The 57,039-nt window shown below is 31.9% G+C and overlaps 1 protein-coding gene across 2 annotated transcripts; it reads right to left on the bottom strand.

Moving 5' to 3' along the window:
* Window positions 1-35,243: 35,243 nt before the first annotated feature.
* On the bottom strand, window positions 35,244-56,096 carry LOC126750608 (WD repeat-containing protein 61). Of its 2 annotated transcripts, none has more exons than XM_050460263.1 (8): window positions 55,945-56,096; window positions 51,458-51,513; window positions 51,238-51,371; window positions 51,017-51,183; window positions 50,714-50,949; window positions 50,457-50,644; window positions 49,721-49,892; window positions 35,244-35,356 (listed from the first exon to the last, which is right to left on the bottom strand). In XM_050460263.1, exons 2-8 carry the CDS (start codon window positions 51,458-51,460, stop codon window positions 35,264-35,266), a joined length of 993 nt encoding a protein of 330 aa, XP_050316220.1. In that variant the 5' UTR covers window positions 51,461-51,513; window positions 55,945-56,096; the 3' UTR covers window positions 35,244-35,263. The 2 variants fall into 2 exon arrangements, with proteins under 2 accessions (XP_050316220.1, XP_050316226.1); XM_050460269.1 differs by lacking the exon at window positions 55,945-56,096 and adding an exon at window positions 54,761-54,779.
* Between the last annotated feature and the right edge of the window lie 943 nt (window positions 56,097-57,039).

Below are 57,039 nucleotides of genomic sequence, written 5' to 3'. Positions count from 1 at the left end.
TTAAACTCAAACAAAGTTGTTGTTTACTAATTCTAGCCTTTCAATGTTTTAAGAATGAAGTTGTGAACTATTCAGTGTTAGAAAACACCCTGGAAGAATAAGAGATTTTACTCCTCAACGACATAATAGCCGTTAAACAAAAAGACATAATTATCAATGAATTAGGAGGCAAAACTCAGTTGTTGAATGAAAAAAATGCATTTTTTCCATGCCTCCATAGTGCCATCTACATGCTTCAAATACCAACATTGAATTGATTCCTGGCGTCCCCTGAATCAAACCAATTGTAACTCAAGAAACACGGCGCCATCAACCTTCTATACTAAATATAAAATTCAAGTGTATAAAATCAACAAAATTCAGGGAACATTTAAACTTATTGTCTCTTCCATTTTAAATGATACATACCTATGTCATCAAGTTATCTTTCATAAAAAGGCAAATTAGATAAAGAAAGCTCTCTAGATTGTTCATAAAGACCTTACACAAATTGTCATTAAACAAGACAAATTTTTGTCCCTAGACAATTGTTAAGAGCGAGTATATTTTGCGTATAGTAGGCCTAAATCTCTAACCACAATAAAGAGTACTATAACCCATATATACTTATAAACTTCAATGCTGATAACGTCCCATAAGTTAGTGTGCAATTTTCGATGCTAAGAAAGAGAGAAAGCATTATCAAGTATAGTATAAATTTGGTAGAAGTTTAACCTTTGTTATACAACTTCGCCATGGGCATGAATGACATTCTGAAAAATCACGTTTTTTTTTTGTGTAGGTAACACCTACCAGATCATTTCATAAGTAGGGATCTTGGTATAATTATGAAAATGTGAATAGGTTAATTATTTTTTATTGTGTGTTTTAATTTCGGTTTACTAGCTACGGTTATTTGGTATTCTACTTACCTTTAGTTTATTACCTTCACTTGCAGAGTTGGCTATACCTTATTACCCCCATTGTGGCTACAAAAAATAATACAAGGTCAACATTTTTAATACCGTACCGTATTTCAGTACAACGGGTAATTTTTGTTTAATTTGGTGAACGTATATGTTTTTTGTAATGTTCTGTGTCTGATGATGGCTGTTTATACAGCCGAAATGCATAATACATTTACCTAAGTGACCTACATGTATTTTTCTTGGAGATAAAGACTTCCCCTATTTGTAATCTTTATATACACATTCTCCTACAAAATATGGACTTCTATTCAACCAAAAACATCTTTATCTGCTGACGTCGTTTTTGATGAATTTATGAAAGTTTCAACAAATCAACAAAAATTCCTAACAAATAATCACAACAAGTCTCGCTTCATTGAAATGCTCTCTGAAAAATTAATCGCTGCGAATATTTCTGTAAAACAAGCGGACAATGATGCTGATGTCCTCATAGTTGAGACAGCAATAGAAAAATTCAATGGAATAAATACAACGATCATTGTGGGCGAAGACATCGATTTATTAATACTATTGACTGCACGAACACCAATTGATCAAATTATTTACTTCTTTAAACCAGGAAAAGCTCAAGTACAAACAAAAATATATTCGTCTCAAAGTTTAACTGCAAAGTACCCAAAATGTCAATCTCATGTTTTGTTCTTGCATGTAATATCTGGTGGTGACACTACATCTGCACTCTATAAAAGAGGTAAAACAAAAGTTTTTAAATTATTTGAAAAACGTACCGATTTAATTAATTGCGCAGAAGTGTTTTAAAAAGACGATTCTTCGCCACAAGCCATCATTCCAAATGGAATCCATTTTCTTCTTTCCATGTACGAAAGATTGATTGTTTAGACAAGTATCGATACTTAAGTTTTATAAAAAACACACGAAATAATAAAAGAGTAGAGTTATCTTGCCTTCCTCCGACATTTGCTTCTGCTTGTCAACACTTATATCGAGTATACTACCAAGTTCAAGTCTGGCTTGGTAAAGAACTGGACCCACAAGATTGGGGTTGGAGGTTGACAGATAATAGTTTGCAGCCAATTCAAACTGTACTTCCACCTGCTCCAGAAAAACTTCTTAACACTATTTTCTGTAATTGCAAAAAGAGTTGTAGTAATAGTTGTGGCTGTAAAAGAGTAGGATTGTTTTGCTCAGCAGTATGTACGCATTGTCAAGGACAATCTTGCTCCAATGCTGACAAAAATTTAGCAGATGAGGATCCGTATGAGATAAAAGAGACAATTGATTCATCTTTATATTTATCAGAATCTATAGAAATAGAAGAAGAGGAAGAGAAAGCGAAGATGAAGATTTTTTTGAAGATTATGAGTTAGAATAAAATTATTTTTTCATTATAATAACATTATTTAACATATATAACATTATATAACATTTATACAGATATACAATAATTTTTTAAACGATATAATCCATAACAATAACTAATTTTTTTCAATTAATGCAACTAAAAAAACGCTAGTAAACGCTATTTCATGAAACTTCCTTACTTGCAATAGATTGTGGACTATGCCTACTGGAGAAACCACGTTAAAAAAAACGCGCCGAGCACACTACCTCGTATAGTACGGGTGGTGCGGAAATGTGTGCATATTATGTGTAATACGATTTTTTCAACTTTTAGAACCGCAATATTTCAAGAATGGTGACTCGCACGAAAAAAAGTGTAGAGACATTTTGTGTAGGTAATTTTCTGATCTATAATTTTTATCTAACCTATTTTTATGATAAAATTTACCGTTTACGAGATAAACGCGAAAAACCAATATTTTTGACGTTTGACCTTGACTAAAATTTTTAGCACAAGGAGGATCGATGGGGATTTTTGACATTTTATTTGTATACTATTTTTAACATCTATGTAAATTTTCAGCTTTTCCTGAATTATTGCAAACCCAAAATTTATTTTGACTAGGCCATAGGGATGAGAGGTGTAGTAGTTTGTGCAAACAGGAAGTTTTGCAGCAAAACAGAAGTCATTCAAGTATTTAATTTTTTACCTTAAAAACAAGAATTTGCTATCAAACCACACTGCCGAAAGTCTACTAGTATATTTAATTTTTATATAATTTTTGAATCAATATTATTTTAGAATGGTCTTCCAGAGATCATAAATCAATTGATAACTCGAAAATCATAAAAGGAAAATCTCACAAAAGCTCAAATATCGAGAGATAAAATGCAAAAAATTAGCTTCTAAATATCCAACCAAATATACCTCCTTTACAGTTGGGGTGTTCAAAAAGCATCATAAATGAAGAAACATATAAAATTTAACCAATAAAGTTTCTGAAGTTCTTGTTTCTTAGAATAATGTTTCTTATGCCAAAATGATTTTCACGAACTTGTATGTATTAACTTGTACTTTTGTTAAATCATAAATAAAATTAGTTTAATTTTTTGAATTTAAGTTTCTTAATAAGTCAAAATGTGAAGGAATTGAGAAGATTTCTCTCCAAGTGTATCTTAGAGTAAGATAGAATAGCATTTACTGTGTGCTAGCACATAACTAATAAAAGACATTTAACATAACAATAAGAAATACTACACGCAAAGTATATTTGTCAACATCAACAAATTATCTTTTAACAACATGAAACGACACTTAAATAATGAAAAACAAGGGTTATTTTTTTGTCAAGTAACTCAATTTATTCAACAAATAGTGTATATGTTTAGTGACTAAAATATTTACCAGTACAGTATAATTCCTCTTAACCGGCTTCGCATTAACCGGTCGACGGATTAACCGGCCTGTTTTGATCAGCACAGAACACAAAGAGGAAAATGGACTGTCCTTGGTCTATTTTCTGTGTTGATCAGTTTGGTTTGTTCTTGCTGTGGGTACGTACAAAACATAACTATTTCCTTAATAATGGAAAATGCGCAAAAGAATTGTGGTTTCGATGGATACACGTTTAAAAGTGTTGATAATGGTGAATCTGTGGCGAAAATCTGTGCAGAATTTAATGTTGGAAAAAGCACTGTAAATGACTGGCGAAGGCATTCGATTGAGGAGTTTAGTTCGAAAATGGAATCTGATAAGAATCTGGGCAGCCGTTGTACGAGAAAAAAAAACCGATTTGCGAGGTGGTTGATGAAGCTTTGTGGATCTGGTTCCTTCAGGAACGTCGAAGAGGTACACCGATTGGCGGCTCAATTTTGAAAGAAAAAGCTCTGGCTATCCACCAGAAGATTAGTAACGGAGGCGAATTTGTGGCAAGTGATGGTTGGCTTAATCGATGGAAAAAGCGACACGGAATTCATTTCGCACATGTAAGTGGAGAAAAAGTGTCTGCTGATACTTCAGGTGCGACAGAATTCAAGACTTTGGACAAGAAGTTTGGTGAAATGGTTAAAACAGAGGAGTTATCTCCAGAACAAGTTTATAGTATGGACGAGACCGGGCTAAACATTAAAATGTTACCAGAAAAAACTCTAGGCAGTCATGAACAGTCTGCCTCTGGCTTTAAAAAGAGCAAAGAACGTATTACAGTGACCGTTTGTTCGAATGCAGCGGGAGCTCATAAAATTCATCTTTTCGTTATTGGCAAGTCTGCTAAACCACCGTTCCTTCCGGTCTATTATAAGTCACAAAAAACAGCTTGGATGAATTCAGACCTGTTTAAAGAGTGGTTTAATTTAGAGTTTGTTCCAAGAGTTAAAAAATGTTAACTTGCCTATCAAAGCAGTTCTAGTGTTAAATAATGCTCCAACCCATCCTCATGACTGCGATGCAGATGACATAAAATTAGTTGATCTTCCTCCTAATGTGACAAACTTAGTGCAACCAATGTCAAACCGTGATCGAAAGCTTAAAAAGACGATACAGGCGTAAACTTGTTTCTGAAATTCTGCAACACTCGGAGAGTGAAGACAAAGGTCTTTTAGAAGTCATCAAAAAGATCAATATCAAGGACGTTATCTATATGTTAGCTATAGCATTTCAAGAAATGCCCTCTTCAACGTTTATTAAATCTTGAAGAAAACTTTGGCCAGATGTTGAGAATCTAGTTGCGATCTCAAATATTGCAGGGACTGAAGAAGAAGAAAACAAATCCACTCTACAAGACCTTCAAAAGTTAACGGGTAACGAAGCATTGCAACCAGAAGATGTGGAAAATTGGATGATAAGTTGTGACGATTACCTTGAAAATGAATTTTTGAATGATGAAGAAATCATAGATTTAGCAACCAAAGAACCAGAGGAATATGATGACAGTAGTGACATTGAAGAGGAAAAAACGATTTGTCATGAAGAAGCCAAAAATGTAATGGAACTTGCATTAAAATACATTGTCATTGCATTAAAATACGAGTCAACAGCATTAAACGTTTTGGTGATTAGAAAATGGAGGGATATCGCATTCAGAAATTCACTGAAGGTTAAAAAACAGCAGAAAATCACAGACTCTTTCAAAAAACAATTACATATTAAACTTACATACATACGTATATTTGTTGATGTAGCACCTTCATGTATGTAAATATGGAATACATAACTATATAAAGAATATTTTTCCATTATTTTATATTTACTATTATGTTCATATATATATGTAATACTCTCTTCAATACATATACATATGTACATAACATATATAATGAACATAATATAATATGTATTATATACACATATATAAGTACACTTCGGATTAACCGGCCAAAACGGCAACCGGCCAGGTATGCAGTCTCGAGGTGACCGGTTAAGAGGAAATCTACTGTATAAGTAATTTTTTTTTCCAAATTGAAAATTATAGGTTCTAAACCAACAAATTTATAATGCTATTGGTAAAAAGTAAATAAAATAAAATCCATAATTTGAATTGAGCAGTTATTTTTATTAAATTTTTAAAATTGAGGTAGATTCTTTTTTTATTTTAATGGTTTAATATCGAAATAGCTCTTCGGTGCTAACTGTTTTAACCCAATTTCACTTTAAACGCTGTAAAGGTTCCAACCTATATTTAATTTCGATCTGGAGAAAATTAATTTAAAGTGATTACGTCTGGAATATTGCCTAATGCTGAGTTTCGGTGGATTCGGCTAATGCCTCAAATGAAACACTCAAAACGAAACTCGTTAGATGGAAGATTAAAATATTCTAATTAAAATTATTACGAATATGCTAAATTAAAGAATTAATGGTGCTTAGTTTTATTAATTATGTAAAGGGTTTGATGGATATATGGCTTCTCTAAAAGAGATAATTATAAAATAGGCAAAATATAAATGAAAAATTAGTTTAAATGTTAAAGGATGAAGGTATTAATTTAATATAAGAAAATGATTTAAAGGTGTTAGTTTTCAATATATTTTAATCCTAATTATAAATATTTTTATTCATATAATACAACTAATGATAAGCAAAAGTCTAATTGCGAACAAAATTTAAAAAAAATACAAAGCTATAAATCAAAAAAAATATTTAAATAATTGGTGTTACTAATTGTTTAATTAGGAAATCTTAATGTGAGACAACATTAATGGTGAGACCTTAATTTTATCCACCTGACAGCTTCGACACGGGAAAGTTGAGAACATAATTGGAATATTAGTTTTTTAACTATCAAATGTGTGTTATACAAAAAATGTGTGTAAGAGGAAAATTTTAAATTATTTCTTGCACATGAAAGATTGAGATTTGATAATGATTAAAGAAATCAAAAATAGCTTTTACAAGCGCTTTTCCGGTATAAACTAACACTATTAATAAAATATATGATATATGTACCTGACTCTATTTCTTCCATATTACAGTTTTACTTACGCGCAAAACTTTTTCCGCAAAGTTTAATGAAATATTTCGGTACGAGACACAAATACATTATAAATTGCCTTCTTAAAGTTTTCACATTTATCAAAAAAATATATTTTAAAGTTTCCAATACAAACTAGGTGAAACCCAAGAAGAGAAAAGTTTATTATTAAATAAACATCTAGTGCGATTCGATTTACGTGTTTTTATTATTCAACTGTCAATACGAGAAGGTCTTGAAACGGGAAAGTTCAACATCCTTTACCTATGTAAATACATAAAGCCAATTGTTCGCAGAGGGCATCCTGTTAAACTCTGTCTACCTAGAGCTATATCAACACCTTACGCCTACGTAATCCACCAGGGGGCTAGAAATTTACCTTTCCATCCCTTGATTAACATAAAGTGCCGGTCTAACTTGAAATTAGCAAAGTTTGACGAAATACTTAGATATTGTCAAAGTTACTACATTAATAGACCCAGATGTGTTTATCTCTTTATAAGTAAATAGTTTGTTAATATACTCTTAGCATAGCAGTAGTATAAGTAATAAGATGGTATATCAGAAAAACCGAAATTTTTACTCCAATTTATTTACCTACCTTACTCAAAAATCACAGATTTTTCTTCTCTGATTTGTATTTTTATTAGTTTGCTTACTCCATCCTTTATATTTTTTTGACTAGCTTCTAGTTCTTTTAGTGTCTTAACACGTTAATTTTAATTTAATAATTTAACATGACCACAAAATTTATAATACAATTAATAAAGAGATATCTTATTAAAAAATCTACAGAATTTATCCCCCAGTGCCTTGAGGATCAAAAGTAGGATCTGGCAGCGTTTACAGACTTGTTGAAAATAATGCAATTATGTCTGGTATAAAATTCCAAAACTCGGCAAATGTGCCCGATATCATTAAGCTATTTTCAACGTTGAAATTTAGAATACATACCAATAAAAAAAATGTATTTAATGCAATGCACTAAATAAAAAAGAGAACTCTCTTAGTTAAATTAGGCACTAAAAGGGAAAAAACCTTGTAATTTTTATTTAAGACATTTTTTAAAGATTTACTGCAGAATCCTGTGGACTAAAGGGCCGAGTCATTTACCTGAAGGAAGATTTGACCCTGGAGAATTTAAAGCTATTCAAATATGCCCCTAATGCAAAAACACAAAAGAATATTGAAGTTGCTTGTACATACGATGGCTCAGTTTATATATAAGAGTTATCCTTCTTCGAGGCTATTAAATACATGAGAGCCTATGATCAATCCAACTTAGCCTCTCATTAGTCAATGTACCAAATATTCAAGGTTGTCTGAATAAATTGTAGCAACTTAAATTGCCCTTTCATAATAGTTCCTAAATCAGCTTTTTCAGAAAATCAGGGTAAAATGTTACTATATTAGATTATGAGATTATTGACATTTAAAAGTACTGAATATTTCGACTATCTACTCAAAGGATGACGGTGCTAGTGTCTGTAGCAGCAACAAACAAATATAACCCATTACCACTAAATGACTTCAATAGTGATGCCGAAGATGTTTGGGTCCTTCTGACTGTTGGACGTTTTAAAATTTATTTATGCTGCATTTATCTTCTCTACAATGAAGACGTTAATTTTATCAAAATAATGTTTAAATCTGAATAGAGTGAAGGACTACCCGGTGGTAATTTCTAGGGACTTACTTAGCTATTTAGTTGAGTTGATTGACTTGCAAGTAAGGCAAATAATATGAACTATTGGTTTTTGTTTCACTATAGCCTTGTGCAATTTATTCATATATCCAGGGTCTTGCATAAATAAGGGTGAATAATTCAACATGAAGTTCCTTAAAAAAAAATTGAGGTGAAGTTAAATTTTTCTAGTTTGCAAGTCAGTCAAGCAAAATACAGGGTGATAAGAAACCAAATCAAGTTTTATGTATTTTTTAAGTTTTGGCCATGAATTTAACGTTTATTGTTTTGAAATTTGGAATATGGTTTTTTTATATCAAATCTTTATTTAACATTAATTAAACTTTATTTTTATATTAACCTTTCTTAAAATTAGGTCTAGAGGACGTCACCTGGAACATTAATTTTTTTCTTAAATTCCGTAACATTTTTAGATTTAGCAAAATCTAATTTTATATTTAAAATATAGGTTGTGTAAACAGCTTAAAAAAGGTATACTTCAAAATTTCACTACATTCATCGTTTTCGAGATAATTTCGTTTAAAGTTTTTAATGCTTGCAAAAATTTTAAAATTCATAAATTATCTAAATTGCTTTTTTAAAAATGTAACGAAATTTATAAAAAAATCAAAATGCTAATTTTAATTAACTTAATTATATTTAATTTAATGATCTACTCATTATTCTTCTTTTTTTTTTAATAAAATTGAAATTTCCTAGATTTTTTGTTATTTAAATTTTTGAAGAAGTCTTTAAATTTGTATTGCCTAAATTTAACTTTGTTAAACTTATTTGACTTGGCAGCCCATTATTTTCCTATTTTTTTTAATTAAATCATTAAATTTAAAAAGTTTTTTTTTTCTAAAATTAATATTTTCAATGTTTAGATTATTCATTACATATATTTACTAAATGTTTCTCTATTATTATTTTGACGTTAATTTAATGCTGCAATTCTTTATTGATATCTAATTTTTTAGGGATTTGTTATATAGCGCTTATTTATTAAATATTGATTTTCAAATTTATTTTTGTTATTTTGATATATGTTAATTAAATTGACCGGTTTCAAAATCTTACGATATCATAATTATTTATTAATTTCCTATTTTCAAAGAATATTTTCCATTCCATGAGATTAATTCAATAAATAATATTATTTTTTTTTACTATATTCAATAAATTTGTACCTATAAGTTTTCTCATAACCCTGCTATTTGATATTAACATGCAATTTTTTTAAAAATAAATAAATAAATAATATCTTTATTTAGCAAAAAGCTACATTCAATAAAAACATAAATGAAAAATAAACTAAAAGTATAAGTTGGCCATAACTGTATCAGGACACTCCGGTTTGTCCATGGATGGTCTCTTTGAATCAATTCAGAGGGCTCTTGAGAAAATTTATCATGAATAAGTAATTTTGTAGTTAGGACGTTTTAACTAAGGAGGGCAGAATAGGTACGGTGTTAATTGGCCGAAATTCATTACACAATTTAGTGTTTTGCACTTTTGGAACAGGAACAACAGTAGAAAGTTTCCAGGCTTGCGGAAAAACCCCAGTACTTAAGGATGTATTGATAATATCCAAAAGACGATCACCCACAACATAAGCAACATCGCAAAGAACCTGCTTAGAGATGCCACCACCAACGTTTTTTAGATTTTTAAGTATTTCCTTCATTTTAGACAACGAAGCTTTATTAAATTGTGTCAAGGTATTCTAGACTGTAGGTGGTTCAATGAAAATGTTTGACCGTTTGCTGCTGGTGGAATATCTGCAAGAATAAGATCAATACTATTCATGAAATAATTATTAAACCTATGTGCAATATCATCCTCCTGTGTAATGATTTCATTTTCAAACTTTATTTCATTAGCATGTTCAGATTTTTCAAATTTTTCCAGAGTTCTTTTTGATTATTTTTATTTAGATCTGTGGTATTCACAAAAAATCTATCCTTTTCTACTCTTATCTTGCTTACGATGATATTTAAGGCTATAAGAAATATCATCATTCCAAAATGTTCTCGTTATTTTCTATCGCAGCTCTTTTATATAATCGATCCCTTTCCTGCATTTGCTCCCTTATATCTTAAGTTATCCATTTTTTATCGGCATATGTCTGTTTTTGCATAGTTTTAATCCTTGGGCACATACTGTCAAGAATTGTTCTAATATCTGTGACAAAAGTATTAGCTAGTAAGTCAACATCTGAACTATTTCTATTCCAATTGCATGTAAGCAGTTCTTCCTGAAGTTTATTGCATTTGTTGGTTTTAAAAGACCTAGTATAACTAACTATATCCATTGGCTGTTCCTTTGATTGATCTATAGAAATTGATATAATAGAATGGTCACTAATTTTAGGAGTTTGATGGACTTTATGCGAAAGAGATTTGTCATTTGAAATTAAATAATCAATCAGAGTCTGACTTCTTTGGACTATTCTAGTTGGAGTCTTAATTATTCAATAAAACCCATTAGTATAAATGATACTTAATAATTTGTTACTATAAAAACTGTTTTTTAATAAATCAAAATTAAAATCCCCAAGGATAATGTTGATGCCATTAAATCCACTAACTTGCTCTAAATATCCCCCAAAAAACTCTATAATAATCAACTCACATAGTTCAATAACCGGCGTTACGTGAGTCTCACTCAAAACCAAGATCTTAGGCCTCCAGTCATTTACTGGTAAAATAATGTTATTTTTGTTGTTTAGATAACCTTGGCAATTAAAATAAACAATGTTGATGTTAAGTGCAATATTTAGGTCTAATTGCCACTTAATATATTTATTCCTTTGTAACTCTTCAATTCGCTTATAGGAATCACAACTAGTTACATCCCAAGAAACGTGATTGACGTTTAGCCTAAGACCATGCTTTTCATTAGATGCTACATAATTCATATACTTAACGCTACTTACATAACATTCTTTAACATTATGGGGTCCACTACACATTGCACACACTTCATTTTCTTTACACTCTTTCAGTAAATGACCATACCGACAGCACTTGAAACACCTTCGGATACCATATTCGTTGAAGACGGGACAACGGTTCCAATCAATGTTCATCTTTTCTTTTTCAATAAACACTGCATACGTGGTAGCATCAACTTCCAAGATCATATTGAACTTTTTGCTTACGATTTTTGTTTTTCTCACAATTTGAATTTTTCAGTTTGGAGATTCTAGAACATTATTTTGACTCTTTATTTTGTCCAAAATTTCATTATCTGATAGGTTGTAGGTAAAATTGTTTCTTAAATTAATCTTTAAAATATCTAATGGAAAAATTTAAAAACGGTTTTGCTTAAAACAGGTAAAATATTTCTACATTCATCATTTTCGAGATATTTTCATTTAAAGTTTTTAATGCTTTCAAAAATAATCAAATACATAAATTATTGTAATTGCTTTTTATTAAAAAAGTTACGGAATTTATAAAAAAAATCAAAATGTTAATTCTAGTCGATTCAAATTTAATGATTTATTCATTATTCTTCATTTTTCCGTAAATAACATTGACATTTCGCAGATTTTGTATTATACGATTTTTTAAAGAAGTCTTTTTTTTTATGGTAAACACAAGCACAAGAGGAAAGTCCTATGTCACTCTTGGAGCGGTGCTTGTGCGAAGATATTTGTGTGCGTTTATCTTGAATCGCTGTAGGTTGTATGCGTCGGGAAATATGTGAGGTGGAAGTCCGTTCTACAAAGAAGATGTTCTCCAGATGAATGAGTCCCGATACAGCGACGTCCTTGAGGTAGGCAGGTGGACTCGATGTTGATGAGCCGCAACTGCTAGACGCGTCCTTCTTGCCGGAACAGCCCTGGGTGGAATCAGGCCTGTCAGCTCAGAGGAGCACTTACCGTGATAATAATGGTAGAATAAACAGAGATCAGCCACCTTTCTTCTGTGCTCCAGACTATTCAGACTCTTTATCAGTTCTGGTTTGTCGATAGGACGAATAGCTCTCTTCTGTATAGAATCCAGCAGGTTTAAACTATGCTTGGGTGCAGAGCTCCAGACATGCGACAAACAATGATTTACATTTTTACTGCCAAAATTTCTTCTATTAACTTTGTTAAACCTATTTGATTTGTCAACTTATTATTTACCTATTTTCTTAAATTCATTCATTAAATTATTTTTTAAGATACTTAATTTATTGATATAATCAATAAATGTAATAATATATGTATAAAATGTAATCATTCCATCTTTATATTCATTAAATTTTACTATTTTTTTAAATTTAATTTGCTATTTTGACGTAAACATAATGCTGTCTTTCTTTATTAACATTTATTTTTTTATGAATTCTTGTATAGCAATTATTCATTTAGTATTGTTACTCAAATAGTTTTGTTTAATTTTACAATATCACATTTTTTTAAATAAAATTAATATTCCTAAAATTTTTTATTGTATTTAATAAATTTCTACCTGTAGGGTTTCGCGAATAATTTTTTTTTTTTAATTTATCTTAATTTCTTAACATAGCCAAAATCCTATTATTCGATATAATTATGCAATTTGTTTTTAAGTTGTTCCTTAAATACATTTTTATTTATCTACTTATCCTGACGGCATTCCTGTAATCCCTTATAAATTTTGAATGTTTTAAGCATTTGGTTCTTTTAAAATCTAATTTAAAAATATTTAATTTGTTATAAAACTTAATATTAAATTTTCCATTTTTTTTTAAATTGACATGAATTTTATGTATTTTTCAGGAATTATTTTTTTTAATTTGCACCTCTACATTTTACTAAATATTTCAAAAAAAATAATTTCAAAAATATATATCTTCTTTAAATATTAACTTGATATAGCCATGATTCTAAAATTCTTTATAAATTTTTTATTTTTTCAGGAAATATATTTCTCAAACCCTATTTAAATTTTTATAAAACCTATTTATTAATTTTTCTTTATAAAAAATCATTTCATTTATTTTGATAAAATTTATTTACTAAATTTGTTTTCTGAAAATTTTCAGTGAAATTCTCAATAAATTGCTCTAATAATATTCTCTTATAAACATTCGTAGAGTGCGTAAAAGAAGCAATAAAGAAAGAAAAAAAATTTTTTTAAATTTTGTTAATTTGTATTAAGACTGCAAAATTACGTCATCTCTCACATAGGGCCTTATCAGATTTTGATTACTATGGAACGCAATGAAATTTATCTTAAAGATACATTAGTTATTTATATAATTAGGTGAGTCTCTTTTTCTCTATTTTATAACATTTTTTTTCTGATTGTGTCTCATTTGGCCGGAGATTCTCTGCTTCTCTTATTTCTTTCATCCTGATTATTATTATGCTTATATATAATTGCCCCTTTTGGTAAATTGTATCAGATTATTTTACGGAAGGTTAAAAACACGTAAAGCACCCGTTTTTTCGTTTTATGCTCGCATAAAGCAGTAAATAAGCAGCGGAACGATTTTTTTCCAAATTTACGGACAACAATTAAAGTTAATTAAGCAAAGAATACAACTAGCGTGATTTGTGTGCTAACAGCCGACTGATTTTTCAGTTAAATCGCTGAACAAATTACCACGTACTTTCATGTTTACTAATTAATCGCTGTTTGGAATCCATGCTTCAGTTAGATTATCAATTACCCCAATTTTATTACCTCTCGCTATGGATTTTTATTTACGCTATCTCGGCGGCTTTTCATGTGGGGTTGTTTTTGAGATTGGGCGGTCGCTATTTTATTTTTATAATTTTTGCTAAAATCATTAGCTAATGACTTTTTTTAAGGTAATAAAGTTAAAGATAATTTTTAATAACCATATATGGAGAAATAAGGGTTAAAAACTGCCCTGGATATATCCTATTTTCGTCCCATATAGAGGCTCCTGAAAGTTATTAAGTCAGCAATAGTAATATCTCAAACATATTTCTTGGAAGGCATTCTCAATAGAAGAAGTGTTTTATTGAGAAAAGTGAGTAATATAGTCTTGCTAACTGTAAGATAATGTTATGTGTAAAATGTTATTAAGTTTCAAATTTAGAACATAAGGGTGTATTTGTCAAAAAACAATCTCCGGGTGTTACCTTCCATTATGGGGACTGTTTATCTTGTAAAGACTGTAATGATGTAGATTCATTATCAGCATTGATTACCAAATTAGTGCAGAAAATAACGAGAGCTTTTAATTCTTAAATGCGAATTGAAGAAATAAAAGCTCTTGTAATCAAAACCAATAAGTCATTCAGTTTAAAAATAAAACTCTAGACCATACTCAATGCTATAAACGAGATATTATGTTCTAAATTGATCCTAAAACTTAAGCATTATTGGTTAAAGAAACAGTTACTCCTAAATCCTCAAGAGTAATTCCACAAACTTCACCAGTAACTGGGCAAAAAGATTTAAATCTTCATCTTCTAAAACAAACTTACAGTGAATTAATTAATAAATATAATGCTCAAGAAGCTAAAATATTGTATCTTAAGAGATGGTCTTGCAAAATTGAATTACAGTATTAAAAACATGAATCTGCTCTTCACTGCGGAAGACAATGATGTAAACCATAATTATTAAAACAAAAAAACATACAGAATTTGATACCAGAAGCATCTTGATGCAATGGCTCTTAACAAATTAAAGTAGCTTATTTAAATTTTTAAGAGTAAAAAAATTTAATTTGAATTTTTGACAACCTAAATCCTGATTATAAAGATATATATATCTAAGGAATACCTGTTTCAGTTAATCGATATCAGTTTTTTGGCCAGAGAAAATGTATAGAAGTATATAGATATAAGAAAATATATAGATATCTACAATGTAAGATTTAGTGGAATATCAATATAAGGAAACACGAAAGGGAAAATTTTCAACAGAGGTAATAGAACCGGCATCATTATTAACCCCTTTAAATAACGGTACTGATTACATTGGCCAGGTCTATGCAACACACCAGTTTTTAATATACAGTGACCGCCTAAAGTTCCGCATAAATTCGATAAAAATTAGAGACATGATTTTTTGAGAAAACGCTCGGACCTGTCGATTTTTATTTTAAGTTGCGCATTATTTCACATAAATTTTTGTATACAAGGTGGAACAAAAAAAAGATATAACGTCATCGGTTATTTTTTTAAATGACAACTGATCCCTATTTACTTCTTGGCAGAAAGCAAGACGATTTACAAACTTATGTAAAACACTACCAATTATTTTGGGTGATATACGTCTAATTTCATATTTAAATTATTTTTCAAATCTTCTACGTTGTTTGGCTTCTTAATATAAACTTTACTTTTCAGGTACCTTTATAGAAAATAGTCGCAGGGATTTAGGTCTGGTGACCTGGCCGGCCACTCTATTGGCCCTCTTCGTCCTATCAATCTTCCTGGGAACACGGTATCCAAGTAATTATGGACATCTCGAAAGAAATGTGGCGGTGCGCCGTCTTGCTGAAACCACAAATTATCTGTCGGGACAGCAGGGTCTTGTTCGTCTGGGTATAGGGCATCCAAAGCAGGGATAAGATCTTCTTGAAGAAAATTCAAATAGCGTTGTCCTGTTAAGTTTTCTTCGAAAAAGTACGGCCCTATTACTTTATTTTCCATGATACCAGCTCAAACATTAATAGATTTACGGTACTGTGTATCAGCCTCAGTTGCCCAGTGTGGATTTGACACTGACCAGTACCGACAATTTTGCCGATTTACGACACCGTTTAAATAAAAAGTTGCTTCATCCGAAAACAAAACTCGTAACTGACGGTTATTATTGCAAATGTTCATAATTTGCTCGCAAAATTGGTTTCTTCGATCAGGATCGCCCCATTTAATTCATGTATTAGTCTAATTTTATAAGGGTGGTATTCATTTGCTTTTAAGATGCCCGACGTTCCGGCTATATTATTATCAACTGAAATTTGTGAAGTTGCATTGTTTGGATTGTCTTCGACGGAGAGCAAAACGTTTAATTTTGTTTCTTCAGAAATTTTTGGACGACCTGATCTTGGCAAATCCCTAACATGACCTGAAGTTATGAATGTGTGCTCTTTTCTACTACCTGTTGACTGAGAAATAGGATGGTTTGGGTACTTGGTATTAAACAGTTCACTTACTTCTTTTTGCCTGCGCACTCGATGTTCAGGAGAAATCACTCTACTCTTGAAACGCATTTTGCCGAACAACATCTTAACATGGAGGTGTCTCGATTTTTCTAAAAAGTATATAGTATTATGAAATAAGAAAAAATTATTAGATCGAAACGTCCTGATATCATATTAGTATGTGAAGTCTTTTAGGGGTGATTGGTATATTGGGTATTGGTGACAATAATGAGAACATATTAATCCCCAAATACTTAAAAAATATTTTTTTAAGAAATGTTACAAATTTTAGCTAGCAGTAGGAGTTGGAGTTCTTTATGGTCTTTATCATAATCTTTAATCGTTTACTAAAGCCATATCCTGGATTAATAAAATGGTCAGTTTTCAATATGTACGTAATCTTCGAATTTCTACGCCCTATAAAAGTTCAAAGGAAAATATATTCACTGACCTAGAGAAACGTTCTATAAAAATATGTACTAAAAAATAAATACAGAGACTATTTAGAGTGTTTGGTTGTCCAGAAATAAGTCAATAAATTTTCTTACTTGTGCACAAAATACTAAATGCAAAAGATACGTTTTCTTGTATCGAATTGGCATAATCAATATTGGTACCCTAACTTTATAAAAATGTTATGTAAACAAAAAGTCCAGATCCAGACCCTTGCTATAAGAGTTTTCTTAGGCAAGCAGTTGAAAGGATTATCACTCCAGAGACTAGTGTCCCTATACTTATATCTTCTTTCTTATTATTACTATTATTTTCTATAATTTTTATAATTTTGAATTATTACTGTTACTAGTATTAAAATTTTTTCCTTAGATGTTTGTAGTAGCCAGCAATACTTTATTTTTAGGTATATTTATATTACTATTTTATTAACTTTTTTTTGATACATTGTAAAATATTTACTTTTAAATTTATATTATTGTCGTAATATCAAGTATTACCAAGAAACCTATTTGGTTACACTTATTGTAATCCTACTATGAAATACATTATTAATCACTTAGAACATTGAATACACTAGAATAAACATTGACTGCTTTGGATCGAGCGCAACATCTACTCAGGGGGCAGAGGGGATATTTTGTTGATAAACATGCTTAGGATTCCATGTTGCCAGTGATTCTCAATTTTAATAGAAGAAAATAAAGTGATATAATAAATTATTATAATTAGCAAAAACCGAGTTGCATTCTTTATTGTAAAGCAAAAGAACGAGTGAAACTCGTTTAATAACCAAAACTATTTTGTACTATATTTGCACTAAACACTAATAATAATTAATATTTTCAATTTGGATTTTTTGATATTGTATATTCTTGATTGATAAATCAAATTAATTTAAGTAAATTAAAACTAAAAACTCCTATTTTGCTGAAAAATGATAAAGAAGTCTGAAGTGGGTCACACATATTCGAAAAAAGGAAATTCAGTCAAATTCATCGTTCCTTTTACAGGCGAGTTAAGTGTCAATGGTGTAATCCTTCTAGGTTATAATATTATAAAAGACGGCATATTTGTGAAGTATGTAATAAAAACGTTTAATTAAGTATATTATTAAAGTCTAACAAATTTATTGCTTATTCGAACCCGAAATGCCGCAAAATTAATGTGGGCAAAAATGAAGGTAGTGTCTGGTCAATATCCAGCGACCAAAATCGAAAAGGCAGCATATGTCGTTTGCCAGCAACATATTTATAGTTGGTGCCCATTATTATTGAATCAATATAACGCCCGTATCTCCAAAAGAGCTTTAGTAATTTTTTGTCTAGATATTAACAATGGATAACTAAATGGGTTTATAGTGGTTATAAACCGCGATGAACTAATGAAATTAATTAAAAGGTTAACTTCCAAAGGATTTGAATTAAGCTTTTTTCTGTAATATATAATAAATATCTAAACGGATTTTAGATTAATTTCTTTAACATTTGCCTTTTTAAGTAATTTTCACAAAAAAACTTTAGTTTGTAGAGGTTTATAACCACTACAAATCGATTTAGTTATTGACTGTTATTATCTGGATGAAAAAATATTAAAATTCATCCTTGGGAATTTCAGGAGATACGGGCATTATATCGATTAAATAACAGCGGGCGCGGACTATAAATAGATCGCTGGCAAACGACATATGCTGCATTCTAGATTTTGTTTGTTGGATATCGATCGGGCGCTAGCTTCACAGATATAAAATATCTAGAAAAACAACACAAAGTAGTAACATCGGATAAATGCATTGTAAACATAGAGTTATTCTACGTTGCCAAGTTGCTTTTTTTCAATAATTTTTTTGTCAGGCATCTTATTTTATTCTGAAAAGTGTGTTGATTACTCTCAAAGTATATATTATTAGTCAGCAAGTCAACGAAACTTTTAAAGATTACATTTTTTACCTGTTAAAAGTGAATTAAGAAAATAATATATTGAATAAAATATTGGAAAGTCGATTTGATATCATTGTCTGAGAGATGGTGAACTCAATCAAATAACCTCGCCTATAGTTTGCAGGCTTATCTAGGCATTCAATGTTCTAAGGTTAATCAGTTATATATAGTTATACATCTACAATGTAAGCAAAAATGTTCGAAATATAACCTTGCATAATTTAGATAGTCCTTCCTTACAGGTAAGTTGAACAATTTTACATTTCTTTTTACTAAAAAACGTTGACTGGAGGTAACATTACATTTCAGAACTCTAGCTATTTTTACTTATATCCGACTCTTAGTCTTATATATGACAAATAATCTTACTAAAATTCTGGTGTTTATATTTAGTCATTAAAAAAAAATGACGAATTTTCTTTCAAATTTTTTTGTTTTTGGATTTAGTTAAATAAACTATGTAAGAAAAACATAATTTCCAGAAGGTTGAAACAATAATTAAAAAATAAGACATTGATATATTAAAGAAAATTAAAATCCCAATATTTAATTTTTTTTGTCCTTTATCCTATTCTCAGTCTGATATATGACAAATAATTTAACTGAAATGATGACTGTCCTATATACTCAGCTAAGACACTTAATAAACCAGTAATTAACTTTCAAATAAGTGTGTCAAAAAATCATCAGTCCATTTAAAAGTTATGTCATACCAAAGCTAAGAGCTTTTATAATGAACTAACTTCTTCAACTTTGAATTGAACGAATGACTCTTTACAAGCATCAAATCAGTAATAACGCTTAGCAGCTTATAATGTATAACTTAGTCTAATGCAGGACCTGCACTGGAAACATGCAAGTTACTTTACATGACTGTAATTAGAGCTCTGGGGTGTACGACAAAGTTTGGATATGGTAAGTTGGAAAGCCTATGCAAATGAGGTTGCTGCAAGGTGAAATCCTTGTTTACGTTGTTTACCGGTACGGAAATGGGGGCGGTTATTATGTATACTATGTCACAATAAATTGATGGAGTTGTAAATAATTAATAAGTTACTATATTAAATTTCCTCTTATATAAATTGTTTGGCCATATACAAATTCATTTTTTATGACATTATTTCTACAATTTTATTGTTTCGTACATTCATCGAGTTTATATCGACATCCTTTTCTTCTTTTTTTATTCATTTAACGTTTTATGTTTCTTTGAGTTTCTCCCTTTATACCATTTTTAAAAGTTCATATTAATCTTTTCAAAATTCGTGAAATTGCTATATTGTTTAAAATGAGAAGACATTGTGAAAAGTAATTTCAGAATAAATACTATAATATGGTCAAATTCATCAATCAAGCACACATAGGGCCACTTCTTATTTAGCAAAATGCGAAAGCAATTATCGTTGTTTCTTATTCAGTTCCGAATATTTTTTTAACAATAAATATATTTATTTTAAATTAGGTTTATAAAGCATAATAGTATTTTAGTTAGTGTTTTAGTACATAAAATAAAAATACTATGAATATACAAATATGAAGTATGAAGCATCGCATCCAATTAAGTTATGCTGTAATTACAAGAGACATAAGAAACACAAATTACAAGAAACACAGATTAGATATATGAATATTAAAAGAAATATTTTTTTTATATTTAAATACAATATAAAATCAAAATTTAAACAAAATAAGATATACTAATTATAAAATTGCAGAATTTACTGCTAGTTGAATATTTTTTCTTTGAAGCTTTCAAAATGATTGATGTCTTTACAAGCTTTTTCATTTTTTCAAATTTTTAACTGTTCTCCAGCCCTTACATAAAAAAATGAATTAAAAGGTTAATTTAATTAGGAAAACTTAATTAAAAAGTCGATGAATTTTTTAAGCAAATATCCAATATTACATTATATAATGAATCTACTTTTTTGTTTTAGTTTTCATCAATCGCAAAAAAAATTAATGAAATCTTGTATTAATTGGAGTTTATACTAAAAGTCCCTAATGGATATTTTACATTAAAAATTTTAATAATAGTTTTTAATTGCATGACTTTACATTAAGTTTTATTTTATAAAATTAAATAAAAAAACCTTTTTTTCCCATCCTACACTTTTATTACATTTGCTAGGTCGATTGTTATATATAGTATAGTACGCATACAGCAGCTCCGGAATTTCTTCTTTATCTTTTTAATCTTTCTATTTTTTTCTCACATTTTTTGTTACTTTTTTCCCCTTGCTTTTCCATTTTACGTACTTTTTCTCCACAAAACACACACTAATAATAAAACTAATATAACGATCTAGAAATATAATCGTTGTTATCACTGAAAAACAGCACGGTTTTATGAATAAGAGGTCAACAGTCACAAATTTAACCAAATTTTTGCAGAAGCTGAATGGCGTGGTTGACTCTAACGGACAGGTAGATGCTATATATACTGATTTTTCTAAAGCGTTCGGTAGAGTCAACCACGACATTTTGTTAAAAAAGCTAGATTGGTTTGGCTTATCGCACGATCTTCTGCAGTTGTTTGCTTTATTCTTGTAATCAAGGATACAGTATGTGGTATATAGAGGGTGTACATCTCGAAGTTTTGTCGCTTTGTCAGGGGTGCCTCAGGGGTCTAACCTGGGGCCATTGCTTTTCTTATGTCTTATCAACGATCTACCATTGTGCTTAAAATATTGTGATGGTGAAATATTTGCCGATGATTTTAAATTTTATAGAGCAATTAATAGTAGTAGGGACTGCGAACTCCTTCAGCATGACCTGAATAGAGTAATAATTTGGGCAAAACAAAACAAATTATCTTTTAATGTTGAAAAGTGTATTACAGTAAATTTTACTAGAAAAAAAGTGCCAATTATTTACAATTATAAAATGGGTACTAATGTCCTAAAATGTAAAACAGAAATAAAAGACTTATGAGTAGTTTTCGACAATAAGTTGCACTTCGATGCTTATATTAACACAGTTGTTAATAAGGCATTTAAGATTTTAGGATTTATTATTCGTAATGCCTGTAACTTTACTAATTTAAAGACCATTACTACTTTCTATAATGTCTATGTTCGCAGCATATTGGAATATGCCCCAATTGTTTGGTGTCTATTCGGTTTACGAACAAATGTTGAAAAAAGTTCAAAAAAGGTTTTTCCGGTATTTGTACTATAAAAAACATGGTGTGTATCTGATGGATATATCTTATGAAATCTTTTGACAGAATTTAATTTGAAAAAGCTTACTTCCAGAAGAACTGTGGCCTGCTTGTTGTTTACACATAAGATCCTTCATAATAATATAGATTACTCATTTCTTCTCGAAAAACTGCTTTTAACGGTAAATATTCATAACAATAGAGATTTAGGAACTTTTTATATAAAAAAAAACAAATACCAATTTAGGTAAAAAGTCGCCAATTTTTCGAATGTCCAGTGTCGCCAACCTACTATTTCATATTGACATATTTTACGATCCATTTGGGAAATTTAAAAAAAGTATATCTAATGTAGAATATTTTTAAATTTTTTTTTTCTTTTTAGTTTTTTTTTAAGTTACCTAATGTGTTATCTGGGGGGCAAAGAATTAATTTTTTTTAATTTTGTAATATGTAGTGCTTACTTACTGTGCTTATTAGTCATTAAGGACCAATTGTTATCATTTAATGTACTTTGTTTCTGTAGATTGCATAAGAAATAAAATAAAATAAAACGCTCTAAAAGTGATCTCGGTGAAACACCAGGTTAACCACTCGGCCAGCCCTGCTTATAAATGTGAGCAGAAACAGGAGGTTAAATAAGATTATTAAAGATAAGTCCTGGCTCTTTTTGAGATAATGGACGAGTTCTTTCAATTTGAAACCAATCAGCGAACTGGTTTAGGCCTAAATTTTAGTGGCTCTGTTTTCCACGAGGTTTTCCAACAACTAGGGCAGCCTTTATTCAACAAAGGGCTATAGTGCAGTCAGTTAAATAATAACATTTATCAAATTTTACTTTGATTCCTCTAACTAATACACTATTGCTGTAAGCCACGCAGCACACAGCTCAACAAGGCGAGGCAAACATATAGTCTTAACTGAAGCAATACGAGACTTTAACAATAGTAAATTGGAAGATACAAACCCATAATAAACTGTATACATTCTTAAAAAAAAATAATCGTCAATAAATTTAGATATTCAGAAGGACTATGTGACAACTCCTCAAAAATAAGTCTCTCTAAAGATTCCTTTTTAATAATTTCATCAGTATTTACATTTTCTTGATTAGCGGCATTCAACTCTACCTCAATGTCATTCTTAATGTCTTCAAGCTGGCTTAAAAGAGGCACGGCTCTAAAAGGCTAAGTAACTTCAAATTCAGAAATGTTATTTAGGTCAAGGTTATCAAAATAGTGTTTTAGTCTTGTTAATTGACCCTTAATACCACCTCTTTTTAATCTAAGTTTATTTAAATTGGACATTTTAACTAGTAAGGTATAAATAAAATGTAAATATGCCTATTTCACTAAACAAACCCGCTAGCAACTGAACAATAAAATAACCCAAATAGACTGACCAAAGTAAATAAAGGTCAACGGACTTCCATGTCTTCCTGATTGCCACTTCAGCAATGAAACATTAACAAAATTGCAAATTCCGGCCTGGGAACTACCAGTAGTAAACTCCAAAAATGATTGAAGGCGTTGCAAAAATGACCGCGTCAACAAGTACGAAATTCGCTACAATAATTGTAATCTGTACCTCAAATCCGGTTCGTCTGGACCAAAATCAAGGTGCAATATTGACTGTATAATTTCATTTTGTTAAAAAACAATATTTATACAGTGAGGATGCGCAAGTTGGAACAAATTTATTTAAAATTCAGGGGTGTGTTCGAAAAAAACGCTCGGACACGTTAATTTTTATTTTTTGTGCAATTTTTTTGAGGATGAATTCATGTATACGGGGCGGACCAAAAACACCAATTTTTTATTTTATTTTTAATTCTGTATAAAATTTTAAGTATATTTTGTATATTATGTTCTATACCTATCCTCAATATTTATTGAGAAATTTGCGATTACATTTTTTATAAATATATGCCATTTATTCCTATGCAAATATTTTAGAACACATGATTTGCTAACCAACTGAACTGCAGCAATTTGTCGAGTTGATTTATTATTGTAAATCAAGCAAAATATCTAATTGTCTGTTTTCTGGAAGCGTGAGACGGTCCAGGTCATATTTGTCTCTAACATGACCAAAATCTCTAAACTTTTTTTCAATTTTGCTTACTACTGAATGTGTAATAGGCCTCTCGGGTATTGTTAAATAGATCGCAAACTTCGGCTTGTGTTCGAGTCTTGTCGCCATATCCTACCATCATCAAAATTTCAATTCTTTGTTTTCCGGTTAAACGCGCCATTCTTTTAAACTTTGCAACTGCACTAACACTGACATTTACGTAAAATAATACACACTGTTTCCATGAGATTAGATGGTGACAAGGTGTCAACATTCAATTATACCTGTTGAAAAACTATAAAAAACCATGTTTGAATATTTTCAAATGACCCAAACAGTTGCAAATTTATTAATAATGTTAGTATTAGGTATAAGATATGGTATACAAAATAAAATGTACTTAAAATTCTATGCAGAATTCAAAAATGGAATAAAAAATAGGTGTGCGACAAAAAATAAAAATCGACGTGTCCGAGCATTTTTTTTTCGAACACACCCCTGAATTTTAAATAAATTTGTTCCAACTTGCGCGTCCTCACTCTATATTAAATAGAACCGTAAAAGTAACGACTGGTACATACAACAGCGTGTGTGATGCCGCTGTTTAAATTTGGCCCAAATTCAACATTCCAAGCATTTATTAAAGAAGAACTATTGAATTAAATTCATTTCTCGAATTAAATAATATTTGTTAAATATCTCTTACAAGACAAGGCGTACAAAATTTAAATGTGGCACGCATGTGTAATTGCATTAAAAAAATAGAATTTCCGTTTAAAAAAATAATCGACGATCGCATATTTTACATTTGAGACACCCTGTATAAAATGGTTTTACATTAAAATAAAGGCCATTTAAAATACAAATCGACCTATCTGAGCATGTTCCCGAAAGAAAAACACCTTTGATTTAGTGAATTTATTCCAAGTAAGAGATTCGCACTGTATTTATTTTTTTGTAAACTAAACCTACTTTTTAGTCAAATTTTCAAAAATTTTAAATCATGAAATTTCTTATAAGAATTAATCCCTATTTTTAAGTTTCGATAAATGTGAGTATTCTCTATTTAGACCGATTAGAAAAAATAATCTTTTGTTCTAATCGGTCTTTATGATATATGTATGTATAATGGCTCATATCACAGTCTTTTATGCAAATGTATTTAAATCCCAAACCCAAAGTCCAGTCTTTAAACCGCCCCTGGAATTTCTTTCTCGGGTGCCAAAATACCAATGCATTAACATGAAATAGATACAGAAATCCATAGACAAAGCATCAAGTTAAAGAAAGAACGACAATACAATGAACGCCGCACGTTTTGGACGCACCAAAGATCTTCCGATGGGTAGGCCAGTACATTTTGCCATATGCTTTAGTATATTGCATAGCCGTACCTACTAAAACTTAGAAATCGATTAGCGGCTAATCCTCTCTTCATTGTCCTCTCTAAACTTTGGCAGGACTAATAAAATTAAAATGATTGCTCCTAAATATTCAAATTTTTTCAGCGATAGCGTTCCGCAAACAATTCTGACCTAAATTAATCCGATGGGCTTGAGAAGAAATTAAAACATTAAAAGTTAATTAAAATACAACTCCGGTAATCTTAAAACAATACCTTCGTAATCATATTTCACCAAAAGTTGAGTAAAGTTCTCCAGACGGGCCCTTAATTTGATAAAACAATGGTGACGGGCCTCTCATGGCAAAAACGCGGGAGGTTTCAGAAGGTATAACGATAAAAAGGTGCATTAATAATTTTACGGGATTTTTGTTTTCTTTCGTAAAAACGTTTTATCTCATTCTTTCTTCCTTGCACATTGTTATATGGAATTATCGGACCGGGAAATTTTATGCCGTACCGCGACGTACGCTTTCCTTTCCTTTGTTCGTCGCTTGACAGCTAAATGCTTAATACATTGGATGTACTTAATGTTATTAATGCTTATAACATATTTCTGGTTTAACTGAATGAATATTTAATTTGAAATTATTTTTAAAGTGTTCTATTTACATGATCATCTTACATCACATATTATGGAAAAAGTTTGTTTCAGAATTCGTGACCCTCATCGATCTATATAATAAAAATATTATTGATAAATGTCAATATTTACCATAAAACAGAGGAAAAACACGATATGTGAATGTATGATAAAGGTAAAATAATAATTGATCTATATTTTATAACTTTATGTGGGATCTAACACGCTGGAACTCAATACTAATATACGTTGTTTACTGTTCTTATGGAAACTATATGCATTGGGTGAGTTATACCGTATAACTACATTAGCTTTTAAACAATAGTTGGTTATGGTTTATTATATAAATATAAGATACTTTTTTGGCTATCAAACCTTTCTTGAATTATTAGTGATCCAGATTTAAAATTGAATAACGATCTATAGCCGATCTTTGCGGACATAATAACAAAAGCAAAGTCAAGCGTTTTGTAAAATCGCTCGACCGCGTTGCAATAGATAAGGACAAAATCTATATCGCAGTTTTAAATGGAATAAAGTTAATAACTCACATAAGTAAAGTTTATTTTTTCTGAATAAGATTAGAGACATGCTTAGAAAAGCGCAAGTTACTGTCTATAAAGAATCAATATTTAGCGACTTGATTAATAAAAATTTGGAAATTCGGATTACCTAATACATAACGTCGACTACTTTTATAAGCTAAATAATGGCTTCATTAAGAATAAGGTTATGAGCTTGGAATATTTTACATAGAACATGCATAAATCAAGCCATAAATATATTATCAGTAATATATAACAATACTGTGATTCTTACGATTGAGTGGATGGAATAATTTGAACAGTTTTGAAATATGAAAATAACTAGTATTTTTGAGAAACAAAGCAGCATGCTAATAAGGCGAAAGTCCTTCGTCTATTCTGGATTAGAGATTTTTACCAATGGAATTACCTGTGCCAGTTTCCAGTTACGAGGAATTAGTTGTTGTAAAATTAATCTTATGTTTCTTATAAGAAATTTAACAATCTAGCAACACCATCTAGTTAGTCTATCTATAATCTAGTTATGAAAAAAATCTAAAATTTTGCATTTTTTTGATATAATTAAACTTTTCCGAGAAAATCGCTGATAAAGGAAATGGGACCAATATTAAACCCGATTAAACTATCAATTTAGAAAAAACGAAGTGGGCTGTGTGTTTTAATTTTTGACCAATTAAATTAATTTTATAGAAAAAATGCGAAAAACGATAATTTTAGATTTTTTCATGGGTAATTATGATGATGATAGATTTTCAAATGTATTATTGGAGGCATAAGATATGGGACATCATAAGGATTAGCCCCCTGAATCCTTCCCTAAAATTAGGACTTTTAAATATTCAAAAGATTCGACGCATATCTGTAGTCAGTGTTTCAGATAATCGATTTTCTTCAAGCAATTTGCGCATGTTTACAGAAAAAAATTTTTTATTTTAACACCAACAATACGCTCTTTAAAAATATTTTCACCGAATTTTGTAACACTTTGTATCTAGGGTATTTCCAAAATTTGTAGAGTAACAAAACCCATTTTATTCGCTTTAGTGGAATCACTGAGAATTTCCCAATTTCGAGGCATCCACTTTAAATTAATTAAAATAATTAGTTTTAAAAATCGGGAAAACAAACGGATCAATTCAAAGCAGCCTCTTCCTCTTTGCCATGAAATAAAGAAATAATATTTGCCCCCCACGGGACTTATTCAATAATTCATCTGTGCTATTTTCCTTAACATATCCTATAGATTCCCCCGAATCGGTCATGGATGATTGTTGATAAAATGGGCTGTTTCTGCTCCATGGTGTTCTGTACTACTTTAGGGGTCATCTTCGATGATTTTTCTATATTATTTTTCACTAGATTCTTGGAGTATTTCAAAAAGTGAGGACTTTTTTTTATTTTGGTTATATATAGTGTTATTTTGGTTATATATGGCGCACACTTTCAATCCAACTCATTCTCTGTTTTCGTGCCGTACATCGCGTATCGTTACTAGTGGTTTCAAATTTGCATTTGCCCCTTTTTTCAAAATTTGTTTCTTTTTTATGTGCAAAAAAAAAACAATAAATAAAAAATTGCAATCGAGTAGTCTTCTGGTTTATTTAAAATTTTTTGATTTTATCAAATTTCTTTGTTTTTTTTCATATAAACAAGAATATCTCCGTTATTCTTACCACCACATAAAATTTAGATATACCAACTGAAAGAGAATTAAATTTGCTATAAGATGGGTGTATTTAAGTTTTTGTATATAGTACACTGGGTGTTATCAGAAGTTAAATGTAACATTTGGGAAATGTGCAAAATTAGTGGTATCTTCTTCGTTGTCGTTTTTCTAAAATTTGGTAAATAGGGACATGTTTTTTTTTCAGCAAAAACTACTGCATTTCCAATGATTTTGTTTTGTTTTCACAGCAATATCATGGGCAAAAGAAAGAAAACCACAAAAATTTTCAAATTTTCAAATTTTATATTTCTTCATTGACCAAAATTAAAAAATCAAAATTTAATGAAATTTTGAACAAACTTAAAATTATAACAATTGTTCAAAATGTCTTCCCTCTTGTTCAATACATTCGATGCATCTTCTTCTGACACTATCAACAACCCGTTTAAGTTCAATGAGTTTTTGTCGCATTTCATTGCAACACACACTAATTCGATTAATTAGTTCGTCTCGAGTATTAAGGTTAATACTATAAACATTAAATTTTAATGTGCCCCAGACATAAAAGTCAAGGGGCGTAAGGTTAGGGCTTCTGGGCGGCCATCTTACCGGACCGTATCTTCCGATCCATTTCTCCCCAAAGCATTGATTCAAGGAATTTTGCACAATTCTGCCATTATGGGCTGGGCATCTGTCCATTTGAAACCAAAGTTCCTGTCTAGCGGCTAAGGGGATCTCTTCCAGAAAGTCAACAAGGTCATTATTTAATAAATTTGAAAACTCATTGGAATTGAGCCGATCAGGAAGTATTACAGGCCCGAAAAGGCGACCTCTCATTAACTGTTCCTTACTCTTGGAACTTATTCAAGTACCACCTACAGAATTGAAGACTCACCTCACCATCCACTGGCAATAAATCCTGAACTTTTTCAAATGAAACGGATGCAATGAATAAATGAAATTTGTGGAGTTGTTGTGTTAGGGAAGATAGAGTACTCACCACATTGATGCCCAAAAGATCAAGAAATATAAAATTTGAAAATTTTCAATTTTTGTGGTTTTCTTTCTTTTGCCCATGATATTGCTGTGAAAACAAATAGCTATCACAAAAGTAAGTATATTGGAAGGCATATTTAATGACGCAGAAGATACCACTAATTTTGCACTTTCCCTAAATGTTACATTTAACTTCTGATAACACCCGGTATAAAAAATTACTCAAAAACTTAAAAATACCCATCTTATAGCAAATTTAATTCTCTTTCAGATGGTAAGTCTAAATTTTATGTGGTGGTAAGAAAAACGGAGATATTCTTGTTTATATGAAAAAAAAAACAAAGAAATTTGATAAAATCAAAAAATGTTAAACACCAGAAGAACTAACATCTTTTCGAAAAAATTTTATACATTGCAAATTACTTGTTTAATCACCTCTTAAAGTTTGGCGGTTTTTATAGTAGACACCCTGTATATACCCTTTGTATAGGAGTTCCTTATGTTGAATAGCACATGTTTAGATAATATTCTATAAAAAAATAAATTCTGTCACTGATTAATGCCAATAATGATATTTTAGCATTAACCAGAACCCCTAAAGCGTCTTCATCTTTTCTGCCCTTGTAATCTCATTATTACACAATAATACACAAAGGTGTTAAATGTAGAAAGTATAAAAGAAAAATAAATCGAATTACGTAATATTATTCATTTCGCAAAGTGGTAAACGCGAGATACTCTCTCCTCTATATAGGCCAACATTCGAATGTATCTCGGCTCTTTTCCTAATTACATTTGAACGTAAGCTATGTTATAACATAAAGATAGGAAGCGTTGCAGACGGCCTTTGCATGGTATTTGAACCGAGAATTTTAGGTTATGAGCGCAAAACCAGCAGCAGCGACCTTTTTACCATATTAGATATTGTTACTTTTCGGGGTTAAAAATGGTGGATAAAGGAAATTAGGAAAATTATATGATTATTAAATTTTGCCTTAGATCCAAAACTTAAAGTTGTGTTAAAGGAAAAAAATTATAAATGTTTTTTTTGTAGCTAGCATACAAGAAATAACAAATTTATATTTAGATAAAGCAATAAAAACTTAGTACATTGAAAGGCTAGAATTAGTAAACAACAACTTGGGCAGAGTCTTCAGGAAGAAAATTAAAATTATATTTATCTGATGCTAATGTTTGGAAAATACATAAATTATACATATATATTTATTCCAGGACAGTATTATTAACTTTAGCGATTTCAATAGATAAAAGACCCATTTTGCAATTCAAATTCAGCATCAGATCTATTTTCCATTAAAATTAAATATCCCTCCCATTTAAAACCCGGTTTCCTTTAACATAGACAACGTCGAAATTGAATAATCCTTCACTTGGAAGTTACTATTTCTTCGACGCCACGAACTAAGGACTTAAATATATAATACCGCTTACCCGGTTTTGCTTCTAAATAAAATGTAAAACCACTTAATCCTCCGAAGTTCCATTCTGGGTTATAAAATGGAATCGAAAACAAAACGAGCGAATGGAAAACATAAGTCAAGCAAAAGGCAGATCTGAATAGAAATTCTGTTCCCTCGCAATATTCTCTTGAGATTATTGTATGTTCCTTTAAAATGCTGTCCGTCGAGAATTGGTCGATTAAAAGAATTGAATCGGACGTTCGGGCTTTAAAATAATTTAATAATATGGTCAGATTTTATTTAATCGTTTTAAACTGAAAAATCGATTTAGTGTTGCCACAGACAGGAGAAACCCTTATTTGTAATAATAATTTAAATTTAGAGAATATTGAAATGTTTGCAAAGCCAGTAGAAAACAGAAAATTAGTAAAAATATGAGTTCCTAAGAATATATTATTTATTTATATACAAAGTCTGAGTCTGTTCCTTCAATCTTTCATCCCAAATTTAATTTTGAGGATGTTTTATTATTATGCATGACACAGGGCCAAGAAGATTTGTTAAATGGATTTGGAGAAAACTGCACATGTATGGACGGTACACATGGTACAAAAGCTGTCTATTTTCCTAATTTGGTTATATGGGATAGAGGATGTACAGTAAATTTATAATTTTTTTTAATATTTTAAATTTCATTGATATTTGAATTTCGCGTGCCAATTTTCACTCAACTGGGAGGTATTGTAGTCTGTCATTATATTTCGGTGATGTAAAATAAAAAGTGTACCTAAAAATCTAGTTTTATTTGAAGAATCCTACAATACGTATTTGGATATTTTATGAGTAAGCAAGTGAGCACTTTAAATCAAAAGAAAATCATTAGGTTGGCTGGTTTTCCACTCGAATGCCTTTTTTTATTTTCCAAGGGGAAGATAAAAAAAAGGCAGTCGAGTCGTCAAATATGACAGCTAAAATATCATTAACGTCATTATTGTCAAATTTGATATACGTCAAAAGTTAGCCAATAAGAATCAGTCGACCATCTTAGGTGGCAGACTATTCCGCCCCGCCATATTTAACCTTCATACCCATGAGTGTATGTAGAGAAATCACATACCAGAGAAAAAGATCACTAACGACTAAAATGATAACCACCGTGTTTGTTGTGAAAGCAATCAGCCATAATATTAAAACGGCTAGACCATAGTTAAAATGTGAAGGTGGACATTGAACGATTATAGTCAACAGTTATTTTCATTTGTAAGGAAGCATTTGCGAGCTCATGTTCATAGGACATTTTCCACTCGGCCTTGCCTAAAGAACACTTAGTGAAACTTTGTCTCTTACTTCGCGGGACACCTTGTATATGTAAATTTGTTTCACAAGGTCTTTTGTCGTTGTCCAATGTCACAATTTCTTTTGTTGTTTCATTGATCCTCTCTGAGGTCTCTGGTACTTTGGCTTGTTGTATGCCTTCTGTCCCGGTTCTTAGGTTTCCTCGTTTTCTGCGATTTGGTACATGTCAGTACCATACCAGCTGTGTTTCTCTATATGGGTCATTAAGGAACCATATATTCCCATTCGGTATCGTACGTCGTCATTTCGGATTCTATCTCTTCTCGATACACCTAAAATTATCAATTTCAGTCGCTTTTTAGTTTTCTTCAATTTCAGTCCCTTATTCTGCAGGTTTATGATCCATAACTTAAACTGCTTTTAATAAATGATTCATATACGTTTTTTCTCAATTTCATTACTCCATAGTAGACATCTTATAATTGTTCTGGGTTGTGTTATTTACCTTATTAAATTTAGTTTTTATTTATTTTTCTACTGTCTTTTCTAGACGAGTCAAACTCCACACCTCCACACGTAGCAAATAGTTACTTCACCTATATCTAATTGAATGTTGGATGTTTCTGCTCTTATGAATATGCTATCTTCTATCTTTCTTTCTTTTCCTATACATTGATTTCTAATCCCCAGCTATTATACTCATCCTGCAATTTTTATCCCATATATTCTAAGTTGTATTTATCGTTCGCTAGTTGTCTTTATCTATTGAGGATATCAATGATGCACAGCAGCATTGGCGTAAACCTTTATCTACCGTGAACTTCTATGATAAGTTACTACCGATTTTTACGCTTGGTAAACTTCCTGGAGATTTATGAACATAAGATGCGTTTATCAGTTGACGGCTGACCTTTTTCCTATAACTTGTTTTAAGCAAAAGATATTGTTTGTACACGTTCTTCCAGCTCGAAATCCTGCCGGTTCCTCTTCTTTGTTCATATATTTCTGTTAAATGAGATCTCGGATGATTCTCCCAGATAGATGACACATGGCACTGGTTACAGATATACCTCTGTACCTCTCTTATGGATCGACGATATATGTATAATATGTCTCTTTCCATTCTGCAGGGACAGGTTCTCCATTTAGGTATTGGTTGATGCACAAAGTGAGTTGTTGAAACAGTTTTTCTGACCCAATTTGATTAGTTCGGCAGGTATTTCTCCTAGACCTTTTTCCGTTTTTTTAATTCCGTACTTTATTCTTGATTTAGTCGTTACTCACCATAATTGTATCACCCTCTCCTATTACATCCGTAAGTGTATGAAAACAGACAAAATTGGTTTTGTCATTGTTCATGAACAGTTTGTCCTTTAAAAACCAATCATGTGCTATTTTTAATCCATTAGAAGAGATACTATTGTCAAAAGGTTTGCTACGTTATTTATATAAAATTTAAAGAAATTGGTCCCATGACTGCTCTGGGTGAAGAACGTCTTGGTCTGAAAAATACTCCTTTCCATCCCTCTAAAACAATTGCTTTTTGCCTATCTATTTTAAATCTGCACCATATATACCATATTTCTCCAATTTGTCAAGTATAATATGATGGCTTATGCTAACTTGGATAATCAAAAAATATACCCATGGACAAATTTCCATTTTTCCAGCTTCAAGATTTCCTCAACAAAATCGTATGAGGCTGTTTCAACAGATCTTCTACTGAAGTTTATTTATTGGGTTTTTTAAGGTCAAATGCCTGAAAATATGAAAAATTATGTCAAATCTTAGTAAAGTAAACCTACCTTTAAACGGCTGGAATAAAATGGAAAATCATCCAAAGGCAATTGAAAAAAGACGTTGAAATAATCCATAAGTAACATTAATTAGTTTATAGTGCTAAAAATTAAAACAAAAATCTAAAGTAAGTCTAAAATCGAAGTATCCAAAAGATATAGAAACATTAATTTAAATGCCTGATGGAAGATATATAAAAAATGCCAAGTTTTATATGCCTGGAATAAAAGTGGTAATTATTTCAATTATCTAGATCTTATAAGAAATTACTGTAAAAGTCTAAGGAGCCAAAAAGGGTTTGGAAATTTTTTAGGCAATATAACATGACTTCAAATACCATTAAGAGACCAGAAATGACTTCAAATGCCTGGACTAAAATTGAACATTAGTCCAAAAGTCATTAGAAATTGGTATACTCCAATAAAATGTCAAATGCGTGAATCAATCAATCAATACCAAAAATTGAAACGGCTGCAATTGCCTGGAATATAGCCCAAAATTACTGCAATTGCTTAAAAATATATTTAAAAAAATTAATTACAAGCCCAAAAACATAAGTGTTCTAACAGCCCTTAAGAACTTCAAAATGACTTTAAATATCAGAAATAAATAAGTCATCAGTCCATACTATTAAAGAAATAGCACCGACACTGGCCTAAAAGTGACTTATCTACATCATTTAAGAAATTATTGTCAAAAATAAATTTTAGGCAAAATTTAAATCACAAAATTATTCTCTTAAATAATTACATGAGTTACCATTATTTACAATTGATTACCAATAAATCAAACGGTTCGGAGATATTATAAACGCCGAGAAACCGGCTGATTCTTCGTCATTCCGGAATGACACAAGTGGCATACCGCACGACATCTCGAAGGTCAGTGGATCTTCCGGAATTATGGTCAGTATATAAGGATCCGTGTCGCCACTGGAAGTCATTTTGCCAGTTCAATGCAACCAAGTTAGAAATACTGGCGCGATCTAACTCAGTTTTGTAAATAAATACAGTGAAAATAAATATTGGTAGTAGTCATAAGTGATCGTAGTTAGTAGCATAAGTGTGTAAATCAATTAGTTGACTATTTTCGCGAAATCGAGTATTATTTATTGCAAACCTTAACGAATGATAAAAACGCTACAATATTGAATATCTGAAAAATATACCCAATAGAAACGAAAGAAACCAATGTCCTGATGATTGAAGATTTCAAACAAGCCATTTTGAACATGAAATCATTTAACAATTATCTTTTGAACTCCTCGGTAGGAAGTTTTTTAGTTTTGTTGGAGCAGGAGAGCTCTTCTTTATTTACTTTTTTACACCGAAACCTCGTCAAATTTCCCGGTATATCAGGTAATAAAAGAACATAAAGCAAATGAAAAAAGTTTTATTTAAGACTTAGGACAACTATATACAATTACGCTCTTATCCTCCGATACGGAAACGATTTTGTTGCTGTCTGGATTGTATTTCACTCCCCAAACCTAGAATAAAAATAAAAATGTTATTTTAACAAAAATATATGAAGTTTTAAAAAGTTTATTAGTATGTAGGTTATATACAGTATCGGACAACTTTGAATTGAAGCGACAACTATGTACGGAGAAAAAAAACTTTAAAAAGTAATATGAACACAATATTTAAGGTTTATGAATTATAAATTTTATGTAAATATAAAATATAAGCTTAGTTAAAAAAACATAGTATGGGCGCGACAAAATTGAAGCAACTTTTGTATATTAATAAAATTAAAGCAAAAATTATAAATATAAAAACTAAATTAAAAAGAATCAATTAAATTATTGTTAACATTATTATCAATAGCCTTTCATGCTTTTTCGACTTCTTTATGTAATTGTGCCGCATTTTTGATATTCTATGTTCGATTTTGGTTATCTACGATTTCCCACAAATTTTCTATCGGGTTAAGATCTGGTGAATGAGGTGGCTACTTTAAAGCTTTAAAGTTCGTTGCTTTACAATCTTGGCGGTATGTTTAGGATCGTTGTAATGTTGGAACACGAATTTTAGCGGCATTTCCCATCCTGCATATAGCAGCATAATATTTCCCGCAAATTTTACATAGTGGCAGAAAAGCAACCCCACACCATTATATTACCTCCTCCACGCTTTACTGTCGGGTTAACATATTCAGGATGTAGTCTTTTGCCTTCTGGTCGACGTATCCACCTCACACCATCGCTGCCGAAAATGTAAAATTTTGATTCGTCGGAAAACAACTTTTGCCCAGTCTTTGGACGTTCAGTTACGATGAAAAGTTGCAAAAAGTAACGTACTGTCCCTATTTTTTTTTCAAAGCACAGGTTTCAACCAGACCTCTTTGAATTATTGCTGAGTACACACTAACACCTTCCAGACTGGCCAAAATTTGTAAAGCTGACATCTTAGAATTACTTCGACTTATCATCTTTATACGCCGGTCTAGTTTTTTAGGGGTTTTTCTGTGGCGGCCACCTCTTCTAAGATTTCCTACATTACCACGAATTCGAAAATTCTTAATAGTTTTTGAAACGATATCTTTTCCGACAGATAATTGCTTTGCAATATTGGTTTGAGAGACACCTGCTTTATACGCATTTATAATACGTTCTTTCTGATCAATTGAAAAATTAATTTCACGAGGCACAGTTAAATAGGAAGGAATGCGAATATATACATTTTCAGTCTTAACAAAATAGTAATGTGACATTTTTGGAAAAGTTGTATCAATTTAGTCCAAAAAAATTACCAGTATATTTTGGAATGTTGAAACTATTTATATATAAACGATTCGATAGTCAAACTACGTATAAACACATTTGTTTAAGCGAAACTATTGCAAAAATGAAAAATATTTTAATATGGAATTGAAAACATGGGTCAACAAGTAGGTTTTTAAAAGTTGCTTCAATTTTGTCCGATACTGTAGGTGCAAAAAATAAGTTAATATAAAGGAAAAAATTGCATAATTTTCTCTCGGATTACCGAGCTCGTGGCATGTTTTTCGCTAGTTTTGCTAGCTGTTTGGGTTCTCATAAATTAGAAGAGATACTAAGTCGGTTAAATTGAGACAAAGTTGCGCAATTTAGAGCTCATTAAAACGCCCTTTTGAAATTTTAAAAATTCCGAATAGTTATTTAATACCGAAGATATTTGAAAAAAAAACACGAATATTTGCGCTTTCATTTTTAATTTTTTACGACTCTATTTAAATAGATACACCAAAATAAATTACTCATTCTCACTGCTACTTTCTCTATTTTACAAAATGGTGTCGTCAGAGTTTCAAACCGACGTTTCGTATTTGAGCTGTCATGATCAAGTTTGTTGTTTTAAATACGGCCCTGGATTTTTTATTATGGATTTTAAGAGCCTCTTATGTTCCTAAACTAATAATGTATCGCACTTATTTAAAAATGTTATATTAATGGTTATTTCCATAAGGACTCGTGTTAAAGAGAAAGACAAAAAATATATTTTTAATGGGATTAAAAACAAACATCTTTTTTATATAACGCATTAATAAAAAAAGCTTAAATACTTACATAAAAAGAGGTTCAAAAATAACACAATTAAAGCAAATATTTAAATAGTAGTCCGCCTGCTTGGGCGCGTTTACGTGTCAGAATAGTCCTTGCGAGGATAGCCCTGATCTCCCTTGTTAGGTTTTGATGGAAGGCTTTAAGATTTTGTAGCGTATTTTAATAAAGAAGGTTTTGAAGAAATCCCCAAAAAAAGTAATCTAGAGGGTTTAGTTCGGGGCTTCTAGCGGGCCAATGTACGGTCCTTTGTTTCCAATTCATTTAATAAATTGATTATTTAATAATAAAATGATTTATTAACTTACAGTGTCTAAGAAAATTTGTTTCTCTTCGGGATCGACTCGTCTTCCATATTTAATCCTTGGTTTAACAAAACTTCCGTAGTGAGCTAAATTATTATCAATATTAGCAAAATAAGTGTAATGCGGCTGTCGTCTTCCTGGATATTTCAACAAATAGCGTTCACAAGCCATTTTTGAAATTCGATGCGACATAAGTAATAAATCCTTATCATGTCTCTTTTTGCTTCAGAAGAAAAGGGCATTTTTGTTAAATACGCATTAACGATTAGTGAACGAACAGTGAACTGTTAAAATATTTAATAGTTTAAAAGTAAACAATGATTGTCAGCGTGAACGAGGCACCGCCACTGATAAATAAATAATTGCTAAAATTTCTACATATTTATTATTACTTCAAATCAGGGCCTAAGATTTGAAGAATTCTTCTTTATTTATTGTATTATTTATTAACCATTTTTTTGTTGTTTTTGTTGTTGTTGTAAGGTTTTTAAGCCTATTAAAAATATGAAGGGCATAGGGGTAAAAAGAGCTCATGAGCATTTTTGTGATTTTTCAGCAGAGCGATTTTAAGGTTGAAATTCTAACTTACGAACGCTATGTTGCTTTTTTCAATCAATTAACTTTTTTTTGTGAAGATAAAACAATAAACAAACTCCCTAAGTGTTTTGAGATTGTTTGTATTTCCGTTCAGTACAAAAAATAATAAAAGCGCATACAGGTACATAAGTGACAGGGGAAAAAGGGATCCATTTTATTGAAATGAGCCTGTTCTTCCGCAGTAATTATAACCTCGATCGTCGTTAGTGCGAAAGGCTCCAAACAATATTCCTAAAAAAATAATAGATATTACTATTATAGATCGATAAAACCGACCTTATCCTTAAAATTTATCAATTCGTTAATTAGTGATGCGGCAGGTTTGAAAAAAAGTCTTGCGCTGCTTTGTTGCAAAACTGTTTTAAATGCTGCAGGTCCCGAAACTTCTCAGCAGATATTGGAAGCTGCCCTAAATATATAAATAAAATACGTAAAAAACAGATTTAATAATAATAAAAAAATTTGTACCTTCATAACTTAACTCAGGTAGCATAAATTCGTTGTCTTGAAGATGACGAACAGCTAATCGCGAAGACTTTCGGTTTTTTCCTTGCAGCGAAGCTGACTCCCAACATCCATTATATGTAGTGCGATACTGTATCAAAGGTCCTCTATTTATCTTAATTTTTCTGATTGGTCTAGATGGGAATCGCGACTTTTTTGCGTAACTATTGTCAAGAAATTTTCCCCAGCTGCGGAAAAAGGTGTGATTGACCTCAATAACACAATAACCGTAAATGGAGTTGGGGAATGGCGGGATTCCTCCAATATTTTCAACCAGTCTTTGGGAAGATCTGCTCTGCTTTTTTGGTTTACGAGGCCAAAATTCTTATCACATTCCATATAGGAATGTCCTCGAATGGGGAACGTGATAGAAGCTGATTCTAACCTTTTCTCGTTGTTGACTGAGTTATAAAGAAAACGAAAAAAGGTAAAATTTTTTTGTTGGCCACTGCATGAATCCCAAAATATTTGTAGGTACTTCTCAATCTAGATGGTTATATATGAAGTTATGAAGCAGTGAGCACACATCATCTGAACCCATTTTCCCTTGGGTTTCTGGATAGACGTAAAAATAGCTCTCAGAGGTAGACAATACGTGAACATTAAATGCGTATGTTGATAGCTGCCTTTTGTAATAGGTATCATTTGTTGGTATATTTGGCGCTGGAAGATTCTTGGCAAAATCCATTTAAATTGCCTCTAAATTAGATTTGTTTTTACTGTTTATCTTAGCCATCCTTTTCCTACTATAAAAAGTTTCCGCTTTTTTCTTATGTAACGCGTTTTCTGTAGTTAATCTCTCCATCTCCCTAGATATCCTCTTAAGATCTTCTCAGATGAGTTTTTCACCAGTTTTTCAGATTCTAAGTTTTTAATTTTTATTGTGAACTCATCACAGCTGCTACAAGTATCCGTTCGTGGATAACCAAAGGAGATATTGAAATCACGGCAAAATACCTGCCTGTACTACTCGTACGATATTTTATTGCCAGGGTGAAGTTCCTTAAACATTTTATGCATTTTCTTTATGTTTAGCTCTTCAGAAAGGTATATTTTTGAAGAGTCCTTCAGGCCATAATGACTTCCACGACTTTTAAATAAATTGATATGCTGCCTGACTAGGCTTATAGTTTCTACTGGAAGCTTATTAGAATGGTTTGGGTGCCTACCTCGTTTATCTTCAGGAGCATATCCTGTTTCCTTCAAGCTTGCTACAAAAATTTCCACTTTTTTTCTTGATATGCCATGTATAGCAATAAATGCTTTACGGCACACGTCAAATTCCTCCGTGCTACCTGCTACCACAGCTCGCACCCTGTACTTGTAGGATGCACTGTAGTGCTTAGCACCTTCTCTCAATGTCTTACGTTGAACCGGAAGTACTGATATTAAGCCACTAAGGTATGAGTTTTGAGCATTAGTCGAACTAAGCATGTTAAAATGCTTTAATATGTTACATCTTGTATCACTGGGTACAACATCAAAACACTTTTTTAAACAGTTGCAATCAGGGCCCATTTCATGACTGCCGTAAGATTTTCTTTTTTAGCTCCTAGGCTCCATTACACTATTTTTCAGGTTTAGTTCTTCATCACTGCTATGTTCACCACTTTCTATAATGAGAACTTTTTGAGTTTTAAGGATAAAACAAAAAAAAAAGAAAACAAACAAGCACGCTCTCGTCTAGTAGACCGACCACTGACGCAATAATACTAAACATTGGAACAAATTAATTTTAATAATAGCATGGTTGAAACGCATTGCATGCAAAAACGCGCTCATTTCTACAATGAGCCCGTTTTTGCTCCGTTTAAACAATAAATGAGCTCATTCTACCCGTGTATAGCTTTTTTTAAAGCAGATTTTCTCTTCAATGAGCACGTTTTGTCTAGTTTGGAATATGGGAGGTAAAAGTACATATGAAATACTATCAATCCTGAAAATATCACAGTTTTGAGTAAAATTGCAATGAGCCCCTTTTACCCCTGTGCCCTTCATATATTTTTTCTCTTTCTCTTTAACACATGAGTCCTTATGGAAATATCCATTGATATAAAATTTTTGGATAAGTGCGATACATCGTTGGTTTAGGAACAGAAACTCTTCGTAAAATCCGTAATAAAAAATCCAGGGCCGTATTTAAAAAAACAAACTTGATGATAGCAGCTCAAATACGAAACGTCGGTTTGAAGTAGCAATGAGAATGAGTAATTTATTTTGTTATATTTAATTCAAACAGAGTCGTAAAAAAATGAAACTGAAATCGCGAATATTCGGTTTTTTCTAAATATCTTCGGAAGTATTCGAAATTTCAAAAGGGCGTTTTAATAAGCACTAAATTGCGCCACTTTGCCTCAATTTAACCGACCTCGTATCTCTTCTAGTTTACGAGATCTCAATGGTGAGGCTCGAATTTGGGACATCCTGTACATGCCATTTATTATTAAAAAGTATCAGTAAGAACTTCTCAAAGCCTCATCTTGTTGACACTACTACGCAATTATAGTGAAAATAGGACACAACGTACTCAAGTATCTAAAGTTTCCAAAATACGATTATGCCCAACACCCAGACTAACACTGACATTTTTATTAAATAAAAGCTTGAACTTTCCGTGACCTTTTCAAAAACTTTAAACAAAGAGAAACTTCAAAAACAAATATGGCCATGGTCAAAGTTCAAATTATAATGAAAAACTTCAACTTTATCCCTTGCCCTGTATAGCAGTATCAACATGACCCGAAAAACTTTCCTTTCCGGTCCCCCGCTTTGCTGTCCTGACTGCCGAAAAATGGACAAAAAGAATCTCGCAGAGCTCGAAAGCGCAAGAAAACTTTTCCGGAAAAACAGTGGGAAATTTCGCAGATGCCCATAACGAAAACACGCCAATGGCCTCCCCACTCCGGCCGGTTGCCGGATTATTGTGCTAGGATTGCCGGGATGATATTAATTAGTGTCGCGTAAAAACGGCGGTTATTCACGTTTCATGCCCGAGGGAACCGCTTTAATTTCGGACTTTTCGTATAATTGAGTGTAAGTAGTCATTCGGAAAAAGAAAGGGGCCGTTCTTTATTTGATGTTAATAAAATTATTCGTTTAAGGAGTCATCCATGTATAACCAAGCCTCGTTTACTCTCTCTTTATTTTTTTATCTACAGTGTGATTCGCGACCCACTGTGCGAACTTATGTGGAGTGTCAGGCGTGGATGATTTTATATTTTGGTAAAAGACGTCCACCCTGTGTCGATTAGTCGATTTTTTTTTTATTTTATATACAAACACCTTTCGGTCATTTACAGTTTTCGACTTTAAGAAAGAAGCAAAGTTCTAAGGTCGGATCCAGCCAATTTATAAATAGGGCCTTTTAATTATGAAATACCCTGTACATCGGAATTGAGTTTTTTTTACTTTTTTACAAAAAACTACATACATTTGTGAACAAAAATATGCCACTATGTTAAGTGTTAGGTTATAAAAAAAAAAGCTTTAGGTGGTACACAGGTCTTTTTAGCGATCTGTGCATTAAAGCTATACCAAAGAATAAAAGGATGAGTGTCAACGCGTTAAAGTCTATAAAATGTTTTCAAAAGGCATACCTCCGATTTTTCTACATTTTTGTGCACGCATTTGTAGGTTTGCAATCGAGCGGTGAATCATCAACACACAAAGCTGTTATTTGGAAGCGTCATAAAGAGCTCCACATAAAATCATCAAAAAACAAAGATTTAAATAAAGATTTGCCTTTACCAGATAAATTAGATAATACTAAAGAGATAAACGATTTTTTTAGGCCATACTCGGGACAGGACGCAAAAATAAATTAAGAGCATTTTATCAGGGAAATAAAATAGCAGATTTTAATAACTTCTCAATAAAATCGTTGGCGTTTGGTGCTGATTTAATAAACTATCAAATACTAATGTTGCCCCTTTATTACAGATATTATTAATTCACGCCTGCTAAATTCGCATTTCCCCCCAGACTGGAAAATAGCAACCATTGCCAAAGCGAAATTCGCCACCCGAATATAATGACCTGAGGCCAGTAAGTATTTTACCATGTCTCTAGTAAAGTTTAGAAAAAATAATGGACACCCAAATTAGGAAACATTTACATAAATTTAACATCCTATCATATAACGGATGACATTTTTAAAGAGAATGAGTAAATGAACTTCTTTGGTGCTCCTTCACTACTCTAAGGGTGGCCGTACACGAGCGACTTTTTGACACGTAATAATCAAATCATGTATGTATGAGAGAGCTGTAGCCGCACCGTGACTAGGCTGAAACCCAGATTAAGTGGCAGGTAAATGGTTGCATTTGGTTACATACAAAAATAATTGTCCATAAGCAACCCTCTCCAGGATTTTGCTAAAAATGGATAATATGGTAATAGGCTTATTGATCAAAAGTCATTTAAAGATGAAGGATTGTTAGTTTTTGGAATAGGGGTCACAACCTCTGTTTTCCAACATAAAGGAAAAACGCCACGTTCCCAGCACATATTAATTATATGAATTATATGAATTAAAATAGCGGAAAAGCCTAGTTTAACCATAGTTAGAGAGACATTATTTATAGCAGCAGCATTTGATCCCATAGCAGAAATAATTTTACTACTGTCAGCTAAGGTTAGGAGCATAAGGTTGTGCCTGTATGCTTGAACATGATTATTATATAGGAGCGTTTGCGACTATATTATGTCCGCGCCGTCCGACACTACTTTTCGTGTTTTTTGGGAGATAAAAATTCATAACTTGGGCTGTATGGGTAGCGAAAAGATTAAATTTGGCATGTCGTCTCTCACTACATCAGGAATGAGGGATCCGTAAAAATTTTAATTAAAAAGGTAAAAATTCCTTTCGTCCGCCATAACTCAAATTTAAAGCCTTTGAATGAGTTGAAATTTTTAGGACGTAAGGAGTAATGGGGCCTTAGGAAGCCTATACTTTTTGGGCCAGATCAGTATACAGGGTGAGTAATTATCAGCGATCAGAATTGAATAAAAAAAAATCAAAATGGTCCATAGGCTAAAATAAAAACTTTATAAAAAAAAGTTTTGGCAAAAAGACTTAGTTTTATGCGAGAAACAACTTATTTGGAGCTTTTTTAAAAAAAAAAATTTTTTTACGATTTCTGGCATTTTTAGTTTTTTGGAATTTGTCGCCAAACGGTACTTACTTTAGCAAAAAAAAATTATGAAAAAATATCTTTTGTCTTTCAAACGCCATATAACCGAAATTTTTGTGAACCATACAGGCCGAGCAATAATAAATTTTCCCCATGAAGATCCGAAAAATTGAAAATATAAAATCACATTTTATTTAATACCTTTTTAGGGATAGCACTTGGAGATTTCAAACTTTCAACATTTTTAATACTTTTTAGAATCTATTTTTTGATATACTCTACAGTCATCTACGTAGAGTAGTTTGTGCTCTACACGTTTTTTTAACTTTGACGCTTAATACTGGCATACCTATACGACGTACGAAGACCATTTTTACCCTCAAATACGCGAAATTTATCTGGCTATAATCCACTAAATACCGTTTTGTTTCAAATATCACCATTTTCCAAGAAAATGCCATTTTCTATGAAAAGTTCCAAAAATGGGCCAGTGGAATGCTGTACCCCCCCCCCCCAGTGCCGGATGGTCATGGTACAATACATAAGTGGTCTAGCACCCAGCGCGTCTCCATGGCAACGAAACCGCCAACCGGCGATTTTAATACTAATTTAACTACTAAAACCAATTGGAATCGGTCCAGAATTGATGTTAATCTGTTTCTAAGGCTTTATACTATTTTTCCATGTACAAATCATAAGGTGAAAACCTTTTTTTATACCCTAAAACATGGTCTGAAAATGGTCGATTTTTCCGTCTACAGGCGATTTTAATGCCGACTTTTACAGCAGTTTTGATAATATGAACGTGGATGAATCGGCTCGGACTTGCCTCTTATTTTCATTGATAAAATGCTTAAATTAGCACAGAATTTCCTGAAATCGGTATGAAATAATTCTAGAGACTCTGGAGAATCCGATTATGTGCATATCTTTTACCAAATCACCGTGATAATTCGAAAAATAAAAGTGATGAAATACATATAGGTATGCATGTGAATGAAGCAACGTTCGATTGATTTGCAGCAACCAAATCGAGAATGCAGCATATGTCGGTTGCCAGCAACTAAATTATAGTCCGTGCTCCTTGCTATTTCATCAATATAAGGTTCGGACATTTTTAACGGATTTTAATAATTTTTGGTCCAGACATTAAAAATGTATACCTAAATCGACTTATGGTTGTCTCAAACCTATACAAACAAAGGTTTCTGTGAAAATTAATTAAAAAGTGAAATGTTAAAGAAATGAAAAGGCTCTAAATTCCAAAATTCCCAAAGGATTTGAATAAAACTTTTTTCTATAATAGATAATAAATATCTAAATCGATTTTAGATGATTGGAGGTTTGCAACAAACAAAAGTTTTTTGGTAAAAAATTATTGAATTGTTAGATGTACAAAAATGTAAAAGGCTATGACTTTCAAAACGCCCAAAGGATTCGAATTAAACTTTTTTATGTAATTAACAATAAGTATCTATGTCAATTTTTATTAAATCGACACCGTAACTTTCTTGCTATTGATCCGATTGGGATGAAATTTGGTATTTGGAGTTTATTTAGGATGCAAATAATAAATTTTGACAGATATTTGACAGTTAAGGTCCAGGTCACGTGACACCGTAACTCTTTTGCCATTGATCCGATTGGGTTGAAATTTGGTATTTGGAGTTTATTAAGAATACAATGAATAAATTTTGACAGATATTTGACATTTAACACATTATATTGACACACAACGCGGCTATATAACACATTATGTTTCTTTGAAGTATGATACTCCAATAACTGGTCCTCTCTTTCCTTGGCATATAAACGTTGGCCCCCCCGATTGACCAGACTTAAGTACACCTGATAATTTGTGATTTTTTTAAAGAAATCCTCAAAGGCCCATCACTGACGGGACCTAGAGGTTCCAAACTGGTTCCCAAGGACCAAAAGTATAAGAGCGAAGCGACTATACTTGTTTATAATGTCAGGGTGCTTCAAAACTTATTGCGCCTTGGATCAATCCCTAGACAATAAATTAGCTACTTTAGCTGCCTTTTCCAAATAGTCCGAGCATCCTGTGAATCGATAAATCCAAGATATGGAGCCTTTTCACGTATTAGATATACTAAAGCTAAATTTCTGAGTTATTGGCAGTTATTCCAATTATTAAGAGATTTGTTTACTTTATATTTTTTAAATGCCTTAACTCGTTCTTGAAAAAATCGCTCTAGGGTATCCCACGCACTGTTCTCACAGGAGCATGTACGTGTTCAAAAATGTTCAACAAGTTAGAAGTTAACTTTATGTTGACATCTATGTAAGGCATGTGAGAAATACTATTCCAGTTAGATTTTATCATATCCTCAAAAAAGGGCTCATTACTAAAAGTTTTAGAACTTTTGTAAGTTTATATTCTTTGAATCGACCTAAGCGATTCCAAAGAAATTCCAAGAAACATCTGCATTAATGATACCTTGCTCCCTTACAATATTTATATTATTTACAAATATTGGGTCTCATAGAGTAGATATTGATCTCACCCTCATGAAGGCTCATTAATTACTTGCATAAAGCCGTATGAGTTATATCAAACACTTAACGGATTAGATAGAAGGTATCAAAGATAGGAGCTACTTCAGAAAGAGTACAGTGACAGTGATTTATGAATTTCACGGTGCGAACAAACAATATCGGTGATTTAATTATCAATGAAATAATAATCTAATAATAATCATAATAATCTATTATTTATCACTTACTTTCAGATAAATTATTATTTATCATCGAAAACATGAGATATTTGACAATTTTATATGTCACGTGTATATCGCTACGCCCCAAGCAGCCCTATCAAGTGTATCCTTGCGAACTAAGTCATAACCTTCAATATCCACAAAAGAAGAGTTAATTATAGGCTTTAACCAAGACTCTCAAAAGACAAGAAAATATTCTTTAAATCTTCAAATATGTTTTATATCATTATCTAATGACATTAAAATTTCCAGAAGGAAAAAATGTACTATAATACTTTGTATTTTTAGCTTGAGAAAGGTGCAGTAAAGGATCGAAACGTCTTTTATTGGCTCTCCTGTATCCCAAAAAACTTGAAGTTTGACTTTGAAGAGAATATAGCGTAAATGGAATATTCTTTTAAAAACAGGAACAAAACTATTTTAATATAACGGTGGGAAGGAAAATACTCAGATATCACTTCTTTTTAAGGAATTTTCAAAAAATGAGAATATCACTTTTCTATTTAGTGAGTTTAAGGGCTTTTGACTATAAAATTGGGGATCAAAGGCAAATATGGGAGAATTGCTTAATGGGAACTATTCCTAAATAACACCATCCTACTGCTTTCAGGTTCAGGATAGAGATCTGAAAATAGTTGAACTAAATAACAAAATTTCATCGTTTGAAGAGCAAATAAATATAATTATCTCTAAAAAATCAATATTTCAAAAGTCAGATCTCTGTTCTGACCCAAAGGCTTGAAGGGATGACCAAAGAGAACGAAACGCGAATAGAAAACAATAAAAATCTCACTGCGCACCTGAGGGCAATGGAGGATCGCATTTCTAATAAAAATAACGCAGAACAACCAAGAAAGCACCCTAGGAAGAGGCAGGTGTTTCGTCACCTCCACAGGGTGACGAAATAGCTGGCTCCGACTGGGAGGACACACATGAAAGCGAGATCCCAGCCACCTCGGGTGTGGCAGGAAGAAACAAAGAAAATGCCAACAAAGACTCAAAAAACCCACTCTATATGCCACTAAGCGGGCTCTCAATTGCAGGGAAGAGAAAGAGTGCCGAACCCACCCTTTCTAAAGTACCAAAAGTTGTTATTAGGGACACCAAAAACTGGGCCCATAAATACAAAATAATAGTGGAAAACAACATCAAATTTTCAAAAATTCAAAAAGAAAGGTTGGGGTTGGCAGTCTTTCCTGTCACCCCTCAAGATCACAGAAGTCTCACTAAACTCCTCAAGGAGGGAGGCATTGAGTACCACTCCTTCTTCCTTAAGGAGGATAGAAAGTTAAACGTGGTCCTCAGGGGGTTCGACCACAACTTTAATCTTAATGAGATCAATGATGAATTGGTCCAAATGGGTTTCACACCCGAAGAGCTTTCCTGGTTTAGGACGGGGCCGGGGCAAAAAAGGCAGACAGATTTAATAAGATTTCTTGTTCCTAAAGAGCAAGACGATATTTTCAAGGTTGAAACTCTCCTTAGTATCAGACTGCGTGTTGAGAGATTAAAGTCATTCACCATAGACAACGTAAGACAAGTGGGGCAATGCCATAAGTGCCAAGAGTTTGGGCACTCCATGAGCAATTGCAACGCCAAGCCGCGTTGTCATAAGCGTAAAGGAGACCATTTCTATACAGAATGTCAAAAACACAAAACAATACCGGCGAGGTATTGCAATTGCGATGGAGAGCACCCAGCTAACTTCTGGCGGTGCCCCAAAGATCCGAATTTCATAAAAACCAAAAGAAACACAGGCACTTTTGCAGATATAGCAAAGAAATCTCTCAACAGGAACCAGGATATTAAGGGGGCGGACATATTGGGGGCGGGCACCGCAGGTCTGTCAAACGGATTGCCTAATAGGAACACAAAAAATCTAAACAGCATAAAAAACAATAACATTCTTTTTCTACTAAGTCTGCCTGAAGAAGAAATAAATAAAAAAATAGACAATTTAATAACTAAACTAAGCACTTTAAACAATAACCCAGCACTTAAGCTACTCCTAGGGGCTAACTAAGTGACTTGAGGGTCTTATCAATCTTTTTTTTTTTCTCTATTTATTTATTTATTTATTTTACTTTTTTATTTTTATTTATTTAATTTTCGACAAGGAAAGTCTCAAAGCATGGACCATCCTGAGTCCAAAAAATATTTTGTTTTTTCCTAAAACGGCACGAAAACAAGCCCTGAACAGGGAGTTTTTAAACCAAACACTGTAATTGAGGGACCGCTCTGTGGCATGAGTGAAAACCGGGCATAAATAAATAAAGCAAACAACAAAATACGCTCCGTTTGTAAATCCAAACCAAACCGTACTCAAGGTCATCCCAATCCGACCGCTTCTAAACGGCCACATCAAGATCGTTCTGGGGGGCGGTTACTGCTGATGGACTCGTGACCAATGGCAGCCCACCTCCTACCATATAAATATAAGCTCACCCAAATCCCGCGTAGTCAATCCTGTCGACCCGGGCCAACAACAACTCCGATGCACATGGATGCGACCCATAATAAAAAGATAGGCGCCTAAATACCAATGAAAGCAGTAACATTAGACCGGCAAGAGCCTCGACGCTAGTCCGGAGGAATCAGTGCAACACATCATCCTACTGCTTTTGGATGTGAAAAATGTTACTAGTAAAATTTGCTGGAATGAATATCAAAAATCATTCAGACTTTTCTCTCTTAAAATAAAATTTCTTCAAACTGAATGTTACTTAGGGAAATAATGGAAAATTGCATCTCTGGCTCTCTGAGGCCTATGAAAGGTACAATATCAATTTTCCTTCTTTTACGCTAAATAAACTTCACTTTAGATACAAATTCCTGTTATTATGCCGTCAACTTTATAGAAAATAAATACTATTTACTAATTGAGTTACTTCGGTCGTATTTCTCACCAAATGACTGACTTTTAACGTATGATTTAAAGCGTGAACTTTTGAAACCAAAACTTTGTGCGTTTATTCCCTATCTCTAGTTACAGTAACAAAAAGTTAGCAAGTTCTACACTAAAAAACTTACTTGGTCTGTATGCTCATTAAACGTATGAACGCACTGCCTACTTTTAACTTCCCACACTTTTACGGTCTTATCCGAACTGCAAGACACAAAATTGTTACCATCTGGAGAAAAAGCGACTCCCAGGACCCAAGATGCATGGCCTGACATTGTACCCACCACATGGGTGTGTTGTCTGTAAGAAAAAATATTTTTTTAACAAGGTACTTAATATCCTCTCCAAACAAATACATAAATTTCTATAAATTTTTTACTGGTTGCTATTATTGATTATTATTCCTGATGATGGTCTAAATTGATAGAAACATGTGTAGCCATGCCATTAAATTTTTAATAGTGATTTTCAGTCAAAAATTCAACAAAACAAAACATGTAGCTTTATTGAAAAGTACTACTTAAGTCTAGTGGTAAATTAAAATCATTATGGGTAGTGTGCATCTACAAAGAAATCTGATCAGTTATGCATCATTATTTTTTAAATATTACCTGAAAAATAACAATTTAATCAGCAGATTTAAAATTACATGCACCCTCAATAATCGAAACGGGCAAGCCATTAACATAAGCTCGTAACAATTAAATGCAGCCTAGCTTTAATTTTATTGGTAATCAATTCTGAAATATGTAAATCCTTTTAAAGCTTAATATGAATTGGTTTGCACATAAATTCGAATACATACATTACTTTTTATTTATTGCTTAATGAAATTATATTTCCAAATATAAAACTGTCACTTACACATCATAAAGCTTCATATGCCCATCATCAGAGGCAGTCAATAAAAGTTGGCTATCAGGTGAAAAGCATAAAGATCTGATGGGCATAGCATGACCTTCTAATGTATGCCACAGTTTATTGGAAGCTACATCAAAAATGTTAATTATTCCATCAATAGCACCACTTGCGATATATTTGCCATCCGGACTCTAAAACAATTAAACTTCCTCAGTCCAGAAAAGAACAATTTTTTGCACTATGAATAATCTTGTACTAACATAAGCTATACTCAATGTAAATTTCCCTCTAGTGTCAAAAGATTGTTCAGCCGCAGCAGTTTCCACACTATACTGTGTAATCTTGCCTGAATGGCTTCCAGATATAATATATTTATCATCAGGACTAAATGCAACTGTCCACAAGTCCACAGGACCTACATCTACATTTGCTACCTTCTCTCCCTTTTCTAAATCCCAAATTCTCATTGAGGAATCCAGAGAACTTGATGCACATACTAGAAAGTAGGAATTATATTTTTAAACCAATTATGTGCAAGAGAAAAAGTTTGTTTTGTAACTTACATTTGCCATTATTACTTACAGCTACTGATACCACACCCAGAGAATGTCCCTCTAAGTTATGTTTTAATTCCAGTTTTTCATCTTGTGGTTCCCAGACTTTTACAAGATCATCCAGAGCTCCGGTGATAACGTAGTCAGCAGGTTGGTCTTCTGACATGATTGAGTCTCTAAAATGAAAAAGTTTAATATCAAGTGATTTTTTGAGATTTCGATTTTTCTACCTTGACTTTTCATCATCCCCACCCTCTCGTTCAGCATCCTTTTCTTTTTCCTTCTTATCTGGGGTATATCTGCCCCATGCGCAAGTCCAAATGCTTTCTTCATGGGCATTTTCTTTTTTATATAATACAGAATACTAAAAAAGAATGACGGATTTGGCAGTAGTGTCTAAGATTATGGATTATTCTAAAGATATTCAATGAGACCACATAAATTTCTTACCATTGCACAAAAAACACCTACTCTTTAAAAATATTTCCACTGGCTTGTAGTAGACCCTACAAGAAAAAAAATTTGTCCTATAACATGTAAATACAATTAAAACCTAAACTTTTATTTATGAAGTGTAGTATTAGAAAGTCACAAATAAAATTATGTATTAATTTAAGAATATCCATTATAAATGTATCTTAAACTTATTAGCATAACCTTTTTATTAATAGTATAAGCAAAACTTTGCTCTCTTGTAGTAGCCTACTAAAAGTATATAATAATAATAATAAGCCTTTATTTCCAACAGGCAACTTGCCCAATAACAGGAAACAGTTGCAAAACAATAAAAAATATAGTTAAAAAAAACACACACAAACAAACCTAAAAGAATGAAAAGAAAAGAAAAAAAGTAAAGTAAAGTCACAATCTCAAAGGTTATCCAAAAAATTAGAACAAATAACTATTAATATGATACCAACCCAACCCAACCCAATTATAAAAGTTTAACAAGATAATCACATATTCAACAAAATTAAATTAAATTAACTGCAATATACCTACTAACTATAACTTAAACACATGGGTCTTAATCCCAAGAGTAATGATCCACCCAGATATCGACAATCACATGAACCGGAGAGAAATTTATATCGCACATGTGACAGATCCGATTACAGCGCATATTGTATATAGTGGCGATTTCAACAGGATGTTAGTATGAGGCCTTGGCAGAAAGAATGTTAGGGGATGTCTAGCATTAAGCCTAGGCACCATGAAACGTACACCAGGAAGAAGTACAGGACTATCAATGAATCCATTCAGTAACCCATGCAGGAATTTTACAGAGAAGATCATTCTTCTGAGATGTAATGGATGTAGATTGAAGCGTTCCAATAGTTGCCGATGATCAAACCCTCTTGCCGGATATATGCTTTCCTGCCTGAAGGCCAAAAACTTAGCAAATCTATGCTGAACAGATTCAAGAAGACCAACATGATTCTGATAGAGCGGGTTCCATATAATGCAGCCAAACTCCAGTTTTGATCTCACAAAGCAACAGAAAAGCAGTCTTAATGTAGATTCCAAAGTAAAACTCTGAGAACTTCTAATTATGAACCCAAGCCTTCTCAGGGCTGACTTGACTATGTTGTTGAAGTGTGGAACGAATGTAAATTCAGATGATCTAGAGTAACTGACCACACTACATTTAGCCGCATTCAAGCCTAACCTGTTAACAGCGCACCATACCTCCAATATATTTAGACAGTTCTGAAGAAAAACACAATCCTCCAAACCATATACATTTAAATATAGCTTCAAATCATCGGCAAAAGCCAGCCTATGACAAGTGATTGACTCAATCAAGTCATTTATAAAAAAAACTAAACACGAGCGGACCCAGGTTCGAACCCTGTGGCACACCCGACGTTACGTTAAAAAGTTTCGATTTAAAGCCCTCATATTTAACATATTGAGATCTACCAATCAAGTAGGAATGAAATAAATTAAATTAATAATCTCCTTGAAAAACCATACGGAGTTAATTTATGCAGCAAAATATAGTGATCTATCTGATCAAAGGCTTTTTGGAAGTCGGTATAAATAACATCGACTTGAGTATTAACATCAAGTGATTCACAGATGTGGCTAGACAGACAGGATAAGTTAGTAACACAAGATCGCCCGCTAAAAAATCCATGCTGGTCTACAGAGATGAGTTCTTTTGCGTGACTAAATAGCGACCGATTCAGGATAATTTCGAAAATTTTTGAGAAGTTACAGAGTAATGAGATTGGCCTGTAGTTCACGATTTGATCAGAGTCCCCAGCTTTTAAAATAGGTATTATATAATATGTTAGATATAGAATACAATAGTCTGTAAATTATAAGTTTTGTTTTGGTATAGTTTACAGGTTTATCTTATTAATATTTTAGATGTTTTTATGCTCTTACCTATAGAAACCAATGTAATTACTTTTATATTAATTACACTGATTACTATCATAAAAAGAATTAGATTAAAACTTTGTATTTCAATAGGGTATCATGAGGAAATATTCAAAAGGATAGTGGAATTAAGTCATTCAATAATCTTTTATAAATTATGTAATTGCTTGCTGATATGTATAATCATAATTAATAACTAAATCATTGCTATTTATTATTTACACCTTTGATATTTTTTAAGTGACTGCAAATTTATACATTCAATCTTATGCTAACGAGACGCAGGTGCAGCCTTGCTTTGACCCTAATAATATGACAGAGACTAAAGATTTCCTTAATGAAGATCTTAAGTCAGTATCCAATTAATCGAAAGAACACAATATAAAGATAATTCATACTAACACAGGGATATGGTTGTTGTGCCCAGAAAAAAGGAGTGGGCCATTAAAGGATGGCTTACATCTAAAGTTAGAAAATTCCAACCTAAGCTTTTCTGCAAGTGTTAGAAATTTGGGACTCTTTATTGACATTTAGTAAGGTAACTTGCAATCAGGTGTGTTTGATCTATGGTATGAAGAACGGTGTTAGGAAAGACCCAAAGAATGACATTGATATGAGACTTATGAAAATTCATAACAACTTGATTATTGTTCCTCTAACCAAATTGATCAATTTGGGTATTTCTGAGCATAAATGTAAACTTATCTTAAAATTAAAAGGCAATACCCGTCTACAAAAAATATGTTGAAAACTACCGCCCTATTTCCCTTGTTCCAATTATCGGCAAGATCAATTTTGAGGTTTTATTTACTTTATCACATTGAAAATTATTTTGAACTAATTAATTATTTATTTTATGTGAAGCAACATGATTTTATGAAGATATGTACATTCTGCCATCGTGGAAATTGGTAACTTGTACCAGTAAGTTACAATTAAACCAGGCCATTTGATTGTGTAGAGTACAATATTCTACTCAATAAGATCAAATTCTATGACATAGATCATAAAAGTATTAAACTATCCTACAGTCCTATTTCAGAGATCAGTTTGTTGATTTTGAGGGGTGTAGGTCTAACACATTGGTAACTCAGAGATCTTTCCTTGGCCCTACGTTACTTTTGGTGGTACTTGCCGAACTGTTATCTCTATACTATATATTACTTGTATAGGTACTGATTATTGTGTTTCCCTGATTTTAGCAAAAAATTTAAATATCAAAATTTCAAATATCTGTCTTAGCATACAGAAGAGTAATCTGTTTATCTGAAAAACCAACACCACCGAAATAAAGATTTCTTTCTTTATTTCGATGGTGTTGGAAAAACTCATATGTTTGAATTAATCAAAGACCCAATACATAACTTTTTCCCTTTGTGATGCTGCTACTCATCAACAGGCTTTGGATGTGTCTTTGAACTTCTTGGGTGTTACTCCAGATAAAGGTTTGACATGGCAATGTCATGCGGAGTTCAGACACTCTGAAAAGCTACCAGTCAGAAAGGAGTGGATAATTGCCTCAGAAAGTCCAACCAAGGCAGAATCAGGCAGATGACAAAATATTTTCAGTGAGATTCCATCCCAACCACTACTATAATACTATATATATTCTATAGTCCCATTTTTTAGTTCCCTGAGTACCTGATTTATTTCATATTAGTTTGTTGGTGTGAGAAAAAATTTGCTGTGCAGTTGGTTGACAATGTTCCAGCACTCCCCTTGTCTATTAAAAGAAAGTGTTAATTGGGCTTGAAAATATTTCTTTTTTTGAATATTCTATTACTTTTCTGTAAATTTTCTCAGACTAGACTCAGGGCAGCCTATTTTAACTATTTCTAATTATTTGGGGTTCTTTAACACATATGCCCAAAATATTCACTCTGCAACATTGTTGGGTGATTGCATATATAAAAGTGGTGGAATATATAAATTGATGTAAGTCCCATTTTCTCACCCTACAAATGCATATATTATTAAGTCTGCTATTTGTGAGGGAAAATCTCTCAAGGTTTGTGACTCATTCCAACACTCACAATCACTTTACCACACTTAGAAACTCCTGGGTGGCACCATATTGTAGACTCTCCTGTTCACGCGTTGGGGTGTCCTACTTCAGAGTTAAGTTTTTTAATGTGTTTGCATCCTCTGTTAAAAACTTAAATGAATTTTAATTCAGGGTAAAAAACTTTGTTATTTTCAATGCATCTTATTCATTTCAGGATTTTTTCAATAATAATTTTAATATAATTCTATAATGGATAATGAAGTATTTTAATGGGTTTTATGTTAGTATTGTTAGAATAATTGTAATAGAATAATGTGTAATGTGAAAATTTTTATTTCTGTTTACATAATTCGAAACTTTTAATTGGCTTGTGCATGAGATATACTTTTTTGCTCCAATAAGTGAATTAAATTGAATTGACACTATGCTAAGATTCAATGAGTAAAGAGTTACTAACTAAAGAGTTTATTCCTTGAAATGGGACTTTCTATAAAGGAATATTTAAGAAAAACTAAAGAAAATAAAAAAAGGCTTTAATACGTACCAAATATAAATTAATTAAAAGGTCTTCACTATCACAATAATAAAACAGTGTCTTCAACTTAGTACAATGTGTCTTATTAATAAAACTGTAAACAACAAACAGTAACGAAAATTGTAAATTTGTAGGTTATGATTTAACCGGAAACTTTGACGTATGTCAGAAACTCGACCTATGCAACCCACTATACGCCTTTGGAGATTGGATGCATATTTTCTTCATTCTTGTATTATCTTATTTTAAATTATCATTATTAGAACATAGGATGTCAAAGATATCCTTAATGGTTTCTAATCCATTTATATCGATTATCTTTGAAGAACTCATAAAAACACCTTGACATCATCTTTTAATTAACTTGACAACCATGTGTGTGTAGTAGTGCTGGGTGATGTTTATCGATGTTCGATGTTTTTGCCATCGATGTTGTATTTGACAAACATCGATGTTTACCTTTCGATATCCGATGTTGATAAAAAACCAGAATATTGATTGAAAATTAAAATTCTAAATTTTCTTAATAAAAAAAAAAAACAAAAAACCTATTTTAAAATACAAACAGAGCAAGAAAAATGAATACCAATTTTCAACCCAACTCCTAACGTCTTTAAAAATATTAGGCTTGCACACACGCTCTCGCCTCTGTCAGGTTAGAACCCGGCTTTAGATTTTGATCGATTTTTCTATCTCAGACTCGGTCGGTAAAGCGTTGAATCCAGAAAGTTCCGTAACTCACTTTAGGAGGTTTACCGACTGAGAGTTTCCAAGTTGTGCTTTCGTTCGTCAGTTTTGTGGTGTATGTTTAACTTTTAGTAGTTTGATAAATATGAGATTTTGTATTTGTATTTCTATGCCCTATCCAGACCACAGATGTATATATTGCGGATCTATATACATATATCTGTGATCCAGACCCAGACTAAGTTTCACTTTATAAGTGAAGTGTTTGATATTTAATTTTCATTAAGTCGGTCATCGATGTTTTACAACCAATGTTTTTAAGGCATCGATGTCACCATCGGTGGTAAACATCGATGTTTCATTACGATGTCCCAGCACTAGTGTAAATCTAGTTAGTGTCCAATTAATATCCAGCGA

This window comes from Anthonomus grandis, chromosome 1 (assembly GCF_022605725.1).
Source record: "Anthonomus grandis grandis chromosome 1, icAntGran1.3, whole genome shotgun sequence".
NCBI lineage: Eukaryota > Metazoa > Arthropoda > Insecta > Coleoptera > Curculionidae > Anthonomus > Anthonomus grandis.
This window is presented reverse-complemented; position numbering and strand designations above follow the sequence as displayed.

Bases quoted from the DNA above. Each gene is read 5' to 3' on its own strand.
- LOC126750608 (XM_050460263.1), bottom strand. The intron at 51,184-51,237 runs GTAGAAAAATCG...TTTTCATTTTAG, and splicing joins GGGGATGATGAAAAGTCAAG to AGACTCAATCATGTCAGAAG. The intron at 49,893-50,456 runs GTAAGTGACAGT...TTTTTCTTACAG, and splicing joins CATATGAAGCTTTATGATGT to ACAACACACCCATGTGGTGG.